Consider the following 72,089-nt stretch of genomic DNA (forward strand, 5'->3'; position numbering starts at 1 on the left):
GCTACAGAATCACTCTCTCTCCTGTTTTCACTTCGTTCATCCCATGTCTATCTTACGCTCTTGGCCTTAACAGGAGGTGTAAGAGCATCCCTTCCTAACCTACCCATAGGCTGATGGTTAAGGCACTTTCCTCAAAAGTGGGAGACAGTTTCAAATCCTGCTTAGATGAAATGGTCTATACGCTTGGTCTCCAACTTCCAAGCAAATCCTCTCACCACTATACCTACTGCCTCCATTCAAGATAGACTAAGAGGTGGTGTGTTTTATAATGAACTAAATGCTGTTCTCAGGGTGTCCTGGTTTAGATATACAAAAAACTAGAACTCTTGGTTCCAAAATGATACCTTTTATTAGACCAACTGGAAAAAGGCAAGAAAATTGTCCTTTTCTGCAAGCTTTCAGGATCAAAGTCCCTTCATCAGGCTCTGGGAAAAGTGTAGATGGTACAAGATGGTAAAAATTCCCCATAGGTAGGAAATAAACTTCATTTTTGCACAGAGGAAGCTGAATATGGAAGTCTGTCCCTCTGGGTCCGTGAGTGTCTTTGTGAGCTGTGTTGAGTAGCTCCTTGATGTGTTGATCAGGTAGAATTCCTTCCTTGGAGGTGTCAGATGGCAGGCAGGGAGGCAAAAAAATTTCCTTGTTGTTCTGCAATGAAGTTTAAAATCCAAAACCAGCTGAAATTCGGTATCTTCCATGTTTATGGGGTGTACTTGGTAGCCGTGTTGGTCTGAGACAGTTGGTCTGGTTTAGATAGGCATCTGACCTTTGAGTGATCCAGGTCCTGAATCTCCTCCCATGGAGCCGTCAGTCTGACACTCTATTCTGAAGAGGAGTGTGAGTTCAGATGCTTCAGCCCTGTGTCTAGCTTTCCTATTGATTCCCTATGGGTTCCTCTCTATCCCTATTGAGATGTAGGCAATGTGAAATATACTCCAGACACTGCTGCCTCTGTATTTGCTGTATAGGAAACTTAAGCACCTATCTTATAGGTTTGGATCACCCTACTGCAGAAAGGTACCAACATTCTTGACTCTAAAGCACTGTGATGGAGGTATCTTAGTCTCTTGTACCTTAATGTGTTTTTTTATCAATATGAAGCAAGTTGCAGCTTGGAAGCAGTTCACTGGGAGCAAGGGGAGGAAGGGGAAAAGAACGAGAAGCCAGGCAACCGATCCTGCCCGGGGAAGGTAAGTGATCCAAGGCTGCCTGTGCCTTTGGCTTGCTGAGTGTTTGGCGGGCTGTCTGTGGTTTGGGCATGTGCTCTAAGAAGCTGGGAGTGTTGCTAGCTGAAAGATCTCTAATTGCTGAGTGATTGCTGCCTGTACCTGACAAAAGTCCTAATGAGGTAGTAAAGCCAGTCTATGCCCAGCAGGGTACAAAAGCAATCAGGGAGTGAGTAAACAGGGCCAGCAAATAGGACAAGTAGTTTGCAGGCATTTCACTGGTCAGTTCACAAGTCAGTTTTGTCCCTCCTTACCTCCCACCCCCTTTTGAGGGGGAAGCCTTTAAGCTTTGTGTGAGAAAGCAGGAAAAAAGCAACCCTTCTGTGACCAAGGAACAGTAAACAGGCCAGCTTCCAGGTGAGTTTCTTAGGGAAGGTGTTCTTGGAAGAAAAACAATAAGAGAGAGGAGGCAGATTAAAAGACCCAGGGAAATGGATGGAGGATGTCACAATGCCAGAGCCACTGCCACTGCCACGCTTCATGTGCAAGGTTTCTGTCTGGGCAGGACTGCTCACCATCAAGGCTTCCACCCAGGTCTGGGTTTGGTGCTTTGGGGACTGTGGCTTGCAGGTTCCTTCTGGTGCCAGCCGGGCTGGGGAATGCCTGCGATATAAGTGATGCCTCCTAGTGGTGTCCTTCAGGGAGCAGGCAAGAGAAGTACAGGAAGAGGTGGTGGGGCTCTGAAGCATCCTCTGCCATCAGAAGTTCATCAGTTCAGTGCTGGAGGAGATCTCCAGGACTGTGGAGGAAGAACTGCCAAAGGAAGCACTAGAGAAGAGAGAGGACATGGACTCTGAGGGAGGTGGAAGCTGGATGTTTGTGATCTCTGACAGCAACCAGAAATCTTCATCTCCACTGGCAGTTTGTCTAAAGAGCAGATATGCAGCCCTAGCGACATAGAGGGAGGAGCACAGTCTATTGGTGGAGAAAGACTGGACAGGCCTCCCCAAGGTGAGAAGGATCGAGACCACTGCCACCGAGAAGAAGCGATAGGTGGTGGCACTGGTGGTTGGAGGCTCCCTTCAGCAGGGGACACAGGCATCCATCTGCCAGCCTGACCTGTTGTCTCCTGAGATCTGCTGCTTGCCTGGAGCCTGAATCTGAGCTGTCATGGAGGGATTAGTGAGACTCATCCAGCCCTCTGCTACTACCCCATGCTGCTTATCTATGTGGGCACCAATGATACTGCCAGGGGAGACCCTGAGCAGATCAAAAGTCACTACAGGGCTGCCAGGGTGAAGGGGATGGGGGCTCAGGTGGTATTCTCCTTGATACTTCTTGTCAAGAGAAAGGTCCCAGGCAGGAGTAGGTGTCAATTCATGGCTCTTCAGGTGGTGTCTCCAGAAGTACTTTGGCTTTTTTGACCATGGGATGATGTTCCAGAAAGCAGGATTGCAAGGAAAAGATGGACTCTATCTGATGACCAGAGGGAAGAGCATCTTCACAGACAGGCTCATTAACCTAGTGAGGAGGGCTTAAAACTAGGTTTGCTGAGGGATATCGATTAAAGCCCTGAGGTAAGTGGGGAAGTGGGTGACCTGGAAGAAGCACAAGCAGGAGGGGGCAACAGGAGAGGCTTCTTTTTCTTCCTGAGAAATCAGGGCAATCAGCTAGTCACCTCAGGTGCCTGTACTTGAATAAAAGGAGCCTGGCAAAAAGCAGGAGGAATTGGAAGTCCTTGCACAGTCATGGAACTGTGACATGACTGGAATATCAGAGACTTGGTGGGAGCTCGCATGACTGGAGCACTGTCATGGATGGGTACAAACTGTTCAGGAAGGACAGGTAGGGGAGAAGAAGAGGAGGAGGAGCTGCATTTTATGTAAAAGAGCCATATGATTGCTCAGAGCTCCAGTATGAGACTGGAGATGGGACTATTGAAAATCTCTGGGTTAGAATCAAGAGGGAAGAGCAGCAAAGGTGATGTCATGGTGGAGGTCTGCTATAGACCACCAGATTAGGAGGAAGTGGTGGACAAGGCTTTCTTCAGGCAGCTAGTGGAAGTTTCCCAGACACAGGCTCTGGTGCTCTGGTGCTCTGGTTCTCATGGGGGACTTCAGTCACGCTGACATATGCTGGGAGGGCAATACAGCAGTGCACAGGCAATGTAGGAAATTTTTGGAGAAGGTTGGGGACAACTTCCTGATGCAAATGCTAGAGCAGCCAATAAGGGGCTGTGCTCTTCTTGATCTGCTGCTCACAAACAGGGATGAATTAGTGGTGAATGTAGTAGTGGATAGCAACTTGGGCAGCAGAGACCAGAAGATGATTGAGTTCAGGATCCTGAGGAAAGGAAGGATGGAAAGTAGCAGAGTAAGGGCTCTGGACTTCAGAAAAGCAGACTTTGATTCACTCAGGGAAATCATGGGCAGGATTCCCCAGTCTGAGAGGGAGAGGAGTTCAGAAAAGAGGGCTGTACTTTAAAGAAATGTTACTGAGTGTATAGAAAACAAGCTATCCAGATGTACATGAAGAGTAGCAAGTATGGCAGAAGACCAGTTTGGCTTAGCTTATTGAAGAGTTCTCTGTTAAATCACAAAAAGGAAGCTTATAAGAAGTAGAAACCTCAACAAATGACTAGGTAGTACTAAACAAGTATTGCTCTGGTTTGCAGGGCTCCGCCACCCCCTGCCCCCTTCCCAGCAGGCTGCACTGCCAGAGCAGAGGCTGTGGTGGGGGAAGAAAGTGGGGCATGTGGGCTGCCTGCTGTGGTCTTGGGACTCCCGGCCCTGCTGCCCTCCCCCTGGAGGCTCTGCAGCCCAGTAGGAGGGACCTGGTTTGGGAGGGAAAACCGTGCCACCATGGCCATCAAACCTACCCAGAAGTAGCACGGCACACCCCCTCCCCCCATGCTGAGTCCCGCCCATTGTACTGTGGAGGTAGCTTCTTCCCAGAGCTGGTCCAGCCTAGCTGCAGCCCCATGCTGTGGGCACACAAATCTCTGGGAGACCCATGCCCCCTCTGCCACATCACCTTGGCCACCCAGCTCCCCTCTACTGCATCATCTATGCTCCCCTGTCACATTGCCTGTGGGCACCCCCAACCCTCCAACATGCTAACAGTGCCCCCTGGGTCCCTGTTTATTGTGACTCCATTTGCTGATGTTGTGACCCCATTAAGTTTTATGACCCAAAGTTTTGGCACTGCTGGATTAGGGACCAGTTAGAAAAGCTGAACATATACAAGTCCATGAGGCTGGATGGGATGCACCTGAGGGTGCTGAGGGAGTTGGCTGATGTGATTGCAGAACCACTCATGGTGATCGTGAGAGGTCATGGGTGATTGGAAAAGGGCAAACATACTGCCTATATTTAAGAAAGGGAAAAAGGAGGATCCAGGGAATTATAGACCAGTCAGCCTCACCTCAGTCTCTGGAAAAATCATGGCGTAGATCCTCAAGGAATCAATTTCTAAGGTGAAGAAGGTGATTGGGAACAGTCAGCATGGATTCACCATGCCTGACCAACCCGACTGTCTTCTATGAGGAGGTGACTGGTTCTGTGGATGCAGGGAGACCAGTGGATGTGGTGTACCTTGATTTTAGCAAGGCTTCTGATATGGTCTCCCACAACATTCTTGCAAGCAAGCTAAGGAAGTATAAGCCGGATGAATGGACTGTAAGGTGGATAGAAAGCTGGCTCAATTGTTGGGGCTCAAAGGATGATAATCAATGGCTCAATGTCTGGTTGGCAGCTGGTATCAAGTAGAGTGCCCCAGGGGTCAGTTTTGTTCAATATCTTCATCGACCACCTGGAAGATGGGATGCAATGCACCCTCAACAAGTTTACTGATGACATCAAGCTGGGGGGAATATCATAGAACCAGAGAAAGTTAGGGTTGGAAGGGACCTCAGGAGATCATTTAGTCCAACCCCCTCAAAGCAGAACCATCCCCAAGTAGATCACTCCAGCCAGGACTTTGTTAAAGCCAGGCCTTAAAAACCTCCAAGGATGGAGATTCCACCACGGCTCTAGATAACTTGTTCCAGTGCTTCCTCCTTGGAGGTTTTTCAATATCCCTTCTTGGAAGTTAAGACCAGACTTAGATAAAGCCGCATAGATAAAGCCTTGCTTGAGATGAGATTCATAGATTCACAGAAGTAGGATCGGAAGGGATCTTGTAGATCTTGTAGCCTGACCCCCTGCCCTGGGCAGGAGAGAGAACTGATGTTGGTGACTGGCATGGACAGCTAGAGACCCTCTGGGTAAAAATTCGTGGGGAATTCGGCACAGGGGACACAATGGTTGGAGTCTACTACAGACCTCCCACTCAAAGTCCCAAGCTTGACCAGGAGTTCGCCCGGGAACTGACTGAGGCCGCTTGCTCCAGGACCTTGGTTGTCATGGGTGACTTCAATTACCCCGACATCTCGTGGGAAGATCACTCAGCTAAATCTGAGTGGGCGCAAAGCTTTCTCTCGTGCGTGGATGACCTCTACCTAACTCAAGAAGTCTATGGGCCAACGAGAGGCAAAGCGCTGCTTGACCTGGTACTGGCTACGGGGAATGACCTAATCAGCGACCTAGTGATCGATGGGAAGTTGGGTGACAGCGACCACGAGCTGATCACCTTCACCATCCGCCGTAAAGCTGGCAAGTCAGTCAGCAACACAGAAGTCCTTGACTTCAGAAAAGCCGACTTTGACAAGCTCAAGAGGCTAGTCGGTCAGGCCCTCAGGGACCATGACCCCAGGGAGATGGGAGTTCAAGAAGAGTGGTTGCTTCTCAAGGAAGCGATCCTCAGTGCACAAGCTAAATCTATTCCAACACGGAGGAAAGGCAGCAAGAAGGCACAGCAGCCCCCCTGGCTCTCCAGGGACCTAGCGGACCTCCTGTGGCTAAAAAGGAAAGCCTACAGAGGATGGAGGACGGGATTCACCTCCAAGGAGGATTACTCCGCACTGGTCCTTTGGAAGTTGGTTCCAGATCCTAGCTGCCCTGACTGTGAAGTAGTGCCTTTGGATGTCTAGTCTAAACCTACTCTCTAACAACTTGTGGCCATTATTCCTTGTTACCTCAGGGGGCGCTTAGGGGAACAAGGTCTCTCCCAAACCCTGCTGGTCCTCTCTAGGGAGTTTATAGATGGCCACCAGGTCCCCCCTCAGCCTTCTCTTGTCAAGGCTGAATAGGTTAAGGTCCCATATCCTCTTTTTGTAGGGTCTGCCCTGCTGTCCCCGGATCATGCGGGTGGCCCTCCTCTGGATCCTTTCCATGTTGTCCACATCCCTCCTGAAGTGCGGTGCCCAGAACTGGCCACAGTACTCCATCAGTGGCCTGACCAGTATTGCATAAAGGGGGAGGATCACTTCCTTGGCCCTGCTTGAGATAGTTGGGGATGGCTCTTCTTTGAGCAGGGGGTTGGACTAGATGACCACCTGAGGTCCGTTCCAGACCTAATTTTCTATGATTTTGTGATTCTATAATTTTTTACCTAGGTATCTATCAACAAAGAGAAGAGGCAATATATGCCCAATAAAAAAAAAAACTCGCATTGATATCAGTAAATAAATGCACATGATGAAGGGAAAACTGATATATTATTTGAGATATACACTCAGGAAAGTAATGCTGTTGTCAGGGTAATTTTGTTTTTTTACAGGAGCTCTTATCAAGAGGGAGAGAGCTGGATGTGTGAATGAATCCTAGTACTTATTAATAGTATCACTATTCCACTCTACAATCCTGCCCTGCAATTTTCTGTTAAATAGAGTTATGAATTATGCTAGATGCAGAAGTGTAGAGGGCTTCTTTATCTTGAGTTTCCAGTTGTGCTGAAAAAAATGTTAAAATAGTATAAATATGAGCCTCAGGAGCTGTGCAAAGTATTCACAGCAAATATGTTAATCTGGCCTCTTTTTTGGTTGTTCAATATATGCAAGTGTAGCCAATTGGTCACTGTGTATTACATGTCTCCCCTCATTGCACAGCTGTTGTTTATTACAGTGGCTGGCTCCAAAAAAGTTCTGTTTTGACCTGAAATTTAACCGTATAAGGCCCTTGGTTCAAATCCCAGTGTCCAAGATAGCAGCAAACACATAAACATCTTGGAATAGTCTCATCATGTTTCCTGTAGAGAAGCCCTGAGTGCATTCAAATTTTCAAGCTATGTCCATTAAGTTTTGTCTGGACTTATGCATCCCTGAGTACTGTTCCTGTAGCTTGGCTGAATAAATGTATATAATGCATAGAATCATTCTGTGCTTTCTGGTGCAAGTGCTCATGCCTATGAGTTCAATGATAGGTTTCTGTGAGTAGTCTCTAATGGTTATTAGCGTATCAGTGCTCTATGAACACTCCTGCTGGGAAATCCATCAACTGAGTTATCTGCCTATAGCAGTCTGTTTTCATTCGTTACTGTTTTGTCACATTTATGCCAGTTGACTGTAAGTTTGTGGAGGGATTCAAAGAGGAAAGTGATGTGATCAAATGAACAGGCAAGGGAGAGAACATTATTTCTGGGAGCCCACTCCTGGTCTGTTGCCAGTGACTTCTAAGTGAGTCATGATATCAAGGACTTCTTGGCAGCAGGGGTGTACAACCACTGGGTTGCAGGCCAGGGATGGCCCCATGTGTTGTGTAGTCCAGCCCACGGAGCTCCTCATGGGTTTGAAAATTTAGCAGTGGGGAGTGGTAGCACTACTTCCCTGCTGCCAGATTTCCAGACCCATGAGGAGCCCCGTAGGCTAGATAGCTTGGTCCTGCATGCTATCTAGGGACAGTACAGGGCCCTACAGTACAATCCCAGCAGATGGGGCTGGGCAGGGGCAGTGCAGGGGCTCAATTGTAGTACATGGGTCCAGCTGGGGGCAGCATAGGGCCTCTAAACCCAATCCTGGAATATGAGGCCCAATCCCAGTGCACATGGCCAGGTGGGGGCAATGTGGAGCCCCAGGGCCTGTTTCCAGGCTGCAGGGGTCAGCTGAGGCAACCCAGGGCCCATTTCTGGGGTGCAGGGCCCTGATCCAGCCCATGGACCAGTCCCACATCTCTTGTTTGGCCAGTAGGGGCACAAGACTCAGCACCACTCCTGTGGGCCCTCCTGTCTCCTACTGTCTCCCATAGGCAGAGGTCTCTACCTCTTTCTTCTACAGGTTCCTAGAAAATAGGGACAGGAGGAGGCAACAGACCCCTATTTCATTTAATTTTTGATATGCCTGCTGAGGAGGAGGCATGAGAAAAAGACTGTTCACTTTCCTGGTCTCTGACTGCATCAGTAGGTTTTTGGATGGAGTTACAGCCTGAGGTACCGATAACCAGGCACTTCCTTCTACCAGGGAAAATAAATGAGAGTTACTTGTTATTCTGCATTCTTAAATTGCCAATGAATAAAACAGGACATACTGAATTGCTTGAATAAATAAGAGACTGAGAGTTCTCATTGCATTCTGTTGCTTAACTGCATGCAGCTGTTCAAAAACATTGCACATCATCATAGCTGAAGAAGTCTTTCCATTCACCTTTTACATTGCAGTAGAGTTTGTTTGTACATAACCCTTGCCTACTTAAATCTCTGGGCCCTAGATTCTTGCCTAGTGATGTGAGACTGAACACAAAAGGTCAAATTGAGTGAAATGAATGCAAACAATAGACTTTAAAACTCCTAAACAAACCAGAAAAATCATTCTACAAAAGGTAAGGTTATAAATATGTATCATCCATATCATTAAATAGATGGAGCTTTAAGTTAGCTTTAGTCTAACTCCTGAGTTTTAGCTACTTACATTAAATGTATGTACATATACTTCTCTACCACTCTAGAGATACAGCCCAAAAAGCGAAGTCTGGCAGGATGAGAAAAATCCCTCTGTACCTTCAAATCTTTCAGGTTCTAAGACAAATCAAGAGATAAAACAGAGCAGTCTCAATGGTATGTTCTGACATGTCTCTACATAGTATTTCTAATGAGGAACAGCACATATCCACATATGCTGACCCTTTACTGATCATTCTCTAGACTTTTCTGTAGGCCATTCATAGATCCTTTTCTTTTCCAGAAATGCAATGAGGAGGTGTGAGAAGATCTGAGGCCACATCTGTTGTTCCAAGCCTCATAGGCTCACATAGCTGAGAGGGGTAAGACATAGCTGAGAGGGGTAAGGAATTGGTTATCAGTTTGGAAATCCTAATAGTCTCAGAACCGATTTCATATCTTTATGTGTGGACTTCTGCCCTATTATTTTACCCTCTTGGAATCAGGATATGGCCTTGTGAGTTTACTGTTCAGTACTGTAGGGAGTCACAATTTCATCTGGTGTTTATTCAGTTTTCAGTTAGTTTTCCAGCTCTTGCTAGCGAACACGAGGAGTTGTGGTTAGTACATGCCATGGGTTTTGCTACATTTTCTCCACATCTGTCTGCCAGAATATCATCAGCTGTGATTTTGAGCTCCTGCTGGGTTAGCTGCTGAGGTTGGTGTTCTTCCAGGGCAGGTTTGATTCCAAACACCATTCTCAACCATCCTGGCTGATGTCCACATGATGAGAGAGCCATCTTTCTTAGCAAGTTGCACTTGTCAATATCCATCCCCAGCATTAAATATTGAACATATTTTTGCTTTTAGTCTTCCTTTACAAGGATTTTGTAGGAAGCACTTTTTAGGTCCTTGTTTAATATTTTTATATGTACATAGACATGCAGAACTTATTTTCCTTCTTAATGATGCTTGTGATTTCTTTTACTTTTGACTTCCTATTATTCAATTTCTTTCTTAATGTAACACATATTCTATAACTCATGCCCTGTAATAGCTGATTTGTTTTTCTTATTTATAAGTGTAATCATGAACGGCTTGTACCTCCTGAGGCTAGGGAGGGGGAGGGAGAGGCAGGGGGACAGCGACTGCCTGCAGGCGCAGCAACGGTGTCAGTGACATGGTGGTGGTGAGTGGTGACCGCCCACAGGTTGCCATGCTGGCATTGACGATGAGGGTGGGCTGAGCGGGGACCACCCGCAGGCAGCTGCGGTGGTGTCAGCAGGGGGTGAGGGGTGAGCAGTGATTGCCTGCAGATGCTGGTGGCAACGTAAGCAGTAGCCAATCTTGTGGGGGGGGCACATGCCTCCCTGTCCCCCCCCACGCATCGCTTATGGGTGTAATGTCTGGAAGACATCCCAGTCTTTCAAATATATTAGCAGCATCACTGCAGGGGTGATTTATCTGTTCTTGATTTCTTAGAGTCATGAATTCTATTTCTGAAGTAAATACAGTGGATTCTGAACACAGTGTTATTTGGATAACCCGAAAATTTGGGCGGTACGTTCTGCTTGTACTTTATACCACCATAGTGGTATTATGATAATACCATCACATAGTTATACTTTGGCTTTGCACTGGTTGCAATTTCACTTTTTTCTCTTATATTAATGCTGGCAAGTCCTTGTAGCATATCATGTTCACTGATATCCCGCTGCCTATTTGGCATAACATTTTCTGCTGCCTTGTATTTTGCATGTGGTGCTAGTCCAAGCTTCATAAACTATATATTTTTGCTGTCTTGTACTGTGTTCATGTCATATACATACAAATCCTCAAACTCTGACTCACTGCTTGCTTCCTTCTTTTTGTTTTACTTGTCTGCAAGCTTTGGCCTAATAATTTCTGTTGTCACAGTTATTGAATATGCTCGCATATGCTAGACCTTTTCCATTATCATGTTTTTCTCCATAGTACTCAAAGGCTTGCTTTTGCTTTCATTGATTTCCTCTGTTTCATATTTATGCATTTGCTTCTACACAAATTTTGGTGCATTTTTCTTCGTATTTTTGTGCTTGTTCTAGGCTACTCAGTAGATTATTTCTGTGTCAATTCCATTTATGTTCCATATTAAGACATGAACAGGTTTATGAGCTGTCTTGCATAGCCCCTGGAAGACTTGGTGTGGGCTCTCAGAGAATTCCCACACGGGCAACTACATCTTTTCCCCTTACTATTGGCCTATCACAAGCTGGTTCATCTTTAAAGATCTGATAACTGATAGATTCAACCATTTTAATAGATTCAACCATTTTACACAGTTTGGTAATATGCTGATTTGCTGGTTCTCCAGTCTTGATGACATAATTAAAAAACCCCACTTTTATAAATGACTCTTATTGACTGAAAATGCTTTGGGATCTTCATTGTGTGCTGTTCCAATGTCCTGGTGCTGTTGGACAAGATAGCAGCCATTCCCTATTAAGGTTAATGATCTGACAATTCTTTTTTTGTTTTCCTCTTCATCCATTCTTATTCAATATGTTATACTTTTGTCATTGTGTTCTAAAGAATATGCATCTGCTAAATATGTTCCCTTTCATGTACACATGCTGAGAGACAGGAATGCTGCCACAAGTACTGTTTTGTCTTTGCTTTTGGTTTGTGATGTTCTTAGTTTCTGGTTGGCTATGCCTGCAGGAGATGATTCACTTCTAGCAGTGACCTGCTTCTGTTACAGTGTTACGGTATACAAGAGAGTCATGGATGTTCAACCAGTCAGCCGTTTTTCCTTCTTCCTCATGCCTTCTGTCTCAATAAGTCCTTCACAACAGTAGAGTTCTCCAAAAAGTTCCTAGACCTTAACCCAGTGACTCTTAACCTTTTTGGGCTTAAGGCCTCACCTCTATAATTTTTCTGAATTTAGTAGCATACAATTTCAGAAACTAATTTCACTTAGTTTTTACTTTAGAAAAATACTAGAGTAATTCTTGTGTGGCAAAGACCTCAGAAAGACCACAACAGGTCAGAATGGTTTTGGAGCTCTGAATTGCTATTTGAAAGCTCTCAGTTTCTCTTGTCAATAACATATATATGTTTGCACACCCAATAGTGCAAATATTGTACTGCACCCTTAAAAGAATCTCATAGTATCCCAGGGTGCTTCCGCATCCTGAATGAGAGTCACTGACTCAACCTGTGACGAGCATCTTATAACAATGTTGGCTAAAATGTGTCTATTATACAAAAGCCCAATTGGATGCTTTAGATGGCAATGTTAAAGGTAGCATAACTCACTGACTGGCAGTCCATACCGATATTTTTGTTGGGCCTTGTTCTTCAGGCAATTTTCATTCAGATCAGTTTCTTTAAATAGTGGGGCTTTTTGTTTTGCACTGTGGTTCATCCAAAGGAATCGCAGAATTTGAGGAATTCACTCCCTATTGGCCCGAAGTCAGAGCAAATGCCACCTTGGCATTTTCCAAAGTCCTACTGGCTGCCTGCCTGTTGTCTTGGTACCTCAATACATTTACAAATCTGGCTCTTAGAAGCTACGACCCCTTGAGACACCTCAGGCACTTAATTTTTTTTCAAAATGTTATCCACTATTTTGATAAAATTTGGAAAAAGTTACATAAAACTTTCAACCCATTTGTAGTCAAACATCTTGGTGCTTCTCTTGACTACAGTAGAGTTAAGCACACTATATACCTATGAGAAGAAAGAAAAAGTGGCCCAGTCTGTTTCTACCAGCCAGCCTAATTCCAGCATATGTGACAACTTTGACAAGTAAATTTGTGTTTATTATAACTGGTGTTTCATATAATATAGGCACCTATGATTAACCTGTCTTCCTGGATACATAAATTATACAAATTTAAGGTTGAGGCTACTCATTTTAACTATAATTTCAGCAAACTTCTTCTAAAATATCTCCAGCAAAAGAGCACAGTGGACTCTTGACAGATATTTCTAATACACATCTGTATTAATAGGAGCACTACAAAAAATAATTTGAGACCATGCTGAGCTATAAGACAACATTTAGATGGCAGAGAATTGATTTTCTATAAAGCTGAGCCTTTCATAAAAAGGTAAATAAAATTTGCACTGAACAGTTCACAAATGATGTATGTGAAATTGGATGTCTCTAAATCATGTATCAATTTGATTTTCATAAACATGGTTGCTTGTCAGTGGGAAGGTCTGAGTTGGCATGGCCTGCTTTTCGGTTACCTTTCACTGGTAGAGTCACAGCTGGGCAAAGCACATGGGAAAGGCCCTCTTCCACCTAAGTCAGCAAAATGTTCTGATTTGGAAACATTATACTGCAAGGCAGTGGAGGATCGGATCCCAAATGCACTTTGAGACCCAGAAGAATGGGGCAACTATTTGTAAGGACAAGAGCTACTGGCAAGGCCCAGCCTCAAAGGCAAACCATAGGTGTGGTGCTCCAGAGGGAGCCTTCAGAATGAACTTGAGTCAAGAAGACATGTTCTCCCTTGCTTCTCATTTCTACTGATAGAAGTAAATTACTTCACCCATTTCCCAGGTCCAGCTTACTTTCCTGTCTTCCGGGTATCTAAGCAGCTACTTTGGCTGGCAAGTAAAGGTGACATATATAAGGGCCTGCTCACGTCTCTCTTTCCTTGCAAACAGAGAATTAGAGAACAGCCAGCGTTCTCTTCCTGTGACCAGAGTGGTCAATTATTAATTGCATGGGAGTGCTGGTGAGGGGGAGCCAGGCGTGAAGGGTGGCAGTGCTGTTAAAGACTTCTACCCATTTGTAGGCAAGTAAGGGCTTAGGACAGTTTACCCCACACTGTTGGGAAGGAGAATGTTGAGGTGTATCCTCTGTAAAAATGAGCTCTCAGGACCATATTGAGAAGTACATCCATTAAAACATTAAAGTTCACTCCAGCTTTTTCTTGGATCAGATTGTGTCAATTGTTATAAGTGGTATCAACAACTGGAAGGAAATGAAGGAGGAGACTGATTGGGGTGGAGGCACATCAGCATTTGTTTCTTTCCTAACAAATTAACTAATAATAGTGGACCTAAAAATAGCTATAGTGAAGAAATATAAGTAATAAACAGCAGAGCCCTGTGATGTACTTCTACTTTGACAATATGAGTATTAAAGATGAGACTTTTAAAGCTACTTTAGTTTCTTCTTAGATGTCTTTTTGAGTTCTGTGGATTTTTAGTAGGGAAGTCGCATGGCTTTCTAGTAAGAGAGGTAAAAAAACCTGACACTGTTTAAGTTTTTTTTTTGTAGCACGTATGTACAGAATACAGTGCTTTATTTAGCATTTGTTTGGGCTGAACAGTCTCTCTTCCACTGCACTCTGGTTATTCAAGATTTTTTACATGGCTTTAAACTTGAAACCCCTAGAAAGTGTAACTTTGGTGTTCTAACGTGTAGATCCCATCTGTAGGAGTCACAGTTTTTGCTTGGCGTGCTCGATGTAGGTAACGTCATCCCAAATATTGTTCTCAGGAACTCCTCCAGGACCCCCTGTGTTTCTTCATAGAAGAGGTCAGAGATGAGCTTCACACCCCCACCTAGAAAGTCAGACAGTATACCTAGCTTGGTGGATTTTGTATCTCAGAGCCTTCTTGTGGTGAGTAGAGCCTCCTTTCCTAAGCCCTTTGCCTCCCTTTCACCAAGAAGATGTATTGGCTGTCTTCACTCTAACCTCTGCATCATAGAAGATCAACCAGGGACCTGGACATATAAATGAAAACTGTCTGTGGAGCATCTGAGTTACAGTGACATTACAGAATTTAAATGTTCATTTTGGGAAGCACAAATTAACAGTTTTTGAATTTTTTTGAAAAGTCAAAACTGTCTGTGGAAAACTACCACATTTTCGAGGCAGCGATAAGTCAAGTACTAATGTACTTGGACTCTATTGTAACAATTTCTCAAGGAGAGGGGGTTTTAAAAATTATATAAAATTAAAAGAACTGTTTGCTAATGGGCAAGAATTTCATAATGAAAAACAGATGCATCCTAGTATGAACAAGCGTGTAATTTCCCCCTGAATACACAAATCACTCTAGATCTCTAGAGTGATCCACAGAGGGTTCCCTCTAGCATCCATTTCTGCCACTGTCAGACACAGGATACTGAGCTAGATGGACCATTGGTTTAATCCAATACGGCACTTAAATATATCATGAGAGAGTGTGCAGATAAACTGCTGCGTCAAGAAGTGGTATGTTAGAAAAAACATCCCTATTCTGGAAAAATGCTTATGCACATGCTTAAGACCTTTTGAATATCAACAGGACGTAAGCATATATTTAAAGTTAATCACATATTTACATTTTCCTGAATAGGAATGCCTCCCAATAGGGACCACAGATCAACAGAATGCAAATTTTACATCCAAATTCCAACACAGAAGCTTCTAAAAATGCCATAATGATTTATGGGCAATGGAAAGGTGACAAATGCTATTACAAGCAGGTCTCACTAGTGCGTTTTCTAGCCCATGACTCAAACCTTTATTTCTGCTCTACTGTGGAGAGAGATTTATTAAGACTGCTCTCAGATGGATGTTATGCAAAGCAATACTCTAATTATACCTATAGCCCTGGAAAAATGTAAAGAGAAATAAAATGAGTGAGTTCTTCCCAGTAAGAACACTTTATACAGTTTCTCCTCTCAGTTTCTACAAAAGTCTTTATTTCTCTGCAGGCTAAGTGCAGCATAGTAGCATAATAGCATAGTGCAATAATATACGCAAGCCCTGACTTGATAGGAAGTGCATGTATTTGTGGGAAAGGGAGATTTCTTAATAACTCTTCTGGAGTTGACTCCATTTCTTTTGGATTTTCTGGGTCCATCTACACATGCACCATTACTGCACAGTAACTTAGGTTAAAATTACACATGTGCACCTGTACTGCCCAGTAACTATGGCGACTTACACCAACTTATGAGTAAATTTGCTACCTGCTTGATAGAGGTAGCATATTTACTCCTGAGTTGGCATGATACAGGTAGCAAATGCCTTACTGCACTGTAACCCTGTTTGTGTGGACTGACTTGGGAGCACAGACAGAGGAAGAAAATATTTAGGAGGGCACTAAGTGCATGGATCAGCATGAGAACTACAACTCCCATTGTGCTCTGTGTGGTGGAACGCATGCATGGTTAGCCTCTTTTTCCTCAACTGTGTGGAGCTAAGCATGCATGGGGCACTGTCCTGGCTGCACACCAACTGGCTCCATGGTGCTGCTGCTGTTGCCAGCAGCTGAGAATTAGTTTGGGGGGGGGGGGCTAAGACCCCCCTAAGTCCCAGCCTTCTCCTGCCTATATTTGGGAGTAACTTTACTCGCAAGTCTGTGCACATGCAGCATTACTGCACTGTAATGCCTACACGTGTAGATGCTGGTCTAAAAAAATGCAGTAACTTACTGCATAGTAAATGCACATGTAAACATGCCCTCTTTGTAATTTGATGATGAACCACATTGCATGCTGGCTTGTAGAAAGGGGACCTCCCATGATCTCAGTTTCCATCCCCCTACATTTTTTCCTGCACTGTCCCAGGACTAACAGGGAATTTGTTCTTAATTGGTCTTATCCATGAGTGTTCATGGCAAAGGTTTCACAGGCAATGGCTACATGCAGGCCCTAGTAACTTCAGCTGCAACTATATCTGTTTTACTTTGATTTGCATAGGGAACATCTACACCAGACACTATCTGCACATTAGCCTAATATTACTGCACAGTAGCATGTCACAGCATGGACAGTGATAATACAAAACACTACTGCACAGCATTATTAGGCTACTGCACAGTAGTGTCACTTAAAAGGTATACATCAACACTACTGCACTCTAGTTACTGCACATTTATTTAGTAGCTGATTATACAAGTACTAAATTAAAAGCACAGTAACTATTGCACATTTAATGAACATGTAGACACACCCAGACATCCATAAAGCAGATGGCTTTATTGCCTTTTAAAGCATTAGAATTCTTTGCTTTTTTATGTGACCTGCATTCTCATAGCTTTCTGCTTAGGTGGGAGATGTCACTATAATTTGTTTCTGAATTTGCTCTTAACAACCATCTGGGTGACCTTGGCTACTAAAATGATTGACCTGGATGATCTTACCAGCCCTCTGTCTTTGGTCAGCATCAGGCATAATAGCAACAAGAGCTATAATGCCTATGAAAGGCTGTGAGAGTTACTATGGTATATAGTCCATTAGCTGCGAGTATGTTCCAGCTAAAACATGTTTACAATTATAAAGAAAAATAGCAATTTGCCATCTTATCTGTGAAACAGCACTGCTATTTTATGAATTCAAAGTAACCTATTTCCATTTCATCTGTGTTTTGTGTGAAGGATGTAGCATATATTGCCACATTAATCTGATGAACTGCACTAGTGATGCCAGGATTTACTAATGTAGCTTTTTGTGCTACTTTTCAGCCTCATTTGTAACAGTGAGACTATGTAGCATATTTATAATTTTAAGGAACAGGAATGCATGTGTTAAACCTAGACTGTTGTTCTGAGAACTACTGCACACTGGTATGTCAAAAGCCAATAATCACCATTGTTTATACGACTAATTGCTTTAAAAAGACTGGATGCATCTTATAAAATATCTTCAGCAAATAAAACTTGCACATTCAGCTATCATGCTCTTAATTCAGAGGATAATATGTCCTGTACCTCCATAATCTCTGAAATGGGTCAGACATTGCCCTGCTCTATCTACCTTACAGCTGTAAGCAAATCAAAGTTCTGTGTAGAACAGAGAGCGTCATCTTGCAGCGCATCTCTGTTTTGTGTTAGTAAACCACAAATGATAATGGTTACTGATCTGCTTGATCCAGATTGTCAGGGACTTAGTAAAAATTGAACAACATACTAATTTGTGGTAGATATTTGATAGCAATTCTATGCTGGCTTCTGGGCAAAAACCCAATTGCATGTTCAGTTAGAAACCCACGCCAGAGCCTGCAATCTCATAAATCTCATTAAGAGAAACAGCTGTAAGTCTACTTTCTCTCAAAACTATTTCTCTCTCCCCTGTATTTGTCACTGAAATATGTATCTCTAAGATGCACTTAATAAAAGAATTATGTGTGGTTACGTCTGTATGTAAGGGAAATTGCAAAGAATTATGGCACATTTCAGTCATGACAGGATTTTCCTCCTACAACTCCAGATCTAAACTGGTACACATGCCATAAACATGTTATTTGGCTTCAGTTTCCTGTTTGGCCCCAAATAATTTCAAGTGGATCCACATATTCAGTAATTCATGTTCTCTATATAAATGATTTTGTAGTTCAGTCTTCTTAAATGTAGTAATGGACTGTACAGCAAAAGGTCCTTTCCTTTTTCATGTTCTTGTAACAAGGTAGTTAACAGAATTTGCAGATTTATTGGAATTTGACAGGCCATGCTAGGAGCACACCTGCTATAGCCTCAAACTTGCAACATCTGAATTGTTAACTGTGCACCCATACCACCTCAGCCCCCTACATTGGAGGTGAAAGTCCATTAGAGAGTTATAAGAATAGTAGCTGACTAAAGCACACCCTAGCATTTTTGTAGTATTCATCACCATAGATCAGTGGTGCTCAACCTTCTGGCTCTGTCGGCTAGCGTGGCAAGGCACTGTTGGTGCCTGCCACTTTAAGGACTGAACCAAGCAGCCAGCAGGTGCTTGATTGCAGTGGCCATTTTAGATCTCTGGCCACCTATATAAACAGAACAGTTCACTGCTGGCAGGGCAGGTAGTAACATCATCTGGCTGCAAGGCTGTATGCAACATCCTGGAAATAAGGGCAGGAGCTGTAGGGGAGAGTTTGGAGGCTCCTGGTCCTGGGCATGACCTAAACCTTCACCCTGCCAGGAGTGGGTGGCCTGGTGGGACTCCCAATGGCATGGGAGCCCCAGGAAATACCAGGCCAGTTGCCACCCTGGTGAAAGGTGGGTTGGGGGGCCTTCATAACCCCAACTCCCACAACCAGGTGGGTTCTCCCATGGTAGGGCCAAGAAGGCTGACCCAGGTTAGAGAGTGGGCTATAGATTCAGAAGCCTGACTTAGAATCCCCTTGACTGGTCAATGCTGGGGCCAAGACCAGAATGGTCAAAAGGGCCAGGAGCCCATTGTGAGGAACACCCAGAGCTGAGGGCCTGGGGTTTCTAACTGGCCTTGAAGGTGAGGCCAGGGCCCATGTGGCCAAAGGTCTGGGGGGGACCATGCCTGACAAGGGAAAGAGTTCAGGGAGCTAGGCAGCCCAGAATTAAGGTGGAGTAGGCTCTTTGATTGGAGGGATCTGGTTGGGGTCCAGATTGGAGAATTGTGGGGCTGGTGATAAGAAAAGTGAATGCCATCTGTGAGGCTTGGGTTGCGATGTAGGGAAGGAACAGAGCTGCAGATAGTGTCCCCTGGCTTTGGGGCAAGAAATGGGCAGCCTCCCACCTAATTAAGATCATTAATTATATATCAACAAGGTGTGGCAGGAGAGAAGGCGGGCAATTGCCCCAGAAACAGGTGGGCAGATTGGCCATGAGAAGGCCCCCTGTTATAGCTAGGTAAGTGGTATGGGGCCAGTCCATGTCAGATCTGGCCATGCATGGTGTCCTGATACCACATAGGGCCTGATCTTGCACACTGGATCCAGTTGTGTGGATCTGTGCATCAGATTCAGCTGTGGAGTGACCTTAAGTGTCGGCCCCACCATGTGATGGAGCAATCCAGTGCACAGGGCCACAATATCCAGGGAGAAATAATGAGAAACAGGATGATTGCTGGGAGATTAAGAATGGAGGCAACATGGTGAAAGAAAAGTGAATATATCCCTTTTCCATAGGCTGTAGCCACCTGGGTTAGTACTATTAACCATTTCCCCCGTGGCAGCAATTGCACTGTTCCAAGCTGCCTTGTCGCCCTCCTCGGTTACTCCCCTAAAAGAGACCCCCAGCAACTTCCAAATTTATCATTCTCCCCCAGGCTGGAATCGATTTCTTTCTGGCCCAGGTTCCTGTGGTACATTTGCACCTCTCTTCAGCTTCTTTTCCCCGCTGCCACTCTAAGCTGCCTTGCAAATTCCCACATGCACACTTCCACCTCACCACTGAGAGACAGAGAATAATCCTCTATGGGGCCCCAGGCCACTCTGACTCAGCAGAGTTTCTGACTCACCAGCTTCCAGCTTGGACAGTCTCTACAACCTTAGGGTACCTGTGTTTCAATGGCAGACAAAGCAATTCCCATACATATTTTGCAATAACCCATTAGAGGAGGTTAATAGAGACCTTTTTGGAAAAAAAAAAATCTTTCATTGAATGACTCTTGTAAGAGAATACAGTGAACTTCCAGTCTATGGATGAGCTAAATAAGACAGCTAAGTGTCACCCTCCTCTTTCACAAATGGAGAAGCAGAGGCATGTTAGATCACCTTATATGACTTGTTCTAGGGATTGTGACAGACAACAGAACCCATTTCTTCATTCTGCCATTCCAGAGTTTTGATGGGAGAATATTTATTCCTTCTTTAGATGGTATTATGCTCATGTTTGTAAAGCAGATACACCTTTTTAGTCAGGAGATGAGGGACTCCAGGCATTGTGGGAGAATACAAGGCAGAACAATATTTGTGAGGAACAATATTTGATAAAAATGAGGCTTGTACAAATCTAATTTCAGAAATGCCCAAGATGCATACATTTGGTCTTCTTTGCAGTAAATTAGTATTTTGGTCTGATGAGGTTCTTGTACAGCTGCTTTAACAAAGATAAATGAACCATTTTACTTTCCATAAAAGATTTATTGTTTCCTTGCTCATGCTAAATCTTGTAATGGATGGATTTAGGTTTAAAACAAAGTTATATATAATTTCCAGCAGTGCTCAACATCAGCACCAGATTGCCACACCTTTATATATCGGTCCCAGTATTTTACAATGTAATTAATACTTGCTTTATTATTAATTATTAACAGTCATTTGAAAGAAAACAAGCCCCATAATTTTACTATGGGAGCACAAATAAGATTTAATATTGATAACTAGCAAGAGTGTTGTTTACTAAACAGGATTTTTTCCAAGACCCCAATCCAACAAGCACTGAAGTCAATGGAGTTCCTTAATTTGAATTCTGTCAGTATGTCTACACATGCAATTAATGTCCCTAAATTTTTTGCAGAGAAAATTCAGGTGCATTAGGGCATGCATCTGCATGTGCGCTGGCTTTGGGAGAACACTGAGCCTGACAAGAGCAGCCTAGTCCAGGGGGTGCTCCTGCCCTGCTCCACCCCCCCTGCAGCAGCCAGCAGGAGCTCCAGGCTCCCCTGGGTGCCAGCCCTGGGCTGGCAGCAGGCTCTGGGAGCATACCCAGGTTAGCAGGGGGTTCAGGGGTCAGGCCTGCGTTCTGGGAGGTTGGGGAAAGCTGTCTTGGTTCTGGGGGCAGCTCCGTTCCAGCTGCAGGAAGATTGCAATTTGCTCCCAGTCAGCATCTACATGTGCACTTTGGCGCATTAGTGTAAAGTGCTGTTTTCTAGTACCTGTATCTGTGGGTAGTAGTAAACAGTGCTTTAAATTAATCTACTGCACAGTAATTGCTGCACAAGTGTACATAGTGATGGTTTACTGCATTAAATTAGTATAATGAGCAGTAAACCATCTCATATATATGTGCCCTGTGGGTGCTTGATCTGGCTATAAAGGCCTCACCCTACCCTTGTTGCCCTGCTCATTCATGGGATCTTGTTAAAAACCCCAAAATGAATCCTGATGCAGGGGTGAGGGATATTCACCAGGTTACACATAAATAGTGAATTCTGTCTTTTCAGAATGGATGTGAATAGCCCAGAAAAATGTGTTTAGCCCAGAATAATGTGGTTAGCCCATAATGTGCTTAGCCCAATGGGGAATATGACCTGGACCAGCTATATAAAGCATATACATGTATATACATTTTCTGAAAGGCAACAAAATTGTCCATCCTTACAGTTTGTTTAATTTATTTTCTGATTGTGCAATTTCCTTCACTTTAATGCAAAGATACTGTTAGTTTTGCACTATTAATTTAATGAATTAAAATATCTCCAGTTTCATATTCCAAATGTATTTCCTGGATGACTGCAGGAGTTTTGTACATGGTGTGAATGCAAAATGCACAACAAAAATGAGATGCTCAGCATGGATTAGGGAAGATTTCTCCCTTCGTTTGTTTCCAGCAGAGCCAGCAGTAGTTGTAAGTTTTTTAGGTTAATTTATAACCATTTTAGTTTAAGAGCAATGTATCCCACACTGATGATGATTAATAATATACAAGTTTCATACTAATCCTGGCCTCCTACACCTTTTCTGTTCAACTAACCTTAATTGAAGTCTTTGTTATGGCAAAAAAGCCTTACCTAGCAATCTATAATTGCTAGAATCAGAGTAGGAGTGGCAGGTACAAGGAGTCTAGAAGTAACCCATTCTGCCATTACCGGGTATATTAAGTTATAAGGCATGTGGGAATCACAGAATAATAAGTGATCAAGGTTACTTTCCATGGAGCTCCTGATAGCAGGGAATTACGACTTTCCAAACTCTGGGAGAAATGAATAGGTTTCTCCCTGGTTACCAAGAGCATACAAAATAATGGCATGTGGCTAGACTGTGAGAGAGACCTCTGGCTCTTGCAAATCCAGCATTGTCTAGTGTGGTTTTAAATTCTAACTGAGAGCAAAATCAGAAGCATCACCTAGGTATAAAGCACTGTGCTCATACAGACTTCAAACTAACCTGGCTAACTAGCTTTCTGTCCACATAAAGTGACTGTGACAGCCCTATACTTGCAGCACTGCCACTAGCATGTCCTGCCCACTTGGGCATGCTGCACCAGGGTCTTGATATTGACTTGATATTATCTGAGGTTTTTTCTGGAGCTATTGTCCAGTGTTTCTCTCTGATACCGGGCGACTCAGCTGGTACTTCTTCTGTGGGGCTCCTCCTCCCCTACATCCTACCCCTTTCCTCTTGGGTGGTCTGGCTCAGTCTCAATGGTATCTGGGTGTACCCCAGGTACCACCTGCTCCCAACAAAAGCCTGCCCTTGTGGTTCTCAGCAGGAATGTGGTTATGCCTTCTCCGACTAATAAACTGGCAACTTAACAATACTAGAACTGCTTGAGTGATGTGAGCAAACAGGGCAAAGATGCTCACTGCATCTGGCACTTTCCTTCAGCACTCCAAGGTTCATGTGTACAGCTCTCACTCAGTCCCCCTTTGTAAGTATATCTCAGGAGAACCACTTCTTGGGTCAGCTTGCACCTGGCCACGTATTATAGTATCCTGTGGGGCATTTCCTCATGCCCACATGAACTTTGTGGTCCTGAGACTTCTCTGCTGGGGGATTTTGGGTCCACAGTGCTTAAAACTCAGCAGACAGAACTTCAGGGTTCCTAAATGTGTTCCTTCCCTCAGCGGGTCCTGCCAATGCCCCTTGGACTGCCCTCTTCCTGTCCCAGCTTCCTGGGGTGTACCTGCTGGCAAAGTCCCACATGGATGGGATCAACGTCAGGTCTGTACCCTTTGACCAGCCTGTTGTTCCCACACTGATCCCTGGATTCTCTCTCCTAGGCATCCAGTCATCAACAGCATCCTCTGGTTCACCAGGGCTTCCTGCCCCAGGAAGGGTCTCTGGCTTCAGTGCCACAAGTAAGGGAGCGTTCAGGCACCACAGGGATGTCCCACCCACAGTCTGAACTCCTGCTGCCTTTCCTGGCAACTGGTCTCTGTGGAGTCATTCTGGTTTTGTTTCAGCCATGGGGAGAGCATCCAGAGGTGCAGACAGTGCTTCCTCCTTCTGCCTCTGCCCCTTCCCCCCATTTGACTGGCCAGGTCCTTTCACTCACAGAGTTTTTTTGCATGAAACCAATCCCTGGGCCCTCTTTGGGCTGCATAGTGCTGGCCAATCTGGCCTCAGACTGGCCACCTGGACATCAGTGCTGTAGTGAGTGGGGTGTGAGCCTGCCACAGTAACATGGAATAGGGATATTATTATAAAGCTTTACTCAGCCTGGCAATGGCTCTCTGAATGTTTTCCCAAACCTTCTTACTATTGTACCATCCATGTTAGCAAGTAATTATCAAACAAAATGCTTTGCAGCACTCTTACACTGATCATAATAAAATATCACAGATCCTTTATTGAGGTTTTTTTTTACCCTTTTTATTTACATGTCCTAGGGCTGAGGGATTACCTATAAGTATGCTTTTATCATGGAAAACATGGATTTTGGGTTACTTTTTTGAACCCCAAAATGGGGGATTTTTTTTAATTGGAAAAAAACAGGATCCCTGGAGAGAAGGTCCATAATAACTTTGTTCTTAACTGCTTGCATTTAACTGTCCTTGTGCATTAGTGTGTGACATAAGTTATAAGAAGGGCTGAAACTCTTTTTTTCAGAAAATGGAATATGTTACTTTGCTGTGCATTTATACCAGCTTTTATGCAATGATTTATATCAGCAGATGATTTGGCTCAGCTTTTGAAATCCATAAAATTCTACTACAAAAATAAATTTCAAAACAAATGAAATTCCCCCATAAATCCTAAAGACCACAATTCCAAACCCTCATACTGTCAAACTCAGGTAAAAAAAAAGAGGGCTTTTGCAGTAAATTCACAGCAGGCTACTTCAGACCAATGCAAAGGAAATATTGACCAAAGGGCCTTTGTAGAAAACATCCTACCAACAATCCTGTGGCATCAAACATGCATACAGGTTAGGAAACACGTCCTTATTCATACTTGGAGAGCATTCATTTTGCATTTCCTGATACTGTGTTTCATTGTGCAACTTTAATGTGTTGTACTGTTCCGTACATGCTGTTTTGCCTTGAGAGGAGATGACATCCCAGCTCTTTCCCTCTTGCCACAGGTAGAAGGAATTGACTTCAGCCTTTGAAAAGGTGCAGCTGACTTCTTCCCTTCCCCCATTTGGTTGGGCAGCTGCAATAGTGTTCAGGAGTGAAGAACTGTAGCCTTCCCAACTCCTTACTTTTATACAGAATCCTATCAAAGATTGGCATGGATGGGCCCTGTCACACCACATATGGGCTAGTTCTGATCTTGTCCATATTGATTAAATGACTGTAATCCCTTAGCTGATATCACATGTCTAGATTTTACTGGGACACAAGTCAATATACTTTGCCAGTAGATTTCATTCATGGAAGATTTACTCTTTTTATTTACTTATTTATTGAAATTATTTCCTCCCCCAGCAGTTCCTTGTATTTTCTTTTTGAGAGCAGTAGCAAATATAAAAAGTAAAGAAGATTTGTCTCTAAAGGGTATGGATTTATATAGTGTTTTGGCCACTAGCCAAAGCCAGTCCTGTCAGGAGAATAATTTATCAAAAAAATGTTGGCTGGAAATAAGTGAGAGAAGACGAACTGAATAAGGATGCTGACCCACACAAATGAGACGTTAGCTGGTAGCATGTGATGGTAGTAACATGTATATGATCATCATAACAGTATATTTCATGCTACACTTTGAAAGGGTAGGGTAACAAAGATCTACTTTGCTGGCTTGCAAAACTAAATAAATAAATACTCAATTCTTTATAGTCAGCAGAATTCCTTGCAAAACTTCCCAAGAAGAAAGCAGTTGCTGAGTAGCACAAAATTAATCTCATAACATACTAGCTATAAAATACAGTAACATAAATCAATATTGCAGTCCTATAGTATCCACTGCTGAACATAGCAGACATTATGGAGGACATAGGCTGTACTCCCTATTTTTCTTTCAGTGTAGAGTCTTGTTTGATGGCCTGAGGTAATGCCTAGTGAGGCCAACAAGAAGACTCCTCTGGGGTATGGATTGGTCCCCATGGGTGCACCCCCACAAGCAGGAATGTGCAGCCCCCAGGGACAACTAGTTGCTAGTTGTCGCTGGGGAGCACACCTGCATGCGTGTGGTGGCACACATCATGTAACCCTGGGTGGGGTAGGGGAGGCTGGGGCCAGCATCTGAGCTGGCCCCAACAGCCTTACCTGGGGTCTTGTGGGGCCTCCCAGGGCCCCAGCAGTGGCAATCTGGGCACGTGGAGCCTGGTGGGCAGCCAGACCATACGTGCAGGAACATTCCCTGGGGACAGCTAGCAGCAGCACAAATCCATGCTGCTGCTAGTTGTCCCTGGGGGATGCACATTCCTGTTTGTGTCCCACCCCTACTGCCAGAGGAAGGACCCATGCAGGCAGGGCACACAGCCAGGCAGATAGGAGGGGACCACGAGCAGGCAGGAGCAGTGGTCTGGAGCAGGATAGGCAAGTGAGGCTGGGATCACGAGACAGGATCTTGAGGTGGTGATGTGCCCCATAAGTACAGACTTGCCCTGCCCAGCATTCAAGGGAATCACATGGTGGTGCACTGGAGAAGCAGCATGCCCAACCATAATCTACTTATTTTGCTGCCTTACAGTCAGACCACCCCTTAGGAGAGGTATAGTTATAGCAAAGCCAAATTTGAGCCTCCACAAGGAAAATTCAGAGCACACTGCAATGGCTGTGGCCTGCTGTAAATGGATGTACACTGCAGTGAAAACTGTGGTCCAGAAACCAATTGGGTTCAACTTTATGCTGCAAAACACTGTGTGTTGTACAATTACCTATAATTTATTACCTCAGCCACAGAAATACAGAATCTGTCAGGCTATGCACTTGTTAGGTCTTTTTTCCATCAGCTATAAGGGAGGAAGACATTTTGCAGCACTCCCTAACAGTATATCGCACTAGTACCATTTTCAGCAACTGTGTTTTGTTGCATTTGCTTTGTTCGTCTTACTCAATAAACCACTTGGCCACAGAAACAGCATTTCTGCATATCGGAGTCAGGTGAGGGCATGAATCAGCTGGTGCAGCAGCATCTAGGAAATGGGTTCAGTCAGCAAGGTCTGTTCCTCTGTGTTGAATTCTTGATGGCTGATATTTACAGGAAGGAAACAAAATGGTTTGACCCAACCAGCAAATAAACCTGTTCATACCCAGCCTGTGATTCAGCCGAGTCTCATTCATCCTGACCCTGGATTATGGCCTGTCCAAAAGCGATCTTCTACTTTGATGACCAAACAGATGGAGATCTTGTAAAACCCTCAGTCCCCAAGTTTTGCCTCATTGCTTTACCCATGCATATAATTATATGAACTTAAAGCAGAGATCTTCATTTCTTCTCTGTCCAAAATAAACAGGACCAATAGTCTTTGTTCTGTAGCCTCATTCAAAGGATCACTTTTCTCTTACTAGCACAATATATTTCCACTGTTGCTTCCTGTTACTCCTAGTCCACCAAAGTGTGCACCACTTCAAGGCCCAGTGACTCAATATCAAGGTGGATCAGTGGTGGCGGCAGTAGGAGGAGACCAACCTGGGGCTGTGAATCCCACTCCCCCGCACAACAATATGCTCCCATAGTTGAAGAACATATGCATCCAGAATCGGGCTCCTCAATCATTTGAGGACACATCAAGCCTGACGGATGTTATCCTTGACTTCGAGGGACCACCGACAGCAACACAGCCCGTTACTCCCAGAATGACTAGAGAATCTAAGCATCTCTCAGTATCTCCATTTCAAGTTAATAGGAGTTTTTCCCATTGACCTCATCATGCACTGACTTAAGCCTAAGCAGCCCATCTTCCCATTAGCTTTCCTTTAGTCATATATTAGTATTTAATTCATATGTGTAGAGTATATTGGTCTTTCTAAATTTCTAGTGTCCTCTTCTCTTTATCTTTTAATTCGACATCTGTTGTATCACCTGTCTCCCAATATGAAACCTTTCTAAAAATGCCAGCAAAATTTAACTTAGAGTAGAAAATATATAACGTCTAAGTACAGTAAAAGCTACGTTATCCAGCACTTTACCATCTGAAATTCTCTATTAACCGGCATCTGTAACACGTACCATCTTGCTGTTTGGGATGCAGTCAAGTGGTGTTGGTAGTGGTAGTCTCATCCACTACTGTGATCATGTTGAGCTTGTGCCTGTGCTTTTGCTGTGACTTTATTGCTGAATATCTCGCCCATTCTGCAACTATGGCTACCAATACACCAACAAGCAGAGGACAGAAGCGAAAGTGTGTTGCTTTGCTGATTACACAGAAATTGGACATAGTTAAGCACCTAGAAAAAGGAGAAAACAGAAACAGGTTGATGCAGGAATTCAGTGTTGGCTCATCTACAGTCTATGACATCAAGGCACAGAGGGCAGAGTTACTCCAGTTTGTGACAAATTCTGAGACAAATAAAGCAACTGAGCACAAACCAAAATTGGAACAATTAGACAAGATATTGTATGAATGGTTTGCCTTAAAACGTTTCTGGCCCAATGCTGATTGAAAAAGCAAAAGACTTCTATCAACAAATGGGAATGATAGAGGCCTGTGTTTTTTCAGATGGATGGTTGTCTTGCTTCAAACTTCACCATAGTATCAGAAGGCTTGATATTTCTGTAGGAAAAAAAATCTGCTGATCATGAGGCTGCTGAAAAATATTGTGGATTTTTCCAGAAATTGGTATCCCCAGAGCATATTCCCAGAGCAGATCTACAACACTGATGAAACTGGCCTTTTTTGGTGTTGTTTGCCAACTTCTACCCTGGCTGGTGCAGGTGAGCTTGGTGCAGCTGGTTTTAAGCAGAGCAAGGACTGCCTGACTATACTTACGTGTGCAAATGCAGCAGGCACACACAAAATCAAGTTGCTAGTGGTTGGAAAATTCAGGCAACCAAGAGCATTCAAGGCTGTCATTCATTTACCTGTTGAGTACAAGGCACAATCTAATGCATGGATGGACAAGGAAATATTTTTGCATTGGTTTCACCATATCTTTGTACCGGCAGTGAAAGAACATCTGAAGAAACTTGGAAAGCCAGAAAACACAAAAGTTTTTCTGATTTTTAGATGACTGTTGAGCTTACCCTCCTGAAGCAGAGTCTGGAAATATTTTTACCATCTTCCTGCCTGCAGATGTCACCTCACTCATACAGCCTATGGATCAGGGAATTATTGAAAACCTGAAATCCATCTACAGAAGGGATTTTATGAGGAAGCTACTCAACTACAAAGGCAGTCTCCAAGAATTCTGCCAGTGAGTGGACGAGGCAGATAGCATGAAATGTGCATCACGGAGACCAACTGGTGGCTACAGGAATGGTGCTTCGAGGAGGGCTTTGGCTTCCTCAGTCACAACCGGCACATCATGACGAGAGACATGCTGGGATGGGATGGGCTCCAGCTTTCCCCTAAAGGAACGTGTGTTCTCTTCTAGGCTGGTGGACCTCCTCCGGCGGGCTTTAAACTAGGCTCATCGGGGGAAGGGGAAGATGAGGGCGGAGAAAACATCAGACTGCCAGACCAAACAGCACCCACAACTACAGCCCAGCCCAGCCCAATGAGTGAAGCGAATAAAATGGTAAGAGATAGGGGCCAGGGTAACGCTGGGACTAGGGGGTCAGTACACACACCCACAGGAGGCCTCAAATGCCTCTATACAAACTCTCGTAGTATGGGTAACAAGCAGGAGGAACTCACCCTCCTGCTGGCTGACACCAGCCCGGACATAGTGGGGATTACGGAAACATGGTGGGACAAAACGCATGATTGGGCGGTGAATGTCAAGGGCTACAGGCTGTACAGGAGGGACAGGATAGGAAAGAGAGGTGGGGGCGTGGCGCTCTATATTAAGGAGGAATACACATCCTTGTTAATTAGCAAGGAGTCAGGGGAGGTGCACTCTGAAGTGCTTTGGGTTAGAGTACATGGCAGTTGAGGGGAAAGGGACTTAACGGTGGGAGTCTACTACAGACCTCGCAACCAGGGAGAAGAGCTTGACCAGGAATTCTTGGGTCAGCTCACAGAGGTAGTGAAGGCTAAGGATGTGGCAGTCATGGGGGACCTGAACTTCCTGGACACCTGCTGGGAAGAACAGTCAGCCAGGTCTGAACGATCACGTACGTTCTTGGCCAGAGTGCAGGACCTCCATCTAACCCAGGAGGTGCACAGCCCCACCAGGGGAGACGCCTTGTTGGACCTAGTGCTGGCCATGGGTGATGACCTGGTGAGGGGGCTGCGGGTGCTCGACCACCTGGGCGACAGCGATCATCGCCTGTTGGAATCCACCATCCAGCGCAAGGTGGCAAAGGCATGCAGTAAGGCAGCAGCCCTAGATTTTAGGAGGGCAAACTTCAGCAAGCTAAGGAGGATAGTTGGAGAAGCGCCGAGGTCCCGGGGGGTGAGGGGGAGCCAGGTGTGCAAGGAGAGTGGTTGCTTCTTAAGGAGACAATCCTCCAAGCCCAAAGGAAGGTAATCCCAATGAGGATCAAAGGGAGCAGGAGGGCACACAAGCCTCCATGGCTCACCAAAAGCATCCGGGAATGTCTCCTTGCTAAAAAGGAGGCTTACACCCAATGGAAAGAAGGGGTCATCACCAGGGATGACTATTCTGTAGTATGCTCGGGGATGTAGGGGGGTAGTTAGGAAGGCCAAGGCAGTGATGGAACTGGGACTAGCTTCCCAGATTAAGGGCAATAAGAAGTCCTTTTTTAAATACGTTGGAGGTAAAAAGAAGGTCCCAGGTAATGTGGGGCCCTTGCAGGACGCGATGGGAAACTTGGTCGTCACACCAGACAGCAAAGCTAACATGTTTAACAATTTCTTTGCCTCCGTCTTCCTAAGTAGGGACCAGAACAGCCACCTCCCTGCTGGGCCCCCCTCGGGCCCCGGGGAGGCACACCTGGGCCACGGGTTAGCGAGGATTTAGTTAGGGAGCTTCTGGAGGGGTTGGACGTATTCAGGTCAGCTGGTCCGGATGATCTCCACCCTAGAGTTCTAAAGGAACAGGCCCAGGTCATTGCAAGTCCCCTGGCACAACTTTACGAGCACTTGTGGTGCTCTGGTGAGGTACTGGAGGACTGGAAGAGGGCCAGCATGGTCCACATCTTCAAAAAAGGCAGGAATGAGGACCCTGGAAACTATAGGCTGGTTAGTCTTACCTCGATCCTAGGCAAGCTGTTTGGGAAAATTATGCTGGCACACATCCAGGAGGGGCCAGCAGGGGACTGCATGCTTAGGGGCAGCCAACATGGGTTCATGGGGTCCTGTCAGACCAACCTGGTAGCCTTTTATGATCAGATCACCAAATCATTAGATGCAGGGGTAGCAGTGGACATAGTCTTCCTGGACTTCCGGAAGGCTTTTGACACTGTCTCTCATCCCGTTCTCATTAAGAAACTGGGGGGCTGTGGTGTAGACACCCACACAGTCAAATGGGTCGCCAACTGGCTGGAGGGCCGCAGCCAGAGGGTGGTGGTGGATGGTCCTTCTCAGCCTGGAAGGACGTGGGCAGTGGGGTCCCCCAGGGCTCAGTCCCCGGGCCCGCGCTGTTCAACATCTTCATCAGTGATTTGGACGAGGGAATAAAAAGCACCCTGTTCAAATTTGCTGATGACACTAAGATGTGGGGGGACGTGGGCACACTGGAAGGGTGCAACAGGCTACAATCAGACCTAGACAGCTTACAAGGGTGGGTGGATGAGAATAGGATGGGATTCAACACCAACAAGTGCAAGGTGATGCACCTGGGGAGGAACAACCAGCACCATACCTACAGGTTAGGGAACTCCCCTCCTGTCAGCACGGAGGTGGAAAAGGATCTTGGGGTCATCACTGACTCCAAGATGAACATGGGCCAGCAGTGTGGAGAGGCAGTCAGGAAGGCCAACCGTACCTTGGCATGCATCCACAGATGCATCTCGAGCAGGTCCAAAGAAGCGATCCTCCCCCTCTATGCGGCACTGGTCAGGCCGCAGCTGGTGTACTGTGTCCAGTTCTGGGTACCACAGTTCAGGAGGGATGTCGACAGCATGGAGAGGATCCAGAGGAGGGCCACTCGCATGATCAGGGACAGCAGGGCAGGCCCTATGAGGAGAGGCTACGGGACCTGAACCTGTTCAGCCTCCACAAGAGAAGGCTGAGGGGGGGTCTAGTGGCCTGTTATAAACTAGTCAGGGGGGATCATCAGGCATTGGGGGAGTCACTGTTCCCCCGAGCACCGCCAGGAGTGACCAGGAATAACAGTCACAAGCTGGCATAGGGTAGATTTAGGTTAGATATCAGGAGGCGCTACTTCACAGTCAGGGCAGCTAGGGTCTGGAACCAGCTTCCAAGAGAAGTGGTGCAGGCTCCTACCCCGGGGGTATTTAAGAGGAGGTTGGATGAACATCTTGCTGGGGTCATTTGACCCCAGTATTCTTTCCTGCCATGGCAGGGGTCAGACTAGATGATCTGCTCAGATCCCTTCCGACCCTAGAAACTATGAAACTATGAATTTCAGTCGCAGTAAGGATGCAAATTTCAATGTGGCATGTGCTTGGTGTGCTGTGAAGAGTACAACTGTAAGGAAGGCTTGGAGAAAGTTGTGGGCAGCAGTGATGTTTGCAGAGGGATCTTCTGATGAAGAAGAATTTGCAGGTTTCAATGTGAGACATAAAAAAGAATCACTAAAAGAGATGCTTAATGTCCTTCAGAATGCTGACCCCACTCGCTGACCTCAAAGATACTAAACTTGAACAGTGGGTGAACATTGATCAAGATCTTGATGGTGCATAAACCCTTATCGATGCTGAAATTATAGAAAAGGTTGTGCATCCTGACAGATGCACTGCACCTGAACAAGACTCAGAAGAAGATGACCACAGTGAAGAAACTAAAGTGGCTTGGGCTACTGCTGTACAGTGTCTGGAAACATTCTTGAAATTTGCTGAGCAGCAGTCTTTTTATTCCGCTCAGGAAGTGATGCGACTTCATGTTGCTCACAACAATTTCCTGAAAAAACGGCAACTGACTTGCAGGCAGGCAGACATCTGCAGGTTGCTTCAAAGAGCTTCTGCAGCTTGTGTCAAGGATCCAGGCAGCTTGTGTCAAGGATCAGATATTGATGTTGATGATCCTCAAGAAGAGGCACACTCCGAAGCAGAGCCACGTTCTGAGGCAGCCTGTGATCCCAAGGTGCCTTCAGAAGCACCTGAGAGGCAGTAATAGTACAGTATACTATTTTCTTTATTATTTCTTATAGTTTAAAATATTTAAAGTTTAAAATAGTTAAAAAATTGTTATATCATAGTTAAAATGTTGTATTAAAAATTATTATAGTACAGTTAAAATGAAGGGTTAGTTTCTTTCTTGAAAAAAACCCGGCATATTTGATTAACTGGCACCCCCCATTCCCCATGGAAGCCGGTTAACAGAGCTTTTACTATAATAATATTTTGTAATCAGGCATCTGATGATAACTTCTGTATTTTATGACATTTTCCCAGTTTATATTTACTTACTGTATCTATAAAAATGGCTATAAATCCTACAAACGTTCAGCGTGCTGATGGAAATTGCTGTGAATTCCCAGCAATAGTTCATGTCATTATTGCACAAGGAAAATGAAGGAGACATAAGTAACTCATTGCCAAAAAAAAGGAACCCTACTTTGGTAAACATTTTTTATTACTAGTTCCTATAATATTCATATACAATCATGTTTATTGGTGCTTTATTGAGTTGGCAGATAGATGCAGAAGAAAGTGTACTTCATTTATTTGTCACTATATGACTTGTAAGACAGTTCAGCTGCAGGAAAGAGTGCAACTTAAAAACCTTCCTTTTGCTTTTATGTTTTCCGCTTTCCATTACTAGAGCTGTGAAAATAATGGATTTTTAAATTCAATAGCTGAATCAAAAGAAATGTTTGGGGATGAGCCAGAAAGAAACTTTGTATGTGTTTCTTTATAGTAAAAAAAAAATCCCAAAATGTTTAAATTAATTTTAGAACACGTAATCCTACTTCTACTCTCTTTTTAAATGTTTGTTTTGAAAATCTCAAAACAAAACTTTTCAACATTTTCAAAATATTGTCCCTATCTTTCCTGACCAAAATTGTTCACTGAATTTGTCATGAAGCATTTCAGTGCCTCCCTACAACTGTATTAGTCAGTAAATAACATATTCACTGGAAAAATGTGCAGCCAATATGTTTTAATTTGTTTTATTTACTAAAACAAGGCACTTATGCACCCAAAGTGACTTATACAGAATGTAGGCACCTAAGTCTTTCGATTTAGAAATTAAGTTAATCAGTATCAGCCTTTATACAATAACTTGTTTTACATGTATAATACAGGAAACAGACCTTGGAGCAAAGGCTAGAAACTAGGACTCCTGTCTCCTAAAGCAGTGCCTTAACTCTTAGATTATAGTCATGACCCTCCTGTATTCTCTGTCTGTGCCTCCATGAACTTTGATTCTGCCGTGGCACAGCTTCTACAGGAGGGGTAGACGTGTCCCCTACCCCAGCCTAGCACCTAACCCAGGGGTAGGCAAAATATGGAATCTGGGCCAAAATACAAAATACCGTGGGCCAGATCTGGCACGCCAAGGAACTTTTGTCCAGCCCACAGTGAATCCCTCAGTCCCAGGTGCAGGGGGTAGTCTGTGTTGTGGCACATACAGCAGTAGGGCCAGGACAGTGTGGTGGCCAGATTGCCTTCCCAGCAACCCCAGAGGTGGCAGCTTCTTCTAGCTGCTGCTGGACCTGGCCCCACTACCCAGGCACCCCAGTAAGTCCACCCCACCTCTACTGTCGGGGGTGGGACTTGTGTGGACAGGACATGCAGCCAGGCAGATGGGATGGGACCGTGAGCAGGCAGGGAGTGGTGTTCAGAAGCAGGATGGGTAAGTGAGCTTGGGATCGTGGGGCAGGATCTTGGGGCAGTGACAGTATAAGGCCAGGCTTGGGCCTGGGGCCAGGGCCAGAGCTGAACCACTATTCACACCCCAAACACCCCTGCAATAGGTGCGGGTTCTGCAGGCAGGAATTTGTGGGGAGCAGATTGCAGCTCTGCCTTCGCCCCAGCCCCACTCTGTCACCACCCCAAGATCCCATATCCGGCCCCATTTGCAGGTGGTTGCCACCCATAACCCCATCCAATCTGCTTGGCCATGCACCCTGCCCACACAGGTCCCACAACAACTCATCAAAACTCCATATGTGGCTCCTGTGCCCACATAATTGCCCACCCCTGATCTAACCTTTAACCACTGTCCTGGGGAGCAGGCAACATGAAGCCCCTTACTGAGAAGAGCTTATAATCCATCTTCCACATCCTGTCTTAATGCTCAATCAGTAGGATACTGTACAGAAAGTGGCAGTAGCTTCTTTTCCTTTGGTAGCTACCTTTTAAAAGAAAAGAATAAGCCAGTCATCTGTCCCAAATCTGGGAGGGTATTGGGCTATGAATCCCAGTCTCATCTCTTTGCTCATGTAGACTGAAGGGAGAAGTCTAGGCTCTGGATAGGGGATGCAGTTTAGACAGACCACTGTGTTTAGCATTCTTTGTTGGCTGGTAAGAGGCACCCTGCCCTCTCAGTAGGCTGTTGCTTGTAAAGCCATAACCTGGATCACCCCTTGCACTGTATGGGGCTTTTCCAACTTTGGAATTGCATGCTTTTCTCCTAGCTGACTGGTAGATGGAGGCATAGTGTTTGATGTTTGTTATGAATACCTTGGATGTCTGAACTTAAGACTTGTAAGTATAACATGATGACTCAGGACATCTGGTCATAAATACTACTAATTTCTGGACTTATACAGAATTTATAAAGTCTCCTACCATCCCATCACTAATATGTCTCTTCTTCAGTTCATGTAGTAGAGGTCTGATGCTGAAAAGTTCCATGTTTGTATTTTTGCTGATCATAGTGGCCATGGTTTTTTAAAGGAGCAATATTGCTTCAATGGGCACTGAGGCCACATCCAGCTTGTGTCCCCAGGACCATTGTTGAGGATCAGCTCTGCCCACTCACTGCCTCTCAGACATGCAATGGCCTAGCAGTCAGGCAGTATAGAAGTGTGGGAGTAGCTCCACCCCAGCACTGCTCTCAGGGTCCCCAGAGACAGAGAGCCTGAGACTATTGCTAGGATAGGCATTCTCATCCACTCTGAGCTGCTCAGGGATACTTGCATGTCATCTATGCCAGGGTTTAGTACACTCAAGCAGGAGCCAGTGAGCAGGGTTTATTTACTCATTGGCAGTTTCAGGATCAGTACAGAAGCAGCAGAGACAGGCTAAATAAATTCTTGGAGCAGTAATACTAATAATCTTGGGATGGACTGTCCATGCACCACTGAGCACCCATGGAAGTCAGGCCACAAAACTCAAGATATCACCACCCTCTAAGACCTCCCTGCTAGGAAAGAGTGGAACCAACTTACAGCAGTCCCACAGGCTTTCCAGGTGTTGTAAATGGTTTATCAAGACATCATGGTCAATTGTATCAAAGGCCGCTGGAAGACCTAAAAAGATCATACTAGGTCTTGGTATAACTAAAAATGCTGTTAGAGGTGGATTAGCTTAATACAGAATAAGGTATAAGGGCCAGATCCAAATCACTTAGACCCAGAACAAGGGCCAGGTCCAAATCATTTAGCTCTGTACCTCAGTGGAATGTAGACAGGATTTATGTATCTAAGTCACACACAAGATCCAGATTGCCCAGGTCCAGTGGCTTCAAAATCACTTAGCTGCCTAAATCCATTTGATGTCACTATTTCAGCCGGAAAGAATCCTAGGTACGTAGATTTTCCTCCAAGCCTGTTCTGAAGGTATCCAGTTTGAGGACCTTCCACCCAAGCTCTGTTGCCATCCAAATAGGAGCTGGGAGGTGCCTAAGGTCTACCAAAGCCTCATATCTGTTAGGGTCTTGTTACACGTTAATTGTAGGTAGCTTCTGGAGCTCTTAACACCTGGATTGTTCACACAATAACGCCTGAAACTAGTTTGAAACACTCGTTAGGCAGCTCAAAGTTAAACTGTTCCAGCCTGGGTTTCTCTCTGATCTGTGGTACCAGCTCATATTACACTAATGTGTAGCCACTCTAGGCAACATGTTAACATAAACACCCTACCTGCCCCCATTCCCTGCTGGCTGGGATTGGGCCCACTTCCACCCCCAACCTCCCCAGCACCCCGGAACCCTACCACTCCCCATCCCACTTACCTGTGGCTGCCCATACTGGCCATCCCAGGGGAGCAGGAAGGAAATGGTTAACCTGTCTGCCCAGCTGTGGAGGTTGGGCAGGTGGGTCAACCTTTACCTGCCTGATCCCCCCAAGACCAACAGCACAGGCAGCCACAAGTAAGTAGTGGGAGGGTGGGGGGAGAATCCCAGGATGTGGGTGTGTCTTCCCTTTCAGTCCTCCAGACCCCTGCTGGCCTGATTGTGTGACTGGCCAAACTTGAGCCAGCACTAACACCCATCAACATTTGAGCAGCTCATAGTATAAGATGAGCTGCTTAGGCAATCTGTTCTCACCTAATTCATATTAACAATACTGAGGTCAGGAGGAAGCATAACATGTGCCCTCATCTTCATGCAGAATGACATGATGCCCACCTTTTGTTTAATAGCACCTAATTCTAGGTCCTCCTCTACCTGAGAAGACTCAAACCCACATTTCCCATTTCCCAGGGAAGTGCCCTAAACAGAACCCTCTAGAGTAGTCTCAGTGGTAGCATACTCCACCCCCCATAACCCAGGGAAAACCTGGCTTCTGAAGCCTGCCACTATCAACTTGTTAAAAATGGAACTAATTTGGTCCGATGTAGATTGCAAATCCTGAAAATCAAACCTTGAATCCAGGTTTCACCCCCTTTTGGGTACATGCACTCAGCACTAGGCCACAAGCAGCTTGTTTTATTTCCTTCTGAATCCATCAATCTTGCACTCTTGATTGCCCAGTGTTCCCAGTGCAACAGGAGCCATGCAAAGTATGTTCACAGACTTATTCTGTAGCCTGATTGTGGGAGGTGGAAAGAGGTGGGAAGTTGGGAGAGTTGGATTTGAATAACTTCAGGCTTAGAAGACCTAGAGCACAGGTCTCATGCTTTCTGGGTAAGTGGTCCAACCACCAAAGTTGCCTGTAGACATGCAGGGTGCCTACTCTGATGTGCTATAATTACAGTTCATCAGAGAAGACTCAATTAATCAAGTCTGCTGGAGTGTGCTAATTATTACGCTCCTGCAGCCTTGGTGTCTCGTATATTCAATGTCCCTACACTTCAAAATGGTGGCGGGGCACGTTAACTGAAGTTGGTAGAATGCCATTTTGATGCACAGGATGCTGAAGACACTGCAGGTGCTTTAATTAGAGCAGCTCTTGGGAGCCTCTCTAATTAAAGTGCCTCCCCCTCTTCCAACCCAGTATAAGGACCTCTCTGTATTGTCCTGGCTCATAAAAGAATGAGTTCTGGGTTTTAGTGCATTATTGTTCCCAGGGCAGAGATGTTTCACTGAAAGTTCAGTATATTGCTGGAAGAAATCTTGTTGACCAAACAGCAGAAGGTAGGTTACATTAAAGGTAATCATGAAAGCCCAAGCCCTTGGAAACATCCTCTGTGAATCAGTATTGATCCTGAACACCCAATAACCACCCACAGCTCAAGAGAGTAGTGCACAAATCATGTGTAATATCTTGAGGTAAATTAACTGAAGGCTAATAATCAATCAGCTCAGAGGAGTAATGGTGCCATTGTTCCAAGCCATATCCAAATAAATACAAGGAATTAGATGAGTTCATGGCATCCTGCCAAATGCTTTCAGGCAGAAGAAGGGAAAACAGAGCAGTGTTAATCAGAAACTCTGACTTGCTGTTTGAGGAAGAGATTATCCAGGCAGTGGGGTACCAGTACTTTGACCTTGGGACTGATGCAGATGAAGGAGATTTCCCCTGTGGAGTATAGGTAAGATGGATGGTTCTCATTCCTATTCTTTCAGGGCCTGGTTCTCCTCTATCTTACCCCAGTATAAAGCCAGAATGACTCCAAGAGGTATACAGTGGGGTAACAGGCCTTCAGCTGCTTGTCCTGAAATATTTCCAGAATGCAAGAGTAAAATGTAAATGTTTTAGAGTTTAAATTTTGGCCTTTGGACTGTCCTTTTATTCCATGTTTGTACAGTGCCTATCACATAGAGCTCCTAATTCAAGACTAGGCACTAGAATAATATACATTCTCAAAACATGTAAAATAAACAATGACCATTTTGGGTGGTCTGAAGGCATCAGACTGACATATAGGAAGACCCCTTGAAAGGAGAGCAGAGATGAAATATGAGCTAGCATATTTGTTTCTCTAAGGTTTGTGAAAACATCTCACTCATTTCTACTTTCCCAGGATCAATACCACCAGAGCAGACATCCAATGAAATTAGAGTAAAAATCTCTGTTGATATTGTATAAACCCAGTTGATATAAACTGACTTCAGAAGAATAATAATCCCATACACTATAGGGGTAGATCTTCAGCTGATGTGAAAAACATAGTCCTATGGTCTATATATTTTATACATATGGCTCTATTAGAAAGAGTCAGTCAGAGGATCTGGTAAGTGTGGCATCTGGCGGGCTACATTGCCTTCTAAAATACTGTTGCTCTGAGGTTAACATTGTCTATGGTGTAGCATCAGCAGATATTCATATCTCTCTACACCGGACTAGACTTATGTTTGCACATACTAATTGTAACTGCACTGCAGAATCATTAGCGCAGAGATATTTTACAATTCAGAATAAAAATAAAGCTCTCAATAATAATTTGAAGAGATAAGACGATATGGTTGATTGATAAATTAAGTAATTATATGAGTCTGGCTCTGGGATGTCTAATTAAAAACTCATCACTTCAACATTTTAAAGCTAGTTCTTTGCACTCTTTTATCAATTACTCAATGACTTTGGAGCAGACATTGTGCATGACAATTGGGAATAACAAAGAGAATTATATTCCAATTAAGTACTCCATAAGTAATCTCAAGTAAACTGAAATTGGCATGCATCAATCAGCGATAGCTTACAAAATCTTTTATGTATTCAATTTAGTTTAAGTGCATGCAGAGCATAAAAAATCAAATCACATGCAGGAAATTATCATAAGGCAAGAAAGTGTTAACAAAATACTGAATTCTGAAGGCTAAAGAAAATCACTGATGCATCGTGGGCTCTTTCTTTGGCCTTGCATGAGGAGGCTATTGGAAAATAAGGTAGGGTACAAATTTAAAGTATATTCCCTTTGGACTGTCCTTGTGGGTATTCTCACCCTGCACGTCTCATGTAACAGCATCCTGCATTTCAAAATGGTGGCAGGAATGCTTTATCTAAAGCTTGAATGAGCTTTAGTTAAAGCACCCCCACCACCATTCTGAAGAGAGGGGACGCTGATGCATGAGGCATGAAGACCGGCTGGAACATAGGAATGATCACGTTCCAGCAGACTCGATTAATCAAGTCTCATTAAAAAACTAGGGGACTGTGGCATTGACTCCTACATAGTCAGATGGGTCACTAACTGGCTGGAGGGCCGCACCCAGACAGTGGTGGTGGATGGGTCATTTTTGACCTGGAGGGATGTGAGCAGTGGGGTCCCCCAGGGCTCGGTTCTCAGGCCCGCACTATTCAACGTCTTCATCAATGATTTGGACGAGGGGATAAAAAGCACCCTGTTCAAATTTGCTGATGAGACTAAGATGTGGGGAGAAGTGGGCATGCTAGAAGGGAGGAATAGGCTGCAATCAGACCTGGACAGGTTACAGGGGTGGGTGGATGAGAACAGGATGGGTTTCAACACTGACAAGTGCAAGGTGCTGCACCTGGGGAGGAAAAACTAGCACCATACCTACAGGCTGGGGAACTCCCTTCTTGACAGTGCAGAGGCAGAAAAGGATCTTGGAGTCATCATTGATGCCAAGATGAACATGGGCCAGCAGTGTGGGGATGCAGTCAGGAAGGCCAACCACACCTTGTCATGCATCCACAGATGCATCTCAAGTAGGTCCAAGGAGGTAATCCTTCCCCTCTGTGCAGCACTGGTCAGGCTGCAGCTGGAGTAGTGCATCCAGTTTTGGGCACCGCATTCCAAGAGGGATGTTCACAACATGGAGAGGGTCCAGAGGAGGGCCACCTATGTGATCAGGGGCAGCAGGGCAGGCCCTATGAGGAGAGGCTACGGGACCTGAACCTGTTCAGCCTGCACAAGAGAAGGCTGAGGGGGGATCTAGTGGCCTGTTACAAACTAGTCAGGGGGGATCAGCAGGCACTGGGGGAGTCCCTGTTCCCCCAAGCACTACCAGGAGTGACTAGAAATAATGGTCACAAGCTGGCAGAGGGCAGATTCAGGCTAGACATCAGGAGGCACTACTTCACTGTCAGGGCGGCTAGGGTCTGGAACCAACTTCCAAGAGAAGTGGTGCTGGCTGCTACCCTGGGGGCCTTTAAGAGGAGGTTAGATGAACACCTTGATGGGGTCGTTTGACCCCAGTACTCTTTCCTGCCATGGTAAGGGGTTGGACTTGATGATCTGCTCAGGCCCCTTCTGACCCTACCAACCATGAAACTATGAAGTCTGCTCTAACACGCTTTAATTACAGTGTGTCAGAGCAGCCTCCTGGCTCATGTCTAGACACTGAAAGGGCCTGATTCAGATAGTATGTAGGTACCTCCACTCAGTCATTGCATAGATTCAAAAAAGGTGCCTTGCCCCATGACAGCAGGCCAGATTGACAGGATGCCCACAGACAAGGTGTTTCCAAGGAGTGTTTAATTATAAACAGGAAGGATCCTAGAGCAAGAAAATGGGAAACACTAGGCAGAGGGGTGCGGTTGAGCTCCTGTCTCTCTTGAGAAGTTAAGATGTTTCATCATCTTAGGGTCCAAAGCACCCCACTAGGAAGCATGTAAGTGGCAAGTGGTGGTGGTGGTGGTGGTGGTAGTGTTACTTTTTATATATATTATCCTGGGGCATCTTTACACTTTAACCAAAACATTAAACGAATATTAAAAATATCTTAGAGTTTGTCTACACTGCAGTGGCAGAGAGAGCTCTTTTAGCTACTGAGGCATTAAGCCTTGCCCATCCACAGGTTCTTTGTGTTTCCAGACTTCCTGAGGCCACCCCCAAGACGAGATCATTGCTTCGTTTCCAGGATTTGATGTGCAAGCAGGTTAGAGTTATTGCCTCAGCAAGATTGAAATCTGTGCTGCTATAATGTGGACATATCGGTAAGACTTTCACTGGCTGGGAAATACAAATGGTTTGTTTTCAATATACAGAATGGGTTTTGGTATCAAGTAAGTGGTAGGAACTTAAAACTCAGACTCTGCATCCTAGTTCATGTTTCTCCCAATCACAAAACTACCACATAAAGACAAGTTGGCATAGCCTAGTCAGGAGAGGCCTGAGACTGAAATGATTAGTAGGACTTAGTGTTTATGAGTAAGGCTCTCTGCTAGAGCCCATCCTCAGAACACAAAGAACCCAATGTTAATCTGTATCTCTATTTTCTCCTATACGTTTCTGGCTTGATTAATTGAGTCTGCTGCAGTGTGGTTGTTTTTGTCTGTAGGTTTTGTAGTTCTTGTCTGAAAGGTTTCTCCTATTTTTAAATTAAATTACATTTGAGGACCCATAAAACCTCAAGGCGTGTGATATAACATACATAAGATCTGGGGGCAGAGGGGATTGGAAAGCAGTTTTGTAAACAAAGGATCATTCTAGCATTCAAAGCACCATTACACTGAAAAATGGCAGCAGGGGCATTTTAACTAGGGCTCATTCAACGAGCTTTAGTTAAAGCAGCCCCTCTGCCTATTTTCAGCACGGGGATGCTGATATACATGACACTCCGGGTGCTTTAATTAGAACGTCTCTCTTGGAGTCATTCTAATGAAAAGCACCCCCCGCTCCAACTCCTGAAGCATGTGTTTAAACACCCTTAATGCACTGTGCAGGAGCATACCTGCACATCTTTTAATGACATTAATAGGCAGCAGTAGCACTAATTCTACTGTGCATTAGTGTATTAGCATGGCTTTCGCCGTGATGCGGTATGTCAGTGGAATTAGTCTACTGAACTTTTATCACTTTGTTTATGTTGGCCAGTGAACTGCAATTCTAAGGCATTATTCTGAGAAAGAAGAATATAATATCCCCCGCTGACAGAAGTTTCAACCACACCACAGCTGATATACCATACCTGAGCACTTCACTTATGGAAAGGGTATTGATGAACAGTAAGGAGTTCAGAGAAGAGCAACAAAAATGATCTAGATGCGAAAATAGATTAATTTAGAACGAGCAATCAAAAGAGATGCATATCTATGATCTAACTAACTAAGAGATCAGTAAAAAAGCAGACTGGTTGGCATTATAGAAGTAGTTAAGCTGCAGAAACAAAGACATGAAGGATTTATTTGAAGTAAGCCACAATAGTATAATTGGAGTAATGGAATAAAAACAAAGAAAGAGATCCTTTGGTGAATAATAAGAAGCATATCATGGCGCATCATTAAAACACGGAAAACACAGAGATGTGGTGAATGCCTCATTACACTGAAAATCAAAACTATACTAGACAAAACATTAGAAAATATGTTGTGGAGAACAATGTGACACTGGTAGGAAGGTGGAGTGGAACAATCTAACGATCCTTTGTCATTCCTCAGAATTAAACGCGGAAAAATTAAAGAGTTTTGAAATGAACCATTTGTTTCTCCATGTGTCAGAAATGGTTTGGTGGGGTTTTTTAACCATTTTTAACCAAAACATTCAATTTGTTTTTTACTTGACCTAGCATTTTTTTCCCTGTGAAACTGTCCTAAGTTAAAAAGGCAAACAATCCCAAAACAAAACATTTCATTTCAGATCATTCTAAACTGGTTTGCCTACCAGCTTCACCTTTATTAACACATTTTGAATTTTGACTTAATGCCTCCATGTACAACACAATGCAAAATTTCCCTAAGACCTCTTTTTCCTGTCTTCAGACAAGAGATACATACATCCCCCTTCTTGTGATGATAAACCTTATTTTGTTTTAGTAGGTAGGTCCCTTAAGTAGTTTTACCCTTTGTCACCTTGAAAAGGGATCACTGGCAGGCATAAACTGAGCATTCTTTTTCCATAAGTAATAAACTTGTAATTCTAGTGATCCGACAAAACACACTTTGTCATTTTACATTTGTCAAGGGGAAAGGCAACACTGATTTATATTTCATTAAACAATGCTAGTGCCTGCTTTGCCAACAGAAATGGTCAGATGATCTGAACACAATTGGGGACATATTAATCATTGGACTCATTAGTCTCAGCAGTTGGGAATAAATATCCAGTCTTGAAATACTATTTCTGAGCCTCTGAACTGTAGGAGGACAAGGACAGCAGTTTAATATGAAGCCTTCTATCTTTGGATACTCCTTTAGATTTCTGTTGAGTACACACTGGCATACTTATGTTCCTAACTGCAAGTACCAGACAAAAATGAGTTACAGGGAATGTTAGTAATAGATCTGTGCTACTTAACATTTTGTCTGGAATGCTATTTTGACTCACATTTGCGCTATTAGCTTTAGAAAGCCTAACAACTAATGGAAAGGATTAGCTCTTACATGCTCCAAGTGAGATGCAAAGTATCAAAGGGATTATTCAAGTACAGCTGGTGATCTATGTGTGGTCCTTGGTGTTTATTTACAGCAAACAAAATTATCATTAGTTATAGTTTTGGAAAAGTTTCCACTGGGCATCTGTGCTTTGATTAAACTTTCATTTGGCTTGTCTAAGCATGCTTGTAAAACAAAAAAGAAAAACAAGTTCTTCCTAGCACTGAATTATAAAACTCGGTCTTCAAATTAAAAAAAACCCCAACAATAATATGTCTGCCTATGCCTAATTAACCCAGTATTCACGGTGTCATATTATACAATAACAATCCGTACACATAAGGAAATCAGAGACATCCAATGATTATACACGTATCAGTAAATTGCCACTTTACATTGGTACGTGTTGCTCTGGAGCCAGATAATTTCTACTTTTTTATTCACAATTGTTGGTGGCAATAGAGAGAGAAGGAAAAGAACTACACACTAGGATGTGTGCATACCTTTTTGCTATGCCTGCACATGGGTTGTTTCTGTCAACTCCAAGAGTGTTGCCAATATGCTTTCATAGTACATGCATGTGTGTGCGTGGATTGTGCATGTGTTAGACAATAGTCTAGTAACAACAGATGTGTCATAATTATGACTGAACTGATTACATTTCCTGGCAAAACATTGCTTTAATGTAATGGTGATTTGCATCATAATTCAAGACTCAATCCTCAGTTCGACTGTACTCCTGCCATGGACTTTAACAGAAACAGGATTTAGGATTGTGCCTACAGCTAGAGAAATATGCTGTTGATTGATGTTTGATGATTTGGGAAATTAAAGCTAGATTTAGCTGCCGCACTAAGCTTGAGACAGTCTGTGGAATTCACTACCATGGAAGGTCAGAGTCGAATACCGTTACCGTACTTCAGAAAAGGATACATAACTTTGATGGCCAGAAATAACCTCAGCAATTGTGCTTGTTCATATTATCCCTGCTCTTGAAACCAAGACAGTGGTTTAAAGGTTTTCTTTATTGCTATCTACTAATTTCCTCAGGACTTCTACAAAGGCAGAACTCTCACCACAGCCGTCCCTAGGCTCTAGTCAAGCTCCCAAACCTTCCTCCTGTCCTCCCCAGACTGTGCCACAAAGTCAAGTGTGTTAATGCACTTGAAAAGAAGAGAGGAGATGATGAGACAAGACAAGGCGAGAGACCAACCAATGAAAACAGAGCTGGGCTTAGGGGGATTAGGGCAGTGCAAATAGCGCACTTGCCCTGGGCCCCTCTTTGTGTGGCGTCACATGCATTGAAGATAATCCTGAATATTCACTTTCAAACTATAAGGCAGAATCCTATTTAAAGATTTCATAGCTTAACTAATTTGTTAAAATATGTGTGTAACAAAGTGTTGTTTAATGTACATGTAATTATTTTCTGGCATTTCTTCATGACAGCAATAAATCATCCCAGCACCTGATATTGCGTACTAAAGGAGTGCCTTGTTTGACTTCTGGCCTGGACCTCACAGTTTATAAGGCCCCTGAATGAGGAGAATGAGGGCTGGCCACTCTCTGATCTTCTCCAGGGAGTTGTTCCCAACTGGTATGACCTTGTGATGTTTTCAGGTGGGACACAGTACAGTAGGACTCAGATTCCTCATTGGATTAGGTTTCTTTCCCTCATGCAAAGGCAAAACTAACCAGACGTATATAGAGCCACAGAAAACAGCTGTACAGGGCCACTGAAGTGTTCCTGCTGATCAGAAAAGCAACGACCATTGATGTAAAAGGTACAGCAAAAAACTGGGTAGCTTATTAATTTGGCAACTTGCTGTTAATTAAGTGGGTTGCTATCCATCCCTATATGAAAAAACTGGTTTATGCCACAGGCAGTCTTTTGTGTTTACATAACATCTAGTGGTGAGATCCATGGATCTCAAAGCATTGTACAAACCTCCATTCATGGTTTTTGCAGGATTCATGAATTAAATGGGCACACCTGAGAAAACAATGCTCGTGTATCAACCACTACTTCTCATTTTCTGAAATCATATTGGGAATTATGTATAGGAAGAAGGCTTCTCTATGGTTTTTAAAAGCCATCTTCATCAGGACTTAGCTGTATGAGTTGGCACAAATCGCTGTCAGCGCTGCAGTGAAGTTTTTGCTAGAGATCACTTCTAACTGTAAAACAAAGTGTTGGGCTTGAAACAGTTCCTGCATTTGCCTTGTGTTCTTTTCTTGTGGTGCAGTCTGGAAGTACATGATATAAATTCTACTGTTAAGCTGCAAAAATGAAAGCAAAGGGAGCTGCAATATTTCTGTGCGGCTGAAATCCTAACATAGAGTTCAGTATGAGACCACTGCTTGTTCTTCACAAAGTGCTTTTGATTCTTCCTGGTGTATTTTGCTGAGTGCCAAGGGGGAGTGAAGGAGTGATATGCAGAGATAGAATGATCCTTTCTTTACAAAAATTGCTTTCCAAAAAAACCAAACAAACCCAAGATCTTATGCATCTAGTATCACACACTTTGAGGTTTTATGGGTCCTCAGTGTACTTTAATTTAAGAGTAGGAGATACCTCTCAGATAAGAACTACAGGAAAATAGAGTTTCTCATTTTGGAAAAGGAGAGTATTATACTTTTTTTACTTGAAAGTGACATATGCATTGGATCAGATAATAGGGCAAATATTATGCCAACAGGCTGTCCTTTATTTTACTTGAGCACTGGGCAATTATTACTGTGTTTTTGATTTACCTGGGATCATGGAAAACAAAGGAATCACACATTAGGAAAAACTTATTCACAATCAGGGTGTCCAGACTGTGGAATAGGCTCCCTCCAGAGGTGGTGCAATCGCCTACCTTGGAAATCTTCAAGAGGAGACTGGACAGTCACCTCGCTGGGGTCACCTGACCCCCAGTTGTCTTTCCTGCTTGGTACAGGATGCTGGATCTTCTGAGGTCCCTTCCGGCCTTACAATCTATGGGCAAATCCAGGATTTTAAAAAGAGAGGGTACAGAAGTAGTGGCTGGCACCCATTGGGCAGATCATGCAGTGGGAGCAGCGGGTACAGACTTAAGACTTAAGTCCTCAAATCAATAAAGGTCCCTTCCCATGCCCCTGCTCACAGCACCCCTCCTTCCTCATCTGTGCTTATGCCACATCCCCTCCCCCATTTGCCCTCTCCCCTCAGCATGGGAAGGGCACCACTACCTCTGCTGCCTCAGTCACTTTTGCCCTGCTCCAGCCAGGGCTGCAGGGGCAGCTGTACAGAGAGCTGTTTCCTTTCCCTGCTTCTGCTCCTGGCCAGCTGGGGAACGCTGGAGGGGCAATGGGTCAGAGAGAGTGAATCCATCTACTGCTAAGGTTGCCACTGGAGCAGCGCAGCAGCATCTCTGGAGCATCCCCTACTCCAGGCAGCCGTAAACTGCAGCAGGAGGCAGGAGAGGAGGTGCTGGAGATAGGACATGAGATTAGGAAGTGAAGAATACTTTTTTTCCTATTTAAAACTACATAAGAGAAGCAATATGAAACATAAAACCTTGGGATAGCAGTGGGTTCCCCTTCCTATCCAGACACATGTACAACCTGTCCGTGCCTTAAATAGACTGTTAAGCCACATTGCCCTGCTATAGTTTGAAAAGGAATTGAGTCCAAGGATTTTCCAAATATATAGGAAATACAGACACATAGAGATGATGCAGCCTTCTCCGTTAAGCCCCCACCACATGACAGTGTGATGAGTTATAATCCTGTGCTCTCCAGCTACTCCCACCCCCTTATAAGGCAATAGGTAGGTTCAATTCACAGTGGCACCCATTATTCTGATATAATCGTGACAGGTTCTTTCTCTGCCAAAATTTCCCATCTAGAAAATGCACTTTCTTCCCCCCCATCATTTTTCTGCCTTTTCCATTTAGACTGCAAATGCTGGAAGTGGAGGCACTCTCTCTTATTATGTTTGTCCAGCCTCTACTGTAACAGTGTTTCAGCTGGGACCTCAAAGTGCTACTGTCAAACAAGTAATAAATAATAGAAATAGTGAAAATAAAGTTGGTTGTTCAAGTTTCTCATTCAGTGTTTCAAAGTATAAGCCAAGCAGAGAAAAAATAATTATTTCCTTCTTGAAACAGTGAGAAAGAAACAGGAAACATGCAATGCATTGGTGGCAAAACTCTTCCAAATAGCAACATGTAGGGGGGAGGACTGGTATTCTCCAAACCCTCTTCCAAGCTTTGAGACTCCAAATATTCAGCAAATGCCACCTTCCTTTTGGCTGTTCTTGATTTTTCTCTTTGGTTTAGATCATGAGAGGTTATTAGCTTCCTTGAACACTCACTGTAAGCTGTCAGGGTGCCAATTTAAAAATGTTCCAACAGGTGGATGCTATCGTGTTGTATTTTAAAGACGCTCCCTACCTAAGAGCCCTGAGTAAGTTGGTAATTGGGAAAGGTCCTTCAATTAAGTAGCTAGTTAGAGAAACCAAAGGACTGCAGAAGTTGCCTACTGTTCCACAAATAAAGTTTGTTGTTAGTTCAGTGTATGAACCCAGCGATCACTGCATGGTGTCAGAGGTAGCAAGTGACAAAGGACTGCAAAGAATTTGAGATCCCCACTGAAGAAGCTAGAAACAGAGCAAAAGGAACAACGCAGTCATGAGGAAGAACAGGTCTTAGTTAAACGACAGTTAGTTATTGAAGATGTATAATCTTCACCCACCTTTCTGATGTCAGGCAATACAGCAGAGAATTGGAGAGCATTCAGATTGAGGTGTGAGTGGCACTGAGCAGCTAAAAGAGCAGAAGAAAAAAAATTACATCGTCAAATCCTTAATCTTCTTGTATATTGTGGGGGACAAAGCACTAGCTGTTTATTACCCCTTTACCTTTGAAAAAGGCCAAAATATGCAGGTAAGTGTCATACTGTCTCAATTTGAGGAGTACTGTATGCCAAAAAAGAGTGAGATCTTTAAAAGATACAGATTTTTTATGTTAAGACACAAGAGAAAAAAAAAAGGTATAGATCATTATGTTACCAAACTGAAAAGCCTGAGTAAGAATTGCGCTTTTGGGAACTTGCAGACTCTGATTAGAGATAGGAGTATCAGTGGCATTGTAGACACAGCATTACAAGAAAGGCTAGTGCATAAGGGAGACTTGGCCCTAGAAAAAACTGTCCAAATATGCAGGGCAGCACAAGCTGTGATTTCCCAGACTGCAGAGTTAAATACACCAAGAGGAGCTGTCCGTGTGGTTGGCATGAAAGAACATACCCAGAAAAAACCCACTCACAAGGTGGAATTTTCCAGTGGTAAGCCATTTTACCGAGTGGAAACTTCCATTGGTAAGAATGCGAAGGGAAAAAGAGTAAATAAGCAGATGCGTGCCAAGTGTGGTAACATGGCTTCAAATGTTGTGTTGCATTTAGAAAGTGGCTTTAAGTGTAATAAAAGGAACCATTTTGCAAGGTGCTGCAGATCCTAAACACAAAAATGTCAAGTGCATACTGTTGACAGCATACCAAGAGAATTTATGTAGATATGGTAGAATCAAGCAAAATTCCCACGGGAGACTGGATTTTACCTGTGGAAATACAAGGAACAATGGTTTCATTTACATTGGACACGGGAGTTCAGATGAATATTTTACCAGCGTATGAATATAGAAAATTAAAACAGAACAAAAGTGAGTTCAGCAAACATCAGAATATCTGGTTATTCAGGAGCAAATATACCAGTGAAAGAGATGCATTGTCAGCTTCCGAAGTAAAAAAAGCGACAAAAGCTGAATCTGATACTTCGTTGGTCTGTTAAGGAAGCAAAACCTCCTGAAAGACTCATGGGGATTTGTTAGGGGTTTCAGAAAAGGGGGAATAGGAAAGTGAATGGTAAAGACTCACTCTGGAGTGCAGTGGTGGTAATCTCTCCTCTGTAGATGGGTGTTATCTGATTTTTGTATTAATTGATTTGTGTACTTTTTGTTAGGAGGGAAGATGCAGTGACAGAAGTTGTAATTTAAAGATACTTCCTGACAAAGGAGACTGAAGCAGTTAGTAATTTGGAGATAGTAACTCCCTACTTAACTGAGGGACCGAGAGGAACCAAGAAACTGTAGAGATTACCTATTGATTGACAATAAAGTTTTTTGTTGTTAGTGCATTTATTCATTGTATACCAGTATTATCAAACCTGGTGACCGATCACTACTAACAGAACTTTGCATTTCCAAATAACCATTATACTTCTCTCTCCAACATGAGTCTTTTTTTGCTTGGCTCTGAATGGGGCTCTTGGTCCTTTCTTCAGTGTCATTGGTTGTCCTCCTACAAGCTCTATGGCTCGCTCTCCCTCTGGCCAGGAATCTGGTGCCAGTAATAAAAATGTATATTAGCCATAACTCCATTCAATTCAATGGGATTTCTCCTGAAGTACACCAGTGTAGCCCTGGGACCTGAAGCTCTAGAGGAGCTCTGCCTTCCTCTGTTGAACAGCAGAAGAATAGCCATAGAGTGCCTTCCTTCATTCAAGTGATGTACCAAAACTAACAGACAAAATAATCTCTCCTTGAGGGGAAACATCAAGTGTGTTAGTGACCATCAAGTGTATTAGTGTCCCCACACTGAAAATGGCAGCAGAGCGATTTGAACTAAAGCTTGTCAAATGAGCTTTAGTTTAAAGCACCCCGCCGCCACTCTTCAGCACTGGGGCACTGATACATGTGATGCTGGAGGCTGCTGCAGCGCATTAATTTCTACAATTAATCGAGTCTGTTCTGACGCACTGGAATTACACCCATCGGAGCAGGCTCCCTGCACGTGTATAGGAGCCCATGAAGTATACAAAGAAATGGCATAATGTGGCATTGTTCATCATTTTCCTCCTGTGGAGGGCTCTAGTGTGACACAGCCCTTCACTGAGGGTGTTGCAAAGACATGTCCCATGCCAGGGGATTTCTGCGAGGTGTTCTGTAGGAATGTCGCTCCCTAGCGCAGAAGTGCACATTGCAGTTACATCCAGGTCTAGAGCGCAGCTGCTCACCAATATGGCTGTGAAGTTGTGGACTGGTATTTCATAAGCAATGTCCTCAACATAATGGAAAGTAATGTGGAAGCTTAGAAGTCTTCCTTCATGTCTGCAGGGAATGGCAGTCATGCAGATTTACTTTCCATTCATTTTGAAAAGGGGGCAGCTGACTCCCCCAGCTTTTTAAAGAAAAGTAGCTTGTACATTTTCTCCTTCTTCAACTTTCACTCTGCTGCTTGTTCCCCTAGGCTACCAGCTCAGCTGGGCAGCGATTGTATGCCTAGATTTTTTTTGTATGGTACCCAACATTTGGGTTGCTAATGTACATTAGCAACCACTGCAGTGAATAACAACAAGAGTTTTTCTTCACATCATAAGAATTTTCTTAAGACATCCAAATTTGTTTTCCCAAGAGCTAGGAGAAAAAGTTACACATTTTGTTTTCAAATGCAAGGTTTACAGGTATGTTAACTGTTGTGTATCTTAAGGGTCTGATGTCAACAGAAATTTTGGCATTAACTTGGGGCAGAATGGGAACCACAATGACATTTTTGTCACTAACTTCATTTTAAAATGCAATTCCATATTCACTGCAGAGTATTTCATTAGGATATTCTTAGCACAGCTAGCACGGCCGATTTCACCTCCATTGGTTTGCTTCATGCCACTGGAGATTTACTCTTCCTTAAATAGAGCAGGAATAATGGATCGGTTGTTTACTGTATTAACAGTGCTCTTAATATAGGGTAATGTGGTTCAGTCCTAGCAGGGCCATGTTTTCTGCTTTATGCCTTCATAAAACATTTGAGGGTAGTAATCTACTATGTTTTCCATCAGTTTTATGGATGACTAATTTTCACGTAAGGCACCACCTCATGCTTCAATCAGCTGTATACACACACACACTTCAATCAAGGTCAGTTAGGCATGGAACAAAATTCCCTTCACACAAAATATCCTCAGATGTATTTTAAACACAAAGTTAACAACATGTTACTATAAGAGTTGCTCTCACTGAGTTGTTTTTAATCTTTAGTGTATCACTCTGAATTTGCATAGGCCTCCAGCTAGAAAAAAAAAGGACATCCACCAAATGCCAGTGTGATGATTTATTTACATGAAGGACAAGGAATGTGACTCTTCAATTAAAGCCATTCCCCAAAGAGCTACATGATTTCCCTAGCTCATTTACTAGGAATGTGCAGTCTTTTTGGTCATAACCTCCTCCAGATTTAGGGAATTCAAGAAGCAGACTGTAATTTTGTTGCTCTGGTCTCCTCACATATATGTGATTTATTAAAGTATAAAGCAGTGTGGGCTGACCTAACGTTCCTTCTCAAAGCCTGGGTCTCTGCTTTCAATCTGATTTAAACCACTGACATCACTGAAGCAAAAACTCATTTATATTGGCATAAGTGAGATCTCAGTCTGCTCCTGGCCCTGTGAATTAATGACAGAAGACCTGTCTCAACCTCTCTCTTGAACATACAACTGGTCAAAAAAAACCTCTATCAAAAGGAGATTTCACGTTTTTTTCCCCCATTAATAAGTGGTTTCCAGTTATCTCCAATTACAGCTGTAGACTGATTAACCTCATTTAACTCTACTGTACCTATACTCAAGACCAATAGTGCAAGAGGAGAATCAAACCCAAGATATGCTTTCATTCCTCATAAATGTCAATTGATGCAATGGCTTTGGTGAGACTGCGAATATAATTTGGCCTAAGAACCTCATTCTCCAATCAGTAAGAAGCTATAGGACATGGAAAAATCCTTCTTCTCCCTATATTTCTCTCCAGTGACACTTGCGAAATGCATGGGAGACCAAGTCAGCCGCCTTGACCTTGGACAGTAGAAATGAAAGACTCCAGCTGGAAGAAATTGTGCAAGCTGAACTACAAAATGGATCAAACATAAATCCTACAAAATCAAACTCTGGTCACAGGGAAGTGCTTTTAATGTGAATATTTGAATGGTAATGGATATATCTGAGTGCAAGTGACAGCTTACTGTGTTGTTAAAGCATGTAAAGTCAGTTATGGAGAAGCCATTTAAGCCACTGGAATTATTAAGGTGATATCACATGCAAAAGATAGAGTAGCTTGACTCTTGCTTCCCTTATGCTGCTGTAAATTAGGAATAACTATCTACACAAATGGAGATATGCTGCTCTAACATGTGAAGAGAGAGAGACCAGGATCTGAGCAGCCAAAGTAACGTCATTCAAAATAACAGCTCTACATCTCTTGTACAATCTTATCAGCAACAATGGATGCTGTAAGATACCATAACATGGATACTTTACTGCTTTGGCCCACTGACTTTACAATGACATATTGCCATGAGCAAAAACAGTAGTTTTAGGGACTGGATTGTATCCATAATAGAAATCTCAATACTCTGAATTTTCCCAAGCTTTCAGAAAGGCTGGTCCAGAGATAACTTTAGGACTTGGGCCCTTTTGTTATGGACCAAGCCATGAGAGACATCTTTAAGAAAGTTCATCTCAGAAGCTAAACAATGTGCCTTCAACTCTTCTTTAGCAGAAAAGACAAGACAAAGAGAAGTCATTCTAAGTATTTCTATTAATATTATTGAGATCTTAATTTCGAGGAGGATTCTCAATTTATGCAACAACTCTACAGCAGTCTTTGTCTAGCAAGGAGAGGCTGGCTAATGTCCCTGGCTTAGTTACACTAATGAGACAGAGAGATCTTAATTAAAAGGGATCAAAAAAGTGGTTATGGCTTTAACTTAGATAATGCTGCTCCAAACAGAATGGCATTTCCTTGCAATTTGCTGGCTGTGTCAGTGGTATTCACTAGCCATCTGACAGGCTGTGCAGTTCACCAACAGACATTAATAAACATCTGAGAAAGGGTGAAACATTACTTGTTTATGATATGTAATAAAGGAGCCCATTCTAGTGTTAATGAATGGCTCAACAATCAAGACAAATCACTTCAGAAGCCTTTACAGAGTACCTGTACTTCACCCCACCAAAAACCCATCACCAGCACAATATTAACTGGGCCCCGGCAGTGGGAACAGATGGAAGAGTGTCGGAGGCAGTGAGAGCCACCAAGATGATGAAGTCATAGACCCCCTCAGGCAAGAAATAATGTTTAAGCATAGTTTGCTTCTTGGGTCTTCTTTCAAGCACAGATAAGCCTTAAGTCATGGGACCCATTCTGAACTGTACTCACTGTTTCACTGGAGACCATCAAGATATCTGCAGCAACTTCATTTCCTCTTCTGAGGAGGCCTAATCTTTTCTAATGCCTCTAGCGACAGACAATCCAGGCAGGCGATTTATCTACTTGTTGAGATTTTGCTCCAGATTTTTGCAATCTGTTAAAAAATAAAAGCCTATTTTTCATAACTCAGAATGTATTGAAACACACCATCTGCTTCCCATTGCATATCTATAGGGTTCATTTGACATCTGGAGCTCATTACTTTTGGCATTGACTAATCCATAGCCCCACTCCTTCAACACTTTTCTTTTCCTGAAGCTGGCATGTTCTATGCAGGTTTGAAATGAAAAATCCAGGCGCCCCTCACAATTATATTTTACTTTTTAGGTGTCATTGGGAAGGAAAGAGGAAAAAGTGCAACCCTGTACACATTATTAACAACAGGCTGAATCTTGCCCAAAGTGCTTCATAGGGGAACAAGAGGACTGAGAGATGAATCCTTGACATCGGAAAACTTGGCAGAAAAGGTGGGTTATAACTTGCTCCTGCACAAAGCCCAGCTGGCACCATGCCATGTTATATGCACTAGCTGGCTGGAGACCAACATGTATCACTGTAGCATTTAAGATTGCCTATTAAAACTTCTGGCTTAGGCAACTGAAACTGTTGTCATCTGACTCCTGCTCAGCGACCGCTATGGAGTCCATTTATGGTCTCAGTTCTTCCTTGGAGACAAATATCCAGATGACAGAACAGGACGCCCAGAAGCACCAAATAGAAGTCTTGGTAGATTCCAGTGTGTGGACGTCTCTGAAGATGTAGCAAGCCTTTCATACCCTGTGCTGGCTTCCCAGTCAAGTCTGAGGCGCACGGATGCTATAATGTTGAGGATGGGTGCCTGAGTCCACCTTTACTGATATTGCAGTTAAACAAAGTGTAGCACAATAAGTTCACTGAAGTGACATTAGTGGCAAGCCACTATAGGAAGAAAGGGGAATCATCCTGATGCCTATCCTGTAGTTTTCGAAGGGGCAGGCAATGGACTTGACATTGCTGTGCTTACACCTTTTATGAACACTGTTAACCAAGAAATTTTAAAATACTAGAGTCTGAAGATAAATATAGCAGCAGTTTTAGCAGCAGCAGCAAAAGAGCACTGCATATTTCATGTAGCCCATTAATGATGTTTTATCTGTACTTACTTGCTTTCCCAGGCAGCGGTATTTTTTTTCTCTATTTCTCTTCAACCCCTACCCCAGAGGAGAGAAAATATGGAGCACAGACAAGCACCAATATTTGACTTAACATCTATTACTGTGATTGTGGGAGATTGGACTTGATATGGAGGCAAGCCAAGCCCTTCTTATCCATATTACTATGTATGATGACATCTCTTGGTTTCATTCAGCTCCTTGAACTGCAATTACTTTTGCAATTCTGGCAGAATTAATCTTTTAAAAATAAAGACAACTGGCTCTGAAAAGTTTTGATCTACCAAAATATGAGTATGAGTGTTTAGATATGTAATGAATAAATAAATAAACATTCTTTATTATCGAGTCAGGATGTTACTCAAGTTTGGAACTGGCATGCAATAATCATTGTAATGAAATTTCAGTGAAGGCAAAAGTCAGGGCAAGTACATAGTTTATTGTTTTTATTATTTTACTGATCAGTCTACATGCCACACTCCTTCATTTTTCTCATAACTTTCCAACCATACTGTATTACTGTATTGATCCAGCTACATCTGTCTCATCAGATATGCCAAGGAGAGCCCCTCCACATGCCCTAACTTAGGTTGAATGACTAACAAGTACTTCTTGTTCAATGCCTAGCTCCTTTTAAACTGGTACCCTTGGGGTAACTAATGTTAAAGTATGAATGATAGTTTTCATGTTACTCCTTCTCTCTTTTAATAATCTGGCCCCATTCAGAGGATAAAATTATCTTTAACACAAAACTAATACATTTTATGGAATTATGAAAAAGTTAAGATCTCTCATTTGAATCCAACCCCATAAATAGGTTACAAAGCCTGCTGGCTTCTGCAGGCAGGCTTTACTCCCTAAGGCACTCCTCAGCCAATCCTCTCAAGTAACAGTTTTTTGTCAAAAACAAACAAACAAAACAAAACAAAACAACAAACCTTTTTGCAGGCTCCATTCGAGGAGGAGCACTTTGGCTCTGGCTCCCAGCACAGAAGCCTGACCTTCTTGTAGCAAGCAGTTACACTCACAACTTGCTTCCTGTTTACTTTTCAGGGAGCTTTTTAAAACTGCTAGCACAGGGGTGGGCAACTATTTTGGCTGGAGGGCTGCTTAACCAATTTTGGTGAGCTGTTGAGGGTCATAAGGGCAGCCCCACCCCTTGTTGCCACCACACCCCCTGGTTGCCATTTTGGGACTGGTAGTCCTGCCCCTGACCCATGACTTTTGCCATCCTTGCCCCAGAAGTAGTCCTTTTTGTAGGGGAAGCGGGTAAGGTTGCCATCTTGAAACCAGAAAAAAACAAATCATATACTGTAATTTTAAGTAAGTTATAATAGATGTTTGATTTTTTAAATATTTGTCCCAATTTATGTGTGTTTCCATTGTATATGTGGAGGTAAAAGATATAATAGCTCAAAATGCAGTCTTACTCTTGCATATTGTGTGTGGGGGTAAGGGTGTGTGGTAAGGATGTGTGTGTGGTGGGTTGTGAGGGATGTGGGTATTGGGTATGTGGTTGAGGTGGGGACGTAGGAGGATGTGGGAGTATGTGTGTGGGCTGTGGGAGAGCATAGGTATGTGTGGGCATATGGTGGGGGTGGGGTGTGTGGGTGGAAGGGTGGCCATGCATGGCCCCATAACACACAGTTCCCATCCCAGTCCCTGGCTGCACATGGCAGCAGCACAAGGCCAAATAGTCACACGGCCAAATAGCACTCCCACCCAAGTCTCTGGCTGCACATGAAGGCAGGGTGCAGGGCCAGCCCTGTTCCCACAGCATACAGCCCCCACACAATTGAAGTTGCAGCTAGCAAGGGATGTGAAGGGAAATAAGAAGGGTTTCTACAAGTATGTTGGTAGCTAAAGGAGGATGAGGGAAAGTGTGTGTCCCTTACTGAACTGGGGGAGACAACCTTGTGACAGAGGATGCAAAAAAAGCTCAAGTGCTCAATGCCTTCTTCTCAGCTTTCACAGGCAAGATCAGCTCCCAGACTACTTTACCACATAGCAGTTTTGGGAGAAGGAGAACAACCAGTGGCAAAAGAGCAATTTAGAGACTATTTAGAAAAGCTGGCCATAAACAGTCCATGGGGCTGGATGGGATGCACCCAAGGGTGCAGAGGCAGTTGACTGATGAGATTGCAGAGCCACTGGCCATAATCTTTGGAAACTCATGGCAATCAGGAGGGGTCCCATATGACTGGGAAAGGGTAAACATAGTGCCCATATTTAAGAAAGGGAAAAAGGAGGAGCCAGGGAACTGCAAACCAGTCAGCCTTACCTCAGTCCCTGGAAAAAACATGGAGCAGATCCTTAAGGAATACATCTCTAAGCACTTGGAGAAGATGATTAGAAACAGTCAGTGTGCACTCACCAAGGGCAAGTTATGCCTGATTGCATTCTATGATGAGATAACTGACTCTGTGGACATGCGGAGACCAGTGGATGTGATGCACCTTGATTTTAGCAAGGCTTTTGATATGGTTTCACACAACATTCTCACAGGCAAGCTAAGGAATGGACTGGATGAATGGACTGTAAGGTGGATAAAAAACTGGCTGGAGTATTCGGCTCAGAGGGTATAGTCAATGGCTTGATGTCTAGTTGGCAGCCGGTATCAAGCAGAGTACCCCAGGGTTTGGTCCTAGGCCCAGTTTTGTTCAATGTCTTCATCTATCACTTTGAAGATGGCATAGAGTGCCCTCAGCAAGTTTGCAGATGACACCAAGCTGGGAGGAGTAGGCAATATGCTGGATGATAGGACTAAGATGTAGAGTGACCTAGACCAATTGGAGGATTGGGCCAAAAGAAATTTCATGAGGTTCAACAAGGACAAGTGCACAGTTCTGCACTTAGGAAAGAACAATCCTATGCACCAGTATAGGCTAGAGGCCGACTGGATGGGCAGCAGCTCTGCAGAAGAGGACCTGGCAGTTACAGTGGACAATAAGCTGAATATGAGCCAAGTGTGCCCTAATAGCTAAGAAAGCTAACAGCATAATGGGCTGCATTGGTAGGAGTGTTACCAGCAGGTCAAGGAAAATGATTATTCCTCTTTATTCAGCACTGGTGAGTCCATACCTGGAGTACCGTGTTCAGTTTTGGGCCCCCCAATTCCAGAAAGTATGTGGACAAATTTGAAAGAGCTCAGAGGGGGGTCACAAAAATGGCTAGGGAGCTGGGGGACATGACGTATGAGGATAGGCTAAGGGAACTGGGCTTATTTAGTCTGCAGAAGAGAAGACTAAGAAAGGTTTAGTAGCAGCCTTCAACTACTTGAAGGAGGGCTTTAAAGAGGATGAAGCTAAACTGTTGTCGGTGGCAGATGACAGAACAAGGAGCAATCATCTCAAGTTGCAGCAAGGGGAGTTTACATTAGATATTAGGAAGAAGTTTCTCATAGGAGAGTAGTAAAACACTGGAACAGGTTACCCAGAGGTGGTGGATGTGGCAGAAGGCCACCTTTGTTTCTCCCCAAAAACTCTGCTCTGTGATAATTTGATTAGGATGAGCCCAGTAGAGGAGACACACCTTTACCCTCTCTCTTTGGGTAACCTGAGCTGGCTACATTCCTGAGGGAGTGGGGAAACCTGCTCCTCTGCCTACCTGGCTGGTATCACACACCTGGGTGAGGGGCTTGCTCCCTGGAGAGCTAGGAACTGCCAGTCTGCCCAGCAACTAGTGATGTATTTCAAATTGGTTGGCTAACAGCCAACAAGTGCTGGCCTCCATTGGACAAGGTGAATGAGGTCACAAGGGCTATGGAAGTCAAGGACTGCCCAGGAGGAGGGGGCAGCAGCCATGAGGGAGACTCAGAGACAGAGAAGAACTGGACCATCTGAAACTTGCTCTTTCTCTCTCAAAACTCATGATCAAGGAACTGCCTGCCTCCAGAGGGAATCTCCAACTGCCTCTGGATGATGCTTGTGAGTAATCTACCTGAGATCTAACTAGATACATAGCTTGCAGTAACTCAGATGCTTCATCAAAGGCTACCCAGCCATGCCAGTTTGCTCTATGGGATTTCTCTGATATTGCCCTACCCTGTACTGTATTCCAACCCTACCTACCCCTTGTAACCAATAAAGTTCTCCATTGTACCTACTGTGGGAAACTTATTGGGATCAGGTCTAGATTATGCCTTGGGGTCCTCTTGGTTCGGCTGACTAAGGGAGACCACTACTTGAGCTTCTGACTGAGGGAAGCATCCCAACTTCTTGAAGTGAATCAAGTACCCTTGAGGACTACTAGGCCTGTGTTTCCTAGGGTGCACGAGCCAGAATCAGTCTAGAGCCCTGAGTGGTGGCAGTGGAACCCCCAGACTAGCAGGTGTGCTCCCGGAAGGGGGGGTTGGCCAGATGCGAGGCACCCCCAGGGAGGCACTCGGAGCCTAGAAGGTGGTTGGGCACAGTGAGGTGGGTGGCTCAATGCAGGAGCACCCCCTATTGGCCTGCCACAGTGGAAGCTCTATCCTTGGAAGTTTTTAAGACCCAGCTAGACAAAGCTTTGGCTGGGATGGTCAAGTTGGGGGTGGTTCTACTTTGTGCAGGGGGCTGGATTAGATGACCTCCTGAGGTCTCTTCCCACCCTCATTTTCTATGATTCTTTGATTCCCACCCCAGTCCCCAACCACATGTAGCTGCAGTGTGTGAAGTCTGACCGAGCCCCATGGTGTGCAGCTCCTGACCACAAAGCACAGGACTTCCCGCATCCCCACCTCCTTTCCCCCCAGTCGGACTCCCTGGCCCCTTATCTGCATTCCTGGGGTGGCCAGGCAAGAGGCTTCTCATCTCTGGCATCCTGTAGCTTGGGGCTGGGACAAGTCAGGCCAGGCTGGAGTGGGAGGGGAATTGCTTAGCAATCGGAACTGCACCTCCTGTATGGAGATGACAGCTTGCAGAGCTGCAGCCATGGGCCAGGGCTTACAGGGGGTTTACTGGAAGGGCCCTGCAGGCTGGATGGAGTTGCCTGGTGGTCTGAATGCAGCCCACAGGCCATATTTTGTCTACTCTTATGTTAGTAGGACACTCCTTGCCTACTCAAATGCCCTGCAGTTGGGCTTTTTCAATAGGTCTTATTGTTCCCTCAAAGGCCAGCCATGATAGCATTAGCTGAAAATCATTACCATCAAATGGAAGTGTAGATTTAGTCCTTTGTTCAATCATCTATTTCATGGTAGACAGAAGTTTTTCATCAGAAAGGCTATCACAAAGAACATTACTTTTTACCCCTATTGACAATCAAAGGAGGAACGTAAAGGGAACAAAAACCATTTGGCCAGAATAACAAAGCTACATCCATTAAGCCAAATGAAGGTATGATTGTAGCACCAGTGAAACCTACTCATGCTAACTTTGGTCTCTTGATTAGCAGTAACAATTGCAATGAATATTGCAGGGCCTCATCTTCATCTTAGACTAGCAAAGAAGTCCATATTCCCAGACGACTGCTAAAGAGCACTCTGAAGTCTAGTCCAGATGTATGTAACCCAGGTACACCCAAGGGTATGCCCTATTCTCAATTGAATGGGATGGGTAGGCAGGAGGGGGTGCTGTGAGAGGGATGCCAGAATTTCAAGCAGATCCTTCTTTCCTCCATAGAGTTAGCGCAAGCCCAAAGTTCTTAACTATATACAATTTATTGTTATAATATACATGAACATAAAACTAAGTATCATTTACATATATTTACACAGTGAACATTAACCAATAACCAAGGTCAAACCCTAAATAACACTATCTACAACATCACAATACACCATTTCAATTATAAAATATAAGGTGCAATTTTAATAACATTTATTGCTTAATATAGTCCCTGATAGTCCTGCTTCCAATGGGGTCCCTTGGAGGTGGGGGGATGTCCAGAAAGCACCAGAGGCCCCTCCCCTTAGGGTCTTGACTAGGGGGGCTGCTCACCCAGCCCCTTCTCTGGGTTAGCCCGCCCCAAATGTCTTTCCCCTGTGGGTCCCAAGGTCCCAATGACCCACGCTCCCTCAGATAGCAGTGGTCAGGGCGCAGCTCAATGGGGTCTCCTCTGCTGAAGCACCTCTCCAGGCCTCTCCCATGCTGCTGGGTTACTCCCTATCCCGTGCCCTGCTTTGGGCACCAAAGGCTCAGCTCCTTTTAGCTGCTGGCTCCTGGGCCTCATGCCACAGCGCTACCATTTCCTCATGCCCTGGCTCAGCACTGAGGGCTCTCTTAGCACAGGCCGGGCCATTCAGGATCTGGCCAGCCATTCCCAAGCCAGGTGGCTATCCCAAACAGCCTCTGCTGCTCCCTGCCTCCCAAGGCTCGGGCCCGTGCACTGCCCTGTGTACCGTGGGACCTTGTCGCTTGCCAGGAGATGGGGCCTGAGCCACCTCACTTCAGCCCCCAATGCCCTGCCAGGGTTGCAGGCTCAAGCCCCCACTTGCGGCTTCCAAAGCCTGGTCCTGTGCACCGAACCATGCACCGTGGTGGGCCCGAGCAGTCTCACACTGCTCCCAGGGCCGGGTCTCTGTGCACCGGGTCTCTGTACACCGTCAACAGCTCGAGTGGTCTCACACCACTCCTAAGGCTGTTCCTCCAGTGGCAGCTTCAGGAGCCTTAAACATATTGCCCCCTGAGGGACAGCGCCCCAGCTTTTCTTGGCTCCGCTCTTCTGGAGTCCGTCGCTGCATCTGCCCCTCGTGCTGGGCACGCAGCTCCTTTTATACGCTCCAGGGCTCTACCCCAAAGTCTTCCAGACCTGACAGTTTACAGTCTTCAATCAGATCTGGGGGAGCTCTTCTCCCCCTCCCCTCAGGAAAAAGAGGCATGACTTTATTTCCCTGCTGCCTCCAGACTGGTAGATGGGCTCCACCAATCAGAACAGCAGGATCTCAAGCCTGGGACTCAACCCAAGGTCTGAAAGGTTTACCTGCTATATGTACACCAAAGATGTGAATCTTTACACATGAGTTTTGGCAATGCTTCAGATCATTCCCAAGACAAATGTCATCTGTCAAAAGGGCTCACCCACTTAGGTAAAGTGTTTCCTACAACATAGACACATGGTTGCCTTCATACCTAGTGATATTGATACCAAAGGTTTCTCTGATACCAAAAGAAATCAAAGAGGGTTTGTTTACAACATAACATCTTGATGCCAACTTTTCAGAAGATTGTCTTTTGAAATTTCCTGGCTGAATCCTTGCATACTAACATATCACACCTGGGTATGCCAATAATGATATTACATATACATAAAGGGGACAAAGTTAACATTCTGTGGACAACTGTGTGCTAACATAACACTAATAAAACTCTTAAATCATGAAACACCATTCTCAACATTGCTTTTGGTGAGATATATTTGATCCAATTTTGGCGAGATATATTTGATCCAATTTAGTAAATTTCTATGAATGTTCCAACACGCTTTACAAGGAAAACATGTTATTCATGAATAACATCAACGATTGCATGTTCAGTTCAAGAATCACACAAGTGAAACACAACAGTTAGGAAGTGCCAGAACAAAAGCATTTAGCACAACCAATGCACAATAACCACTGAGTCCATGAACATTAGCATAGTATATTTCAAAACAAAGGGAAATATGAAAAGTTTGATTGGTACCAAAGCTGCTTTTGTCAGCAAATACTGGCTGGCATCAGACAGGGCAGGATAGCAAGGGTAGGGTCAGAACAAAATGGGTGTAATCATTCTCCTCCATCTCCATAGGTTTTGAACAAACTTCATAGTTAATTTCCCATATCCAGCCATTTCAGACTTAGCATTATGTTTAAGTGTTTAAACCTGGTGTGATAAATTAGAGAATCAAGCTGGAGATATGTAAAGAAAAGGTTTATACAAACTGAAATTCAAATTCATTAAAATGTAAATGTAATGTTTCCCAGTGGTGATTCCTTATTTATCTGTATGTGATTAGCTACACAGCTGTACACCATATAGTTGTTATATATAATAGAACAATCGGTCATTTCCAACAAATAAGACAAAACGTGTTAGAGTTAATTAGTAGAGCTGAGTAGGAAATAGATTTCCATTCTGTGAAAATTCTCACGCTTTCAAACATATTTCCTAAGGCAAAGTAGGATAAAAAGTCAAAACTGCAAAAGTTCATGAACACCAATCTGAAGAATAAAATCACAGCTCAAGTTAATCATAATATTAATTGAAATAATTACACAATGTTTTGTTTCATGCTTGACGATTTTCAATTTCTTACTGCAATCAGCTTAAGTTTGGCGGGGGGGGAATAATTTCAAACAAAAACACAAGAAGCATTTTGCTTTGACAACTTGGAAACTATTTCATTTTTTGAGCCAACCCCTGCCAGAGTAAGACTGCCTTTTCCTTCACTCTTGACAAACACACACTTTTTTTTTTTAAATAAAATCTGACCAGCTCTTTTTATTAGTTCCTTTTTTTCAGAAAATGTTTTCCAAACTCCCTGTGCCTTAGACTTATAACATTCCTCTTTGAAATATACTCCCTCCCTTCACGCCCTCTGTAAGTACAGCCTTTCTTTCATATCATGAAGGAAAGACATTTTCCTAGGAAATTCTTCAAATGTATTGCTCAAGTCACAAGTGCTGTTAAATTATTTGTGTAGGAAAAAATCTTGTTTCGTGTTTAAACATTAGTCATTATTATGTTTTTAGAGTAGAAATACACAGTTATTGCTTGGTACGGTACAATTGTAACATTAAACCTCCCATCCTGCAACTGTGGGAAAATTGTTCCCAATTACCCACTGATCCTCAGAAGTAGTGTATTGAGCTGTTTCATAACATAACATATATTTTGAATTAGAATTTCAATTAGAAACAGGGAGTTCCAATTCATAGTCAGTGGCATTCTAACACCCATTGTTATAAGTTATAGCTGGAATTAAATTTCCAACTTAAATTGGAAATCATCTCCCCACTCCACACACTTTGGTAAGTTACATGAAAACAAATTCAGTTTTGAACCTCACACTGACTTGTTTCTCAAAAAGAAAACCAGAAGAGAAAACATCATCTTTGGACTTGTGACTTCAAAACTATAAGTGACAGACCCTTTCTGCCAGCTTCAGGGATGATGCTCAAGGGCAACCAGCACGGTTTCATTAGGGGCAGGTTATATCAGACCACCTGATTGCCTTCTGTGATCAGGTCACAAAGGCAATGGATGCAGGTGTTGCCATGGACGTAGTCTTTCTGGACTTCAGCAAGGCCTTTGACACCGTCTCCCACCCCATCCTCATTAAAAAACTAGGCGACTGTGACATTGATGCCTACACAGTCAGATAGATTGAAGATTGGCTGAAGGGTCATACTCAGGGGGTGGTGGTGGACGGGTCATATTTGACCTGGGGGGAAGTGGGCAGTGAAGTCCCCCAGGGCTCAGTGCTGGGGCCCGCGCTGTTCAATTTCTTTATCGGCGATTGGGACGATGGGCTGAAAAGCAACCTGTTTAAATTTGCTGATGATACCAACATTTGGGGTGAGGTGAGCATGCTAGTAGGGAGGAAAAGCCTGCAGCAAGACCTGGATAGGTTACAGGGGTGGGCTAGCAAAAACAGGATGCGCTTCAATACTGACAAGTGCAGGGTGCTGCACTTGAGCAGTAGTAACCAGCAGCACACTTATAAGATGGGAAACTCCCTTCTTGAGAGCATGGAGGCAGAAAGGGATCTTGAAGTCATTATTGACTCCAAGATGAACATGGGCTGACAATGCAAGGTCACGGTTGGCACGGTTAAGCGGACCTTGTCGTGTATCCACAGGTGCATCTCAAGCAGGGCCAAGGAGGTGATCCTCTCCCTCTGTGCAACACTGATCAGGCCACAGCTGGAGTACTGTGTCCAGTTCTGTGCACCCCACTTTAGGAGGGATGTGGACAACTTTGAAAGGGTCCAGAGGAGGCCACCCGCATGATCCGGGGACAACAGGGCAGACCCTACAGTGAGAGACTGCTGGACCTGAACCTGTTCAGCCTTCATAAGAGAAAGCTGAGGGGGGACCTGGTGACCGTCTATAAACTCACTAGGGAGGGACCAGAAGGGTTTGGGAGAGACCTTGTTTCTCCTAGTGCCCCCTGGCATAACAACAAATAATGGCCATAAGTTGTTGGAGAGTAGGTTTAGATTTGACATCCATAAGAACTACTTCACAGTCAAGGCAGCTAGGCTCTGGAACCAACTTCCAAGGGAAGTGGTGCTGGCTTCTATCCTGGGGGTCTTTAAGAAGAGGCTTGATGCCTACCTGGCTGGGGTCATCTGAGCCCAGTTTTTATCCTGCCCAGGCAGGGGGTCAGACTTGAAGATCTACAAGGTCCCTTCTGACCCGACTTCTATGATTCTTTCAAAAATAGATAACTTGGGTGCATTTACATGACACTTTACTGACCATTAGACTATTCTAATGCACAGTAAAGCATCACCCTCTACATATGTACAGCAGTTCCTGTGCATTATATAGTCTAATGAACCATTTTCTAGTACCTGTACCTAGTACCTGTAGATACAGGTACTAGAAAATGGTGCATTAACTAATGTACCATACATCAAGTGTACATACTTGACTGGGAGCAAATTGCTCCTAGTCAGCCTAGGCAGCAGGGGGCAACAGGGGGTGGGGAAAGTTGTCTCTGCTCTGCAGGATGCTGCCAGCCAGCCAGCCATATCGAGATTGGGACCTACCCCAATCTCCAGGCAGCAGGGAGAGCTGTCCCAGCTGTCGGGCAGCTGGCTGCCAGCCACTTGGATATTGGGACGGGGGTGCAGCTGCCCAGCAGCTGGCATAGCTCTCCTAGCCACACTGAGATCGGGACAGGTCCCAATCTCCACATGGGTAGCAAGCAGCTGCCCACCCAGTTGAGACCACCTCCCTCCAACCTCCCCCAACTTGGAGCCAGCCTGATCTCCTGGCCCAGCCTGGGATGGAGCTGCCTGCTGAACCAGGACAGCTCCCCCTGCCCTCTGGAGCTTGGAGCTAAGCCTCTATCCCTCCTGCCAGCCCAGGACTGGCACCCAGAGGAGCCTGGATCTCCTCATGGCTGCTGCAGGAGGCAGAGCAGGGCAGGAGCAGCCTTGGACTGTGCTGCTCCTGTCTGGTCAATTTGCTCCCAGTAACGGCTCATGTAGACACGCACTGGTGAGAACTTTAATGAACCTGAATTTTCTGCACAGAAAGTTTAGGCATATTAACTGCAGTTGTAAATGTGGCCTCAGAATCCTTGAGGATGACACTGAACTACAGCAGACACGGATCAAATTAAGTCACAGCTAGAACTGTAACAGTGGTAAACGGGACTTCCTGCTTATACTGGAGAAGGAAGTATCATCTTCAGGGTTAGGAGAATCATGGAAGAGACCTCAGGATGTCATCTAGTGTCCAGCCCCCTGCTCAAGACAAGGGAATCCCTGACTAAATCAGGAGAAAGTATCTCCTGAGATTCTTACTACAGACACAGGACTCAATGTGAGAAAGTGAGAGACACAGGGCTCAACATGAGACAAAAGTCACTAGGAAAATAATGTGGCAATATTCAACCATTATGAATCCTAATCTTTTTATGTTTCTGTTCCTAAATGAAGAACAGTTAGCTCCCTTTTGTTTAATGATAATGGAAACATAGGAATTGATTAGTAGTTGTATGTGCTTCTCCCTGGGACATAAGCAAAATGCTAGCAGGAAAACCAGAAAAGTCATGAGATGGCTGGGTAGACATCGCTATTTTGGCTCCAGGATGAAGCCATAGAAGCAGTTTCCTTTGGGTAAAGCCTCTTCCTGGCCAGTGCTAGGAACCCAAGGGAGACAGCCACTACCTCTTGTTTATTTCTGACATTCATGATTTTCTAAGCATATTTTATAAGTAGCCCTGTAGCCAAGGAACACTTCTCTCCAACATTAATTTTTCCTAATAGAAACCACCAGCATGGCCTCATATTGTTCATCCAATATGTATTTTTATAATATTAGAGAGGCATGTATTTTCTTTACATTTTACAAGGGTTCCTTCTTTCTAACCATTACTTCTATAGCAGCAGAATGATTCTACTCTACTTCTGATCTTTATCAGGTGCAACAAAAATTGGTTCAGAGAATTATCTGGGCTATAAAGTAACATTAAAAAAACCCTTTTCTTTATTGTTTGTCAATAGTCTATAGCAGTGATTCTCAAACAGGGTGCCACAGGCCCCTGGGGTATCTTGAACTCCTTTTACAAAGGTGCCCCAGGGTGCCACACAATGCTAGCACTATTAGGTGTACAAATATGATTCATAAGGTAAATCCCAAGATTTCAAATAGGTAGTATGACCATCCATCTCAGTCTGCTGGAACAGTTCCAGATTTCACAGGCTGTCCCAGCTGGCTGTGTAAATTGAAGCAAAAGTCCCAGATTCAGCTCCTTCAGGCAGAGGCACTGCCTACACTGACTCACGCTGAGCAGCATTTGTGGGGGGGGGGGGTGCATGGGTTGGGCTGGGCACTGCTTCTCCTGCCTGGGAGTGGAGGGAGGCAGTCAGGCAGGGTGGGGCAAGCCGGGGCTGAGGCCAGAGCTGGGGCTGGATCTTTGCTACCCACATGGGGTGAGCTGGGATGGTTGCCCAGCATTGGCAGCTTCATGCTCTGCTACTGTGGTTGTTGCAGCTGCTACTGAGGCCTGAGGTGTGTGGTGGCCCTGGGCAGTTGCTGGCAGCAGTGAGGTGGGGACATTCTCAGTCAGGTCCAGACTTTGGGCACAGGAGATGGAGTCTGGCTGCAGGCCTCCACACTGTCATTCCCCTCCCGCCCCCCAACCTCTGATCAGGGCTCCTGGGACACAGGGGATTGGAGCAGGGGGGTGGTATGTGAGAGAGTGAGTACATGTGCACCTGGTCCCCCATCCCAGATTCCCTTAGCAATAATATGGTCACCTACAAACAGGAAACCCAAGTGTCAAAACATTCAGACCCATTCTAGTCGGAGTTCTTTGCAACAGAATCTCTCTCATTTTTGCACAATTAAAGAAGAGTTTCATAGTAGGTAGGGTAGAAAGGAACCTGAGCAGATTATCAAGTCTGACCCCCTGCCATGGGCAGGGAAGAATGCTGAGGTCAAACGACCCCGGCTAGGTGATTATGTAGCTTCCTTTTGAAGACCCCCAGGATAGGAGTGAGCATCACTTCCCTTGGAAGTTGGTTCCAGCTCCTAGCCACCCTGACAGTGAAGAAGAGCCTCCTGATGTCTAGCCTGAACCTACTGTCAATCAACTTGTGGCCATTATTCCTAATAAGGCCTGCCCTGTTGCCCCCTGATCATGTGAGTGGCCCCATCCTCTGGACCCTCAATGCTGTCCACATCCCTCCTGAAGTGCAGCACCCAGAACTGGACACAGTACTCCAACTGCAACCTGACCAATATTGCATAGAGGGGGAGAATGACCTCCTTGGAGCTGCACATGATGCATCTGTGGATGCATAACAAGGTGCAGTTAGCCTTACTGACCGTGTCTTCACATTGGCAGCCTATGTTCATCTTGGAGTCAGAATGACTCAAAACTAAGCGCAGGCATCTCCTGAGGAGTGCCTTGAATCTATTAAAAGGTTCCTCAAGCTTGTCAGGCCCAAAATAGGTTGAGAATGGCTGGGCTGTAGTAAAGAATATGGCATTACACTACAACACTTTGATTTCTGTAGTATGTTTCAAAGGGAGTCAAACACTTTCATATTTCCACCTGCTATACAAGCCAGCCAAATATTCCAGAAGCTCAAATGAGGGGGAAAAAAAAAAAAAAAAAAAAAAGGAACATGGAAAATATCTTTTTTAAAATGATCATTGCTGGAAACAGTTTGCTGTTCAGGTACAGACATTGTATGTTTGCTATTTGGAAGAGACTTAACAGTGCCTTATTTAAAACTGTATGAACCACACAACTATGAGAGTTTCATTCCCATCTCCTTCCCTCAGTAATGACACTCTTTTAGTCAGTGTTTCCACATCAAAGTAGCCTAAAGTAAGTGGATTCACATGCAGACACTAGTACATGTAACAACATCTGGTTAGTTATTGCCTTTCTTTGATGTGTTTCAGGCGATAAGGGTCTGAATGGATGTTTCAAGCAAGCTAGCATGCTCACACTTCTGAAAATACCATAATGTTTAAATGGGATTGGCACAGGACAGGGTCCTTAAGGAGGGCTGTGATCTCCCAAGGCCCCTTACCGTGCCAAGCTGGCTCAAAGGGCACCCTCAATTCTCACCCACTACGTCTTTGATAGTATGAATAAGGAGGCTGCCTGTAAGTCCTCTTGGACACGGTCGAGATCGGTTCTCAGGACCCCATGGGTGTCCAGACCCCTGGTGGGTCCTGCTCCAAGGCGGATGTTACAATGGGTGTTTCGGGGGCACCCTAGCCTTATGGGCTATGTGTGGCTCCAACCACCCCTTTACCACGCCCCAAGCCTCACAGATGACACCAATGTTGTTCAGTCTGGGCCTTGTTACAATTTGGCCCCCTGGTCCTCCCTGGGCTCTCTGCGGCCCTGTCTCACTCCGCGCCTTCCCTGGCGCTGGGGTCGGGGGATCCCCAAATGCTGCGCCCTCTCTGGCGCTGGGGGCCCCACGCTGCCACGGGTCCTTCCTCTAATAGCCTCACCCAAACCACCGGTCTTAAACAACAAACAAAACACAAGCCCCTGGGCTATAACATAAATTCAAGCTGCCCGGCTATAATACCATGCAAGCCACACCGCGGGGCTTCATCCCTCACCAGTATCAGAAGCACTACCTGCAGTCCGGCCTCTCCCCTTCGGTTGCTCTGGGAGCCAGGCCCTGCCCCTTCCGGTCAGCTGACCGCTGGCAGCTGTGGGCCACTAGGCACTCTCGTTGCCCTGGCAACCAGCAGCTGGGGCTCCCCACTCACTGCTAGGGCTCTTTCCCTAGCAGTTTCCGCTATTTAAAGGAGCACAGCACCTAAGTGCTCTGCCACAGGGATGAACAGCCAGAATTTATTTTAAACCTCAGGTAATACTTTTATGTACAACAGTAAATCCAAGGAAGTTTTTCACCTATCTCAAGGTCTGGGCCCCCTGGCCCTGCTCTCACCCTTCCCAGGTGCCAGCTCCAGCCCTCCCAGCCGTAAGCCACCTTAGTTGCCCTGCTGGGCTCTGGCCCTTTCAGCCTCAGCCAGCCTGCCTGCGTCTTGTGCCCCTGCCCCGGCAGGGCTCAAACGCTTGGTGTGCTCTTCAGGCTCCTTTGTACCCCTTACAGCTACAGCCAGTCCTCCAGTATTAACTAAAACACAAAGGCAAGCAACTGCTTTCAAACAAAATCTCCCCCTCTCTAGGTAAAATAGACGTTTGCCTGGCCATCTTTCCCTTGAGCTCTTACCTCCCGACTCTCAGGATGCTTTAGTTCCTGCCAGAGCATCTCCTGAATGCGCTTCTTTCTGGAAACCCTGCAGTGCGCCAAGCCTGACTGCCTGCCTTCCTCCAGGTGCAGGGCTCATATGCGCTGCCCCCTTGGGTCAGGTAACTCCCTAGGGGCTTGGGGGTTTTTTTTTATATCTAAGGGGCAGCCTGCCCCTCCCTGCTGCATCTTAGCTCTGCTGCTTGCAGCCTTTGTCCTATGGCTGCCTGGGAGTCTGGCCTATTCTTCCAGCTTACTGCTGTGCAGCTAACCCCATCTCAGTTGCCTGCCTACCTACACAGCCAGGCTAGTCTGCTGTGCATTCTCCTTCTCAGTAAGAGTAAAAGCCTTTGACTCCCTGTTAAATCATACAAAGCTGTCAGAATAGACCATAATGGCACAGCTGGTAAGAAAAAGGATACCTCGTTCAAGGAAAAAATTCAACTTTTCAGAGACTTTTTTTTTTTAAATAGAAATTTCAGTCCTATTAGGCCTCATGAGAAGGGTCCGTCACATATCATATCCACATTTTCCTTTATGGATCTTGCTCCCTGCGTAGGTTACATCTTCCGTGGTGCAGCCTGATTTCCCACTTGCTGAGCTGCCACAGTGCATCATGGGAATACCAGACCACAGTGCATCATGGGCAATGTGATTGAGTGACTGCAGGGCTTGAATAAAGAGTTCTTGGCTCCTGTCCTTGCAGAAATACTTACTCAGCTGGGCCCTAAATTTTCATTTTCATTTGTGTTTATATAGCACAATTGACTAATAACAAGAACTTAGTGCTTTAGTTTAGGTAAAGCTGAAAAACACCATCCAGAGTAGCTAGTATTAAAGAGGGTTAAAA

The 72,089-nt window shown here is 44.5% G+C and overlaps 1 long non-coding RNA gene across 1 annotated transcript; it reads right to left on the reverse strand.

The window, feature by feature from the left end:
* Positions 1 to 25,789: 25,789 nt before the first annotated feature.
* LOC149865528 (uncharacterized) lies at positions 25,790 to 54,775 on the reverse strand. The gene is made up of 7 exons (XR_016442152.1): positions 54,672 to 54,775; positions 50,683 to 50,802; positions 49,963 to 50,024; positions 49,162 to 49,232; positions 47,304 to 47,422; positions 27,872 to 28,089; positions 25,790 to 26,889 (listed from the first exon to the last, which is right to left on the reverse strand). It is a non-coding gene; the product is annotated as an uncharacterized LOC149865528 (long non-coding RNA).
* Between the last annotated feature and the right edge of the window lie 17,314 nt (positions 54,776 to 72,089).

Source organism: Crocodylus siamensis, chromosome 4, assembly GCF_052110815.1.
Source record: "Crocodylus siamensis isolate JL-2025a chromosome 4, ASM5211081v1, whole genome shotgun sequence".
Lineage (NCBI taxonomy): Eukaryota > Metazoa > Chordata > Crocodylia > Crocodylidae > Crocodylus > Crocodylus siamensis.